General features: G+C 41.4%; 1 protein-coding gene and 1 non-coding gene across 2 annotated transcripts; one reads left to right on the top strand and one right to left on the bottom strand.

Annotated features, from left to right (window-relative positions):
• The first annotated feature begins 30,239 nt into the window (after nucleotides 1–30,239).
• trnav-cac (transfer RNA valine (anticodon CAC)) lies at nucleotides 30,240–30,312 on the top strand. The gene has a single exon. It is a non-coding gene; the product is annotated as a tRNA-Val (tRNA).
• A 3,522-nt stretch (nucleotides 30,313–33,834) lies between these two features.
• Nucleotides 33,835–34,890, bottom strand: LOC127621732 (uncharacterized). Its single transcript, XM_052095445.1, has 3 exons — nucleotides 34,612–34,890; nucleotides 34,395–34,524; nucleotides 33,835–34,196 (listed from the first exon to the last, which is right to left on the bottom strand). The coding sequence occupies exons 1-3, from the start codon at nucleotides 34,888–34,890 to the stop codon at nucleotides 33,835–33,837; spliced, it is 771 nt and encodes a 256-aa protein (XP_051951405.1).
• Between the last annotated feature and the right edge of the window lie 18,802 nt (nucleotides 34,891–53,692).

Here is a 53,692-nt window from a genome sequence, read left to right as displayed (position 1 = left end):
AATGTAATTAAGGTCAGCCTGTTTGACCCCGAAAAAGCGTGGGAGTGACCGTGTAACACCGCCCACCTTCTACAGACCTTAAAGGCTGGCGGTGACTGACCACATTTCAAACCAACATTCAAACCAACATGTCTCAAGACTTTACTACATATCTTCCTGGGCCCGTCGCATCACCCAATGACCCAGATACTTCAGCAAGAGATGACCCTGTTGTAGGGTCTTCTGACATCGGCCATTGGCTTGACAAGTTTTGCATGGAGCTTGGCTACAGCAATCTAACGTTCATTTCATCCCACGGATCAGGATGCCCACTTCCGGATGGAGCGGCTCTTAAGGGAGAGGACAACACGGATGGCATTATTAGTGTGAAGGGGTTCAATTTCATAAAAGCAGTCATAGTGGTCATTCTGGATCATCTCCTTGATTTAAAGTTAAAAGAGTTGTGCTACGGTTGTGAAGTGGATCACCCCAGGCAGATCCAGCACACGTGCTTGTTTGATCCTGACAAGTATTTCTTTTACACTCATTCTGAAGAAATTTCCAGTAAACTGTTTAAACCTGTGTTAAACCAAGTCATCGGCCAGGCTTTAAAACCATTTGGATTGACACCGCATGAACTAAGAGAGGAGCCGAACATTCTACAGAGAGTACGTGAAATCCGTGGGAAGCTGAATGATACCTGTGAACAGGCTGTCTACGACGCTGTGGACGGTTGGAAAGGCTGTTCGGCTGGGTCCAAAGTTTGATGCTAACAATGGGGAACTGCTGCGGAGCTACTGGCCTGATTACATTTATTCTGAGACATCGACTTCAATGTGAAATAACCAATATGCTGTATAAGATCATTAATGACGAACGTTCTGGACAAAACAAGCTTGTAAATGAACCCTATATTAACAAACGGCTGATTTGTCTAAAAAAACACATGGATATAGTCAGAGGTCTATCAAACAATTGGACTAAAATGATACAAGTCTATGCCTACCAGAATGATTCTCCCTGTTTGTTGCTTAAAAACATTCTAAATTCATTGTTTGAATGCGATAATGTCTGTAAAATATCTGATATAATATGCTTATGTACATTTGTGATGGATACATGTGTGATGTTATTGTCAAGAAACGAAAGGACTGATAGTCATGTCTTTGAAAATGTTGATACTCTGGTTAATTACCTGATTGACAAAAATACTGATACATGCGTTAATTTCCTACAATATCTAGACATTGGTTGATGTTGGTGTTTCTATTTGACTATTTAAGCATGTATTGTATGATTACCCCTGATTTTAAAATAAAAGGATACTTTTATAGAATCACTGTTTCATTATTTAGGTGGTGTCTGATCTGTTAACATGACGGAGCAATTGCATAAGGTGTACTACACACCATCAAACCCCGGCTCTTTAGGGGGTGTGAGTAGATTAAAACGTGGTGTATTAGAGGAAAGTGGTGATTTGCTAAGTGATAAAGAAGTTTCAGACTGGTTAGCCAGTCAAGATGCTTATACACTCCACAGACCACTGCGACATCATTTTAAAAGGAATAGGGTCGTTGTTTATGGTATTGATACACAGTTTCAAATGGACCTGGTAGATATGTCAATATATTCTACGGAAAATGACAATACTAAATTTCTTCTCACATGTACAGACGTGTTTAGCAAATATGCATGGGTACGTTGTATAAAGAACAAGACTGGATTGGCGGTGACCAATGCCTTTAATTCAATACTACAAGAGGGTAGAATCCCTCAGAAAATTCAGACTGACAAGGGGAAGGAATTTTTTAACAAGCATTTCCAACAACTAACTAAAAAACACAACATTTACCATTTCAGCACGGGGAGTGAATTGAAAGCAAGCGTTATTGAACATTTTAATAGAACCTTAAAAGGACGGATGTGGCGTTATTTAACAGCTATAAACTCTAAACGCTACATCAATGTTTTACAAGACATTATTCAAGGATACAACAGTAGTTATCACAGAAGTATTAAAATGAGGCCTGTAGATGTCAACAAAGAAAATGAACCGGTCATCTATGACAATTTGTATGGTAATGTGTGTAAGAAGATGCCTGTATTTAAATTCAAAATCGGCGACGTGGTTAGAATATCAAAGATGAGGGGTCCTTTTACCAAGGGTTATGAACAAAACTACACAGATGAGTTCTTCACTATAACCGAATGTATACCACGACAACCACCAGTCTACAAACTATCTGATTACGATGGGGACGTTATCGATGGATCATTTTATGAAGAGGAGTTACAAAAAATTATTGTGGATAAGGACAAAGCTTTTAAAGTAGAAAAGATATTAGACAAGAAGAAGCATGGTAAAAGATCCATGTGGATGGACCCCACTCATTATGTAAACTATTATAAATCTCAAGCAGGCGGTGGAAGGGGTCATGTATGGGGCGGGGCTCTGAGGCCTTTTCAGGGGTTTGTTTCGAATGGCTCTTCCGTTGTTAAAAAGAGGTTTCAGCATAGCCAAACCACACCTTAAAAACACTGCTAAAAACATAGCCAGCAACGTTGTTACCAGAGCTATGACACATTCCTTTAATAATAATGATAAATCTCAAGACGGTTCGGGGTTAATGGTTATGTTACGTAAACGGAGGTCTAAACCACCTGGAATGAGGAGGGGGAGGAGTGGTCAGGCGGTAAAGAAAACCAGGAAACCCCCTAAGAAAACCGCAGTTAGGCAACGAAAACGAAAGAGAGTTGTGAAGCGTTTTTCATCTGTTAAAACTATATTCTAAACCATGGCACTACTACACACCATGTCCGAAGAGTGTATTAAATCCGAACTGGATCTGTTTACAGTACCGATGACGCAGACGGCTATTGAAAAAAACACATACATTGAAATCCCTCCTCTATCTGCAATATCGGACAGCGCTCCATTGGAATTTTTCATAGTGGGGAATGGTGAAGATTATATAGATTTAAATAATACACTGCTTTACATGCGTGTTAAAATCACAAATCCGGACGGTTCAAATATCAGAGATGGGACTCCTGTTGGACTGGTCAATTATCCAGGAAACACTATTTTTTCACAGGTTGACGTATCGCTTGGTGATAGGTTAATTTCGCAGAGTACAAACACTTACCCCTATCGATGTATTATAGAATGCCTTTTAAACTATGGTAAAGATACATTGGAAAGTGTTTTCTCAGCAGGTTTATTTTACAAAGATTCTGCCGGACATATGGATGCAGGCGATCCGGCAGGGGCTAACATTGGTCTGACAAAGAGGGCTGCCTTTAGCAACGAAAGTGCAGTAGTTGAGCTTTTATCACCAATACACAGTGATATTTTCTTTCAAGAAAAACTAATGCTTAATGGGGTGGACATTAAAATCTGTCTGACAAGAGGCAAAGATGAATTTTGTCTAATGAGGAGTGATGCTATAGCATACAAACTGCGTATTTTGACAGCTTCTCTGTTTGTTAAAAAAGTATCTGTATCACCAGGAGTGAGACTGGGGCACGCTCAAGCACTACTCTCAACAACTGCCAAATACCCCATTGACAGGGTCTGCCTGAAAAATTTCTCCATACCAGCTGGAGGCCGTGTATCAAACCAGGAAAACCTGTTTTTAGGCACATTACCCAAATCCATCATATTGGGTATGGTCGATAATGATGCTTTTACAGGAGCATACGATAAAAACCCTTTTGCATTTAAGCATTACAATCTGGAGTTTCTAGCTGTTTATGTGGATGGTCAGCAACACCCCGCCAAACCATTAAAACCTGACTTTGGAGCAGGCACCGCCGTGCGAGAATTTTACCAGCTTGCACTTTCATCTGGAAGACATCTAAAAAACCAAGCGTTGGTAATCGACAGAGAAGATTTTCTGCAGGGTTATACACTTTATGGTTTCAACCTCACTCCAGACGAAGAATGTAGTCAACACATCTCGCTTGTTAAGTCTGGGAATATCAGACTAGAAGTACGTTTCAGACAACCGCTTCCAAGAACCATTAATCTGATTGTTTATGCTGTTTTTGACAACATCATTGAAGTTTCTAACCGAAGACAGGTACTTGTTGACTACTATTAATTGAAAACATGAATACCATACAACTTACAGCGGCTATAGACAGAATCACACAAAACACGCATTTTCTTGGAGTACTACCGTGTGATCATTTACCGAAGGACCCCTTAAGAACATTACCTACGTCAGCCATAATCAACACAGACCCTGCACATCTCCCTGGTGAACACTGGTTAGCAATTTACATAAATAAGGATGGTTCAGCATTTTTCTTTGACAGTTTCGGTAATAGTCCTGATTTTATTCTTTTCCTGTATCAATCACTGCCTTTCTAAAAACGAATTCAACACGCATTCAATATTCAGCTAAACAAGTTCAGCATTTTATGTCTGACACATGCGGTCATCATTGTATTTTCTTTCTATATCATATGATTCGAGGTCGTGCTTATGATGATGTTATGATGCTTTATAGCGATGATTTAATTAAAAATGATGAATATGTATCGCATTTTGTGAAAAAACTAAGGATAACTCATTGTAATAGTACTACATTTAAGTGTATGCAATGTGTGCAAATGGGTGAAACGTTTATGTTAAACACATGATTTGTAAATGTTTGCTTCAAATAAATAAAAAGAGCACAATGTCAAATGTACCAATGTCATAGCTTTATTGAATACCATATGATTAATTTGTACAAAAATGAATATACAATTATACAATATCAAAATGACAGCCATACGTTTTGATCAAGAGACGGTGATTTAAACGGTGATACATCTGAATCCTTAGAAGAAGGCGTACTTAAATACATTCTTTGACCCGTAGAGGTAGAGGGCGATGTAGACGGTTTGGTTTTAAATGAACTTATTACACGTCTAACCTTATGGTTTGGCACTGTTGAATAGGGGATGTTTAAAGTAGCAATTGCCTGCAAAAACTCAGTCCATCCATGAGGTCTACAGTCATCCCTAATATTATGCGGAGCCGTAATACTCTTTACAAGATCCATCACGTGTGATCCCTGTATAGTAATGCCTTTAAATACAAACTCCCCCGAATCGTTCCAAGATGCCATTTCTTTGGCTTTAGACATTTTATCCATGATGTATCTTGCATTTTTCACACATCTCAATGGGACATTTTTCAATACATCTGCTATAATATCTTCAACAGGGTTAATAGATTGTTCTTTGCGAGACTCATTGGGGGATGTTAATGCAAGCGTTAATGTGTTACTATCTCGATCACCCTGTTTAACTACCGTTAAAAATCTTTGTAAAGCCGAGGTGTAAAGCTTAGCCTTCTCATGAGTATCCAAATTGTCTTTATTCAAAATATTTCTTATAGCAACATCCAGATCGTCTTCCACGGTTTGCTGAATAGACTCTCGGGTATTGGACATCTTCAGTTTATCTATTTGGTTTTGAGACACTAAAAACAGCTTCTCAGCATACTCCATCTTCAACCTTGTTTAGCCGTTATCAGACTTGTAATAAAGGGGACTGCTATGCTCAAAAGCGGAAGAAGAAATCCTCCTTTCTGGTTGAGCATGCGTTTTTTGTGGACACACCAATCTTTTTATTGGCTATGTATTTAATTTCAGTCTTTCTCCTCTTCAACCGTTTGTGTTGCTGGTTCGTTAGTGGGATTGTGCCATAGAGTACATTAAATGCAATCTCACACAATGTTAAAATGAGCTCGTCAGATGCTGATTGCATAATAAGACGCCTTTGCATGGGGGTCGCTTTAAATAGCATTTTTAACAGGGGAGGTTTCTAGATAGTCTAGCAGACATTTTACCAAAATCACGGTTTTCTTTTTTGAATGTAAACTACTGGCTGGTTTGAAAGCAACCCCGTTCTGAGACGAAAACATTCAGGGGTTTTTGCTTTATAGTCTATCATGAGGTATCCAAAAGGCTGGTTGGTAGCATCTTGATAGCATTCCATAAAATATTTTGTATTTCCAGGGTACATTTGTTTTCCCAACACATTTATCTGATTGTTATCACGAGGATTCTTAAACAATATTAAATAATTTGTATTCAAACTGATGGTTCTGCTGGATTTACCTTGGAAAAATAAATTCTGCACAATATAAATAGCGCTGAGGTTTCTATGGTGAACGTATTGAGTGAATAACTTTTCCACTTCAGAGTTTCCACTTGCCTCCTTCATCATGTCGTCAATTATTAACAGATTTGTTTTATTGACAGGTAATAAAACATCATCATTCAGAGATTGCGGTATTCCTTCCACAAATTTAATGTTATACAATTTATACAGTTCATCATACATAGGTTGCCAGCAATCATAAATGTACACAATGTTTTCAATCTTTTTAGAAATCATATTTACAGCATTTTCCAACAACATTTTTACAAAATAAGACTTTCCAGAATTTGAAGGTCCACTTATTACACATGAAAAAGGATGTTGAAGTCTAAAATCAAAACCATCAACCTCCCGCACACTGCGGTGGTTTAAAAATTATTAGTAGCCATATGGTAGAGTTGTATAATCAGGGAAAAGCAGCCTCTTATTATACACCACTTGAAACTTTTTAACAACTGACTTGTTTTGCAAAGTGAAGTTCTTTTTATTCCTCATGATGTTGTCTGTGTAGGCTAGGACGTGTTTGGTGTCATGCGATTTTACATAACTGTCAACAAGACCGATCAAAGTGTCTAATCTAATCGCCATAGAATTTTCAGCATTCAAAGTTATACCCTTTGCTTTCATACACACTTTACCTTTTGCAGTGCGATATCCGTATGTTTTAGGCCCTCCTGAACAAAATTCTGTGATGTGATCATCATTGCCGATTTCATCAGTCAGATCTCCTAAATAAGGACCCAGAGGAGGTTCCCAATCACCGTCTCTAGAGATAAAGATAACGCTGTCTGTGTCGCTATACAACAATCTGTCACCCAGTTTATCCATAAGGCTATACAATTCTAACCGTGCATGTGCTGTTGTAAAGGCCCCCAGAAATATATTCACATCCCGTGTGTTGTACATGGCTCCATCGTCATGTTTGTACTGCACCAGCGCAATTTCATCAGACACGAATGTGAAATATTTAACGTCATACTGACAGCCAAATATGATGTGAGCAAATTCTTTCAAAAGTTTAGAAGTGGGTAGATTTTCTCTCATTGAAAAACGCCCCCACAGACTATTCAGCAACAATTTGTTGATAGATCTCTGAGCAGGGTTGTGACAGATCTTTGCAGGATCGAGGTTAATCCCTTCTTTTTTAAAGTAATCATCGATATAGGCTTTTTTGTCTGAATCGGTGACTACGTGAGAGGGATAGTCTGAGGCCTCCTGTTTAAATTTCAGAAAGGTCTTTACATAATCGGAAAACAGTGTTTCCGATTTCTCTGCAAAGTGCCACACCTCTGAGACCTCCATTACAAGATACCCCTTCTCAATCGCCTTCAACAATTCAATGCTCACCCAGCAGCCTGAGATAGACCTCTCCTCATCTGTATGCGTACAAGATGTAACATTGATTTGTTTCTCAACGCATGTTCTGCATAGAGGAAACATAAGTTTCCCTGCACACCTGTAAGGAAGCACAGGATGAAGCAATTTTCGGGGGTAGCATTGTGGCCTTAATAAGTCCGTAATAATTTTCAAGGGGTTCAAAATCCTTGAAAATTATTTCAGGATGTCCAACAGGGTAGCTTTTTCGAGCCTGACAGTAAGGATAAAGACTCGTGAAATCAACATATCTGATCTTTTCATTTTCTGAAGTTTTGTGGTACAACTTGTAAGCATTTGTACGCCCCCCAAAGAGTGCATCACGTGGTTTCAGTCTCTCAGGTGCCGAATAAGTGGTCATAAACGCAATTACATGAGGGTCAGTTTGCTTAAGATTCTTCCATACACACTCATGCATCACCTCAACGTCTAAACAGTATGCGTTCTGCAAAACATCAATCTTGTCATTAAACTGCATCCTGAGCACTCCAAAAGACACTTTTGACAGGGGGTTTACATAGTCAGATCTGTAACGACACTCGTGACCGTGGTGAAAACATCCGGCAAATTCTAGAGCTTTTCGTACACCATCTTTTTCGTAATATCCATCAACAAAGTACCCTCCAAATTTCACTTCACCGTGATTTAGCGCGTGGTGAATGTCTACGTCACGTGTTTTTTTCACATACTCAAGCCATTCAATAGAGATGTTAGAGAATGTCTTATACTGATTGACGTATGCATTATTATGTGTCAGAGCCAGTGTATTTCTAGAGAGAAATTGCGTCTTGAAAGCACCCATACAGCAACTAGCAAGAGTCACGTAGCTGAAAGGATCTACCTGCGTGCATCGTAGGAATTCATCTCTAAATTTAATGCATGCTTCACGTAATAAAACGACGTCATTCATGCAGTAGATGCCAATCTCTTTTTTGAAATCAAAGACTTCACCATCGACTGTTTCGTACCACTGATCAAATTTTGTCCTGGCACTATCTGTCATGGAGTTGTACCCGTAGTAGTTTTTAGCAGGGTATGGACCTATATAAGTCTGATTTTCCTGTCTGTTGAAATAGTGAGGAAAGAAGCCTTTTTCTTCATTTTCCAAATTTAACGCAGATGGCATCTTAGACAGAGCCATGTGGAGGAATGAGTAAGAATCGATAAAACGTTGCCTAAAAGTCTCATCATACATGAAAATGGTTCTACAGCCCTGCATTACTATGTTAAGTTGGAGTCCTGCATTGCAACAATACTCCAGAATTAAAAAGTTGTCAAACCCGCTTGCATTGTGTGCAATCCAAGTGTAATTTTTGTACCTCGGCTGTCTAAACCTCCAAACGAGTTGTCTCACACATTCCTCACCTCCAAATTCAAATGTCTCACCATCAAAAGTCATGGCACACACATAATTTGCTATATGTTTACCATTATCACATCGTGTTTCAAAATCATAGAAAATGTAACGATCTGTATATTCCTTGGGTATGGTAGGCTGTATGAAGCACTGGTGTAGGCCTTCGTGGCTTACATCATCCCCGCAATGTAGACATTTATCATTTGGACAGTTATGAGGTTTGGGGTTTTTGGCTGTATGGTAACGTTTATTGCATTTACGACAATATTTTGTAGTATCGCAAGGAGATCTACCACAATCATCGTCCGTAGGGGGTACTATTTTATGAGCATTAAAACAGTATCTAGATCTGCAATAACGCAAACAGTCTTGACAGTGTATTATGCTTTTAGGCTGTTTGTAGCACTCACTATCGTTGCAAACAGAGCACACATATTTACAATCATGATTCTGTCTGCTCGTATAACCTGTGTAACAGAAATCACACACATATGCAGACCCTATAAAGGCTTTCAGATTCTTTATCATGTAATAATGAGAATCATGAATGTAAAGATATGCTGTTTTGGTGTGTGGCTCATCTGAAGTTTTATATTTTTCCAACTTTCCATCGGTTGACCTGTAAAAGACAACAATTTTTATGTCTAATGCACGTTCAAATTTTGCAATGTCTCCTAGACCTATTTTATCCCGAGGTGTGAAACCGCCAGCACTCTGAATGGATTCACCCCGTCTTTCTAAGTTGTCATGGGAAATCTGAGGGTCGAGAAAATATGCTAGACATAATGAAAAACACAGGTTGTTTGACGTATTGACAGGACAGAATAAATGCATTCTTTTTCTTCTAATCACGTCATCATGTGCTATATCAACTAGCTTCCTACGAGCACCACCGTTCCTACTTCTGGCTATGGATGCGTGTAACTGCAAACTGTCGTCGGCCATCACTTTTGCATTGCTCTGCATAATTTTTTCAAATTGTTCAACAAAAATGTGTTCGTTATAGCCATTGCTAGGTGATAATACACAGTTTACATCAGATTTCAGACTGGGGCCTTTCAGTGAAATATTAATAAAACTGGATTCACCGACCATCTGTCTGGAAAATGACACCATCTCTGACAATGCATTGTGCATTGTCAGAGATGTACTGTATTCAGCAAGGTCTGTAGATATTAAATCCCTTAAATTTAGAGCCCTGTGTATCTCTATGCCATTGAAACGCGGTCTTGGTACAATTGTGAAATCATTTACAACACCTCCGTTTCTAACCAATGTTTCAATATTATTCTGACTTAAACCTACATGGGGGTCATTCGTGTCTGATGAAATATTGCTTACACCACCAGTCTGTACTGCATCAACAATCAGCTCATCCTCATTATTAGCATCCTCGTGCTTTTTTATCATTGCTTCTAATCTTTCACATAGGTTAGGTCGTGAGACCCCCAGTTTGTCATTATATTTTTGGATCATGTCTTCTAATCGTTTGCGTACTTTAGAGCGTGAGGGGCCTGATATTAATGAGGATGAACTGTGTGATGATGGTTCTAGTGACTGATTTAACATCTCACATTCTTTATTACCATTAGAATAATTTAGACATCTTCTCTGTGTTTGAAGAATACCCTCTAATCTAGCATTTAAATCCAAATAGGCAGGACCTAAAACATCTATCTGTTGATCGATTATGCTTTGTAGCTGTTCAATATTTGACAAATGATCGTATCTAGTTCTTGCAGAAGGATTTTGTTCAAAGTCTGGTTGACAATTAAGCAATTCATCGTCTGAATGTGTTCTTTTACTCGTCATACTGAAAACTTTTTTCAATTCAGTTTTATTTTCCACTGATTATACACATACACCAACTACAAAAAAAGCACAGGTAGCCTAAATAATACAAAACAACACCCTTTTAACACAAATCAAACATAAACACAATTATACACATACCAGCTACAAAAAAAGCGCATGTTACCTAAATAATAATAGAAAACAACAACACCCTTTTAACACAAATCAATCATAAACACAATTAGTTATTTTATATGTTCTATGACAGCGTTATTGATGTTAGTCAATATATTTACCATGAGCTGGCTTTCTCGGAATTCGTCCTGGAGAATCTTTTCAATTTTATTCAACATCTCGCGATTGGCACCAACTCGATCGAGAATAAGCCGTATAAGACTTCCTTGTTCTTCTGAGTTTGTCATCACCATGTGGAAGCAGTCACAAAGACGTTTGACATTCTCTGAAATAATGTCCAGCTTCTCGTCCGCCAATCGATTCTGTTCACGCAATTCCATCAACAAATCATGGGAAAAGTTCTGTTGATTTGATGGTAGATTTTCATCCGCTTCGATAACTGTCTCTTCCACACACTCCTGATTATTCGCATCGTCCTCCGTACAATCCGATACAGCATCAATAAACGAAATCACATCCTCCGCGTCGTTTAGCAGCAGCTCCTCATCTGGCACCACAGCCCCACCGTGTGATGAGACAGCATTATCGGTGTTGTCTGGAAGTATGGGTTGGTTAAGAGCGTCCCACTCCCTCACGAACGCATCATTATTGAAGATTGCTGTGGGGTCTTCGTCAATTTGCAAACAGGTAGCCTACAAATCTATATAAAGAATGAGAATATGTGCATTAGCAAGGGGTTACCATTTTTAATGATGTTAGTGTGAATCGTAGCCTACTCACCAACTGATGCGTTTAACACAGAAGGTATTTGACGTAACGTTGTTTGATCGCTTCTCCTTTCTCCTGATGAAGACCGACGTTTTTTTCTCCAAAATAGTGTCTTGCACCGTTTCCAGCTGGGGGTACAACATGTAATCGAGGGCTTCGTGAAATCCTCGGAATAGGACTAACGGGTTTGTTGCGTCTCCGTGAACTGAGTGACAGTGATGTCTTCGGTTTGGGTGTAGCAAACCCCGGTTGTGAGACTAGCGTTGACAAGTCGACGTTTGAAATATCTACAAACACAGAAAATACATTTTTGTTTTATCAATATTGCATAATCAAAATAGAACACAGAAATAATGTATACATACCCTGCAAACATGCCCCTGCGGGGCCCACGCTGGCTTTTTGTGGGCACAGTGGGCTAGGGCCAGCCCACGCCAAACCTAAACAGGCCCAGTGCGGGCTTGCCCAGGCGAACCCCACAGCTTTGGGCTCATTGCGGGCTATCAGTGAGCAGCCCACACTAGCGGGCTGCCCACATTAAGCCCATGATGGCCCACTGTGGGCCATCCCGTTCGGGCCCAGAGCAGGTTTTGCACCTTTGGGCCCATGCAGGTTTTTTTAGGTAGCCCACTTTCATTAGGCTTTTGGCTCTTTTTAAAATTTATTCAAAACCTTCCATTTATCTGCTCAGAAGGAATAAAAAGAAAAAATCCATTATTTGCATTAGACATTGTGTCTACAAGACAACGCATGATCCCTTAAAAACGCTAAGAACAAATCTTTCTTTAAAAAGCCTATTATTTTGATAATTGATCATTCACATGTAACGTGAACACGTCACCGCATCAAAAACATGATTGCGTGATGAAAACATGAAAAATACCACCTAAACATAGCCTAACTGAAAGAAAACACCGAACAAATAGAGTAGCCTGCGCATACGTCTCGCGAATTTAGCTCTTCATGCCAGTCTTCTTCATGCCATCTTCACATTAGCCGCTTTTCCATTGCAGCGCGAACACAGCGGCCGAAATCATGCCGCCTCACGGCACTCCTGTAAAAAATAAATCGCTATACAAAATATCAGACGCTGCCATTTAGTCTTCATTTACAAAAGTTGGACACCACACGCGGCTATTGACTGACCACGAACAGGTGACTTAGCCTACTTGCATTTTTCATTCGTTCAGTCTTGGTGTTGTTGTTGTTGTTGTTTTTTTTTTTACAATTACAACTACACGCACACACACACATTTATATATGCCATTTAGATGAATATGTATACTGCGCGCTTTTCTCTTAATAGCAATACACACAACAAATAGTCTGACAGTGGAGAAAAAATAGGAAGTGTTTGATCTGATCATATCCATGGGTGTTTGCACCAGCTCTGCGATTCAGCACTCCTGTCACATCATGTTTATTTATACCAGACTTACAATATCCTATTGCTTTAAAGGTGCAAAACGCAGGTTTCTGAGTTTTTGCAGAACTACGCCCCTCTGGCGACAAGCGAAACTGCAACCAGAGTTGTGCACGCTCATAGACCACACACACACGCACGCATGCACGAGCACGAGCTGTTCATAACTAAAGGAGCATCTGCCGCACAGATCTTTGGTGTACAGCCAAAATGTCTTCAGAGGTAATAAAGTTATAAATCTGCAAGTCATTTCAAATATATGGAAGGAAAGACATTTATTTTTTACTATTATTATCATCATCATTATTATTATTGTCATCAATGTTTTTTATGTATTATTATATACATTTGTATTATCTGTTGTACATATAAGATGTTCCTCTGTTAAGATTCACACTTACACTTGCACATATGCGTGCGCGCGGTTGTTGTTATGTATGCTTTGTTGGTATTTGATTGCATATTTGATTGCATAATAATACAAAAATGTATCAATAAATTAAATCAATTTAAAAAATTATTTTAAATACAGAAATGTCGGCCCTCTGAAAAGTATAATCATGCATATGTATATTTATAGGCTACTAAATATTAGTTTCACCTTTTAATTACTGAAATACATGAACTTTTGCACGATATTCAAATTTTTCGAGTTTCACCTGTACATACAATCAAGTTGTAGCCTATATTGCCTTATAATTCACAGGATGACTGCACTTCTGTTCATTGTGTACACAACTTCTATTACTATATGCATATTGTATTAATATAGGCCTATTAAAATGTCATATAATAATGTTTTATAGTTTTCCCCCTGCCGATGAAAATCATGAATCTGCATTCTCATTTATAAGCGATGAACTTTAAAAGTTAAATAAAAAAAACACGTGGATGGAAGGATTTATTTTAATCCTATATAAATAAGTCATTTTTATATTAGCATTTTCTCAAAAAAAATTTTTTTTTTAATCCACATTAGACCTCACACATAGACATTACCTCACACAATTTTAATTGTTGTTCGCGTGCAAAGCCCGCGCAAAAGCCTCGCAGAATTTAAACAGAGGTTTGTGTGTCAAGTGCGCGCATAGCAGACCTGAGAGTGGATCGCTTAGATCGACGCCAGCTGTGAGTTTTTCTGAGGTAAGTACTTTAACTGAACAAATTTCTTTTATAAGTTACTTTTACAGCGTAAACTATTACGAATATCAATTAAATATAGCTAAATGTATGAAGAAAGTAATACAATCTAATAGGCTATTATTACTAACAGGACAGTCTGAAGGAACTTAGTTTTCCTCAAAAACTGCCGCTTTCATATCCCATTATGTCTGACTGTCTTTTCCAGTCGATGGACCCAATCTAGTATTTACACAAACAATGGTTTTCCGTAATTTTTACGGCCAGTTAAGGCATATTTTACTCGTCATTTAAATAAATACCGTTAAATGTGTGTGACGTTAGGGTATTTGATGTAGGTCTAGCGCTCTCGCTCCCGCCTAAAAAGCCCGATTCTATGGTGGTGCTATGTACATTCAAACGCAAGCAAGAGCACCCTCAATTGATACTGTAATAATATATATATATATATATATCTAATATAACAGATTTGCCAAACGCTCCAGTGTATATTTGTGCTTATTTGTGTTCACGCTCTGGAGAACGGAAAATTAACCTATTTGCAACGCGTTTTGTATGGAATTACTATTGTGTCAATATTAATGAATGTAACTTTATAAAACTGAACGTAACTTTTTCAGAAACTATCAAAAATATTCCATTACAAAGGCTCTTCAAATATGCTTCATTTTTTGTTAATGTTTTTCAAAGATTCGTTTTCGCAAATCGTGGATTCTGAATACATTGCCACAGATTCCAATATGCGCGCCACTGAGTGACGTCTGTACATCCGAGAGAGAGCACCTGTCCATCAAAAGCTCACTATCCAATCAGTGTAGATCACTGTTAAGCCCACCCCACGAGAGGTTTGTGTCAAAACAGCAAACGAAAAACTGCGAAGCGTAAGCGAAATCTGTGGCAATGTATTCAGAATCCACGATTTGCGAAAACGAATCTTTGAAAAACATTAACAAAAAATGAAGCATATTTGAAGAGCCTGTTAAATTCGTGCGACTGAGTTCATTTTTTTCATTTTAATTGTGTTTTTCTTCTTTTGTAATGGAATATTTTTGATAGTTTCTGAAAAAGTTACGTTCAGTTTTATAAAGTTACATTCATTATTATTGACACAATAGTAATTCCATAGTTTTGCAGCGGTGAGCAGCAATGTAGCCAATCACTATGGCAAGCCGTTTTAACTTTTATTCATTTCCAGGATATGAATTCTTGACATCAACAATTCAATTTCCACTAGTTAAAATGGTAGTTCCCCTTCTTTTAATTTATGTAATTGATTGTGACAGAAAATAAAAAATATGCTGATGTACATGAACTCAAGTCACTTTTTTGGAATTTATTAAATTCAATAGCATTAATGCAAAATATAAAATAGTGTAAAATAAATTAAAAATAAGTTGCAGTAAGGGTATTGTACTGTAAAATGAAACTGCGGTAAGGGCATCTTACTGTAAAATGAAATCGCGGTAAGGGCATCTTACTGTAAAATGAAATCGCAGTAAGGGCATCTTACTGTAAAATGAAATCGCGGTAAGGGCATCTTACTGTAAAATGAAATTGCAGTAAGGGCATCTTACCGTAAAACACATTTACAGGTAAGCTACTGTAAAGGGGAACTTACAGTAACTTACTGGCAATAGTGCTGCCAGTAAGTTACCGCAAAAATGCAATAAAATGTCTAACAGTATATAGCCTACAGGTGGGAAAACTATTATGAAGTCAGCCACACTTGTCATTTTGTAATAATTATTGATGCAATAATGAATATAAAATATTTAGACCAGTATATATCAGGAAATGTTCTATTGCTGTTTACTGTCACTGACTAGCCTACTGTATGTCTAAAGTAACTTAAAGTAACATGTCTAAAGTCACTTTTATAGTAGTGGGCCTACTTAATAGTACTTAATAGATTATTTTTTTGTTGGAAAGTCTCATCAAATGCATTTCTCTATGAAAATAATTATTCTCTTTTCTCTTTTTCCAGCTTCAGCATCTGTTTGTTGGTAAGTGACCATCCTGCATCTGTGATTTTTTTGCCATGTAGCTACATTCTGATTAGTATATTGTGGTGATGTCTTAATGTCATGCTTGCCCACTCACTTCTTATGTCATGCCCACTCTTTAATAATTGATGAACAACCAGCACATTTAAACAGAGGTGTAAAGTCCAGGTTCAGAAAGTAAAAGTCCACCTCAGTATTTTTTTCCAATCACCTGGATTTGCTAATTAGCAGTTTTTCAGACAGGAGATATAACTAATTATGACTGCTGCTTTTTCATTATAAACATGTTTTATTCACCTCCAACTCTCTCTGTAGCACAGACATGCATGTGCAGCGCTATAGGAGGGGCTAGCAGTGCTTCAACAACCCCAAGAAAGACCAAAGCACCCCGATAGCACCCCAAAAATAATTTCTGGAAGCAATTAGCCTATATTCAAGCTGTATTCTATGGAAGCCCTGATCTGCATGGTGAAGAAAGAAAAAAGAAATCTTGTTATTTCGATATATTAAGTAATTACAACATATATCGTTATTTCGATGTAATAAGTCATTATCTCGACACATTCTAATCTGAATTAAGACACATTATGCGTTCTTAATGGTTTTCTAGGAGGACAATTCTTAATGTGTAATTAAACGCGTTGCGTTCATATTCTGGGCTTATCTGATTTTGCACATACATCCTACTTTATTATGATTTTAGTATCATAATGATTAATAAATACACACACAATTATCCGTGAACTTAACAAATGTTGCATATATGTTTATGTACAAACAAATGCCTTTCAACTTGCAAAATTAATGTGCAGCAATTTGTACATTATGGAGTAAGCCCTCTACATGTTGTAGCCATTAAATAAGCGCATTTAGTTTCATATTCGTTCAAATATTAATATTCTTTTTTTTTTCATCTATGTTGATTATGAAAAGGGAACAGCATGAGTAAGATAAGAGGCGCAATATATACTTTGAGACATGGGACCCTATCTTGCACCCGGCGCAATTGACTTCGTACACTGACGCATTTATCATTCCTATTTTGCACCCGCGCAAAGCGGACTTTTCCCTCCACAGACGCACGTCGGTAAACTAGGAAATGAACTTGCGCTCCCTGGGCGGGTCGGCGCAAAAAGGAGGCGTGTTTCGGCGCAAACAATCCCTGGTGATATTTTGCAGTTCCAGAAAACAATTGCGCTAAAAAAAAAAAAAACTAGTCTAAAGTCAGTGGCGCGTTGCACGTACATTCAGATGCTATTTTAAGCGCGCATGCTTGGCCATAGAGTGTGAACAACGCGCATACACTTTAGATGATTCTCTCATCTACACAGATGCATTTTACTTTTTGCAAATTATACATTATTATAAGGAAAATAATGGCTACATGATGAAGGTGGACCCGCCCTCTTCTTCGCGCTTGCGAAACTCAGTGAGTGAGAGAATCGTGCCAAAACTGGAAGCGCAGGTAAAAGAGAGACGCAACTGTACAGATCGGGTTATCTCGGGAAATTTTTTTGGAACGCCAAATGCATAATCTTCACTCTGTTTAATTGATGTAAGTGTGAACTCGTGAAATATATTTTATCACAGATTACAAGGACATGGCTTCAAGGAGTTATTGGACTAAACGCCGACACACATTAAGAATCCTGAATTCGTTTGATTTACCATCTTCAGTTCAGGAGATTAATGGTGGTGAAAGTTTGGGAGAAGTTAATCCTGAATCTCTGGATGTCAATGATGAGGAAGATGATGTTTTCATGGATTGTCTAAATTCGTTTGATGACTGTGGCAACATTAGTGATGAGAGTGATACAGTGGAAGATGGTGACAGTAGTGATGAGGGTGATACAGTGGAAGATGAATGTGCAAAACTATCAAAGGTGCTGTGTGAGTGGGCTCTGAGGAATGATGTGCCACAGAACACCCTCTCAGATCTTCTTTGTGCACTACAGGAGTTCCATCCAAATTTGCCAAAGCAAGCTCGCACCCTGCTACAAACCGCACAAATAGCAGGCAATGTTAAAAACATCAAAGGTGGTGAATATATACATTTTGGCATTCTCACTCACCTGCGGACAATTTCAACTCTCATCAGCGAAGATAGCAACTCTATTGGCCTCCAAATTAATGTTGATGGGTTGCCCTTGTACAAGAGCTCTGCTTTGCAGTTGTGGCCAATTTTGGGAAAAGTGTCATTTGAAGAGGAACCTTTTGTTATTGGAATTTTTTGTGGCAATAGCAAGCCTGTGGATTTGGAGCAGTATTTGTCTGACTTTGTGCAGGAGGTAGCTAGCCTTGAGCAAGGCTTTGAGGTGGCAGGAAAGAACTTTACTTTAAAGATTGACTGCTTCATTTGCGATGCTCCTGCAAGATCGTTTATTAAAAACATTAAGGGACACAATGGGTACTTTGGGTGTGAGCGCTGCAATCAAGAAGGAGTCTATGTTAAGAACCACATGACTTTCCCAGAGAAGACGGCTACACTCCGCACAGATGATCAGTTCTCTAGACAGGAGGATGAGGAACACCATAGGGGCAACTCTCCCCCTTGCACGGATTAACATAGGCATGGTTACAATGTTCATTCTGGACTACATGCACCTAGTTTGCCTCGGAGTGACTCGAAAATTAATACGCTTTTGGATGAAGGGGGATTTTTCTTGTAGGTTGGGCTCGCATGCAGTGATGGCTATCTCTGTGAGATTGCAGCAGCTAAGGCAGCATATGCCAATTGAGTTTCAGAGAAAGCCAAGAAGATTAGCAGACATTGACCGGTGGAAAGCCACTGAATTCCGCCAGTTCTTACTTTATACGGGCCCAATTGTTTTACAAGACATCCTTTCCTCTTCTCACTACAGAAATTTCATGAATCTCTCAATTGCCATGTACTTGATGCTCTGTCCTGCCTTGTGTAATTATTACTGTGACTACGCTGATGCTCTCATGAAACATTTCTTAAGCGAATTTGAGCAGTTGTATGGTGCTGATGAATTGGTGTATAATGTGCACAGTTTGACTCATTTGGCTGATGATGTTAGGAGGTATGGAGCTTTAGATGGAGTGTCAGCTTTTCCATTCGAAAACTACATGAGGAAATTGAAAAAAGCTTCCCGGAAACCACAGTTTGTTCTTAAACAAATATTTAACCAAATTACACTTGAAAGGACATTTATTACATCAAAAAAAGCAAAGAAGACAGACAGCAAGACACCTTTGCTGAAAATGAGACACTCATGTGGTCCATCAATACCTAACCTGCCTCACTGCACCCAGTATAAAAAGGCAATCTTTCAACAGTTCTGCGTTGCCACAACTACTGGGGACAACTGTGTGATGGCTCAAGGGAAATTGGGACTGGTACAGAACATACTATGTGATGAAAAGACCAATACAAAGTACATAATTTTCAAGAGGTTTTCAAAGCTAGATTCCCTTTACTCCAGTCCTCTAGATTCAAAAGACATAGGTGTTTATAAAGCAAGTCATCTAGAAAGTACAGACCAAATAAATTACCTGTCAGATATAACAAGAAAATATGTTTTGATCCACACAGACACAGAATGGGCAGCCATTCCATTTCTCCATAGCTACTGAGGGTTTTTTCTTCTTTCTTTTTTTGTATATGTAAATGTCTTCCACCAGCGAGCCACCTTCAACCAGCGAGCCACCCTCCACCAGTGACCCACCTTGCACCAGCGAGCCACCCTCCACCAGTGAGTCACCTTCCACCAGCGAGTCACCTTCAACTAGCGAGCCACCTTCCACCAGCGAGTCACCTTCCACCAGCGAGTCACCTTCAACCAGCGAGTCACCTTCAACTAGCGAGCCACCTTCCACCAGCGAGTCACCTTCCACCAGCGAGTCACCTTCCACCAGCGAGTCACCTTCAACTAGTGAGCCACCCTCCACCAGTGAGCCACCTTGCACCAGCGAGCCACCCTCCACCAGCGAGCCACCCTCCACCAGCGAACCACCTTGCACAAGCGAGATGGCCCTGTACAGCATTGTTGAGTTCCCAGATTACTCAGTAGGGATTGTGAGCAGCAAATGGCTTAATGAGGACTCCTCCATAACTCTGTGGCCACCTTATACTGACCCTGGTAAACAGAAGGCAGCTTTGTTGATGCATGAAGTTCCTGGAGAGACTTGGAAAGCGCATGAAATCTGTGTTTTGGGCACAGCAGGTAGATTTTTTTCTCTCCCAGAATTGTAAATAGCTTAAACTAAGCATTGCATAAAAAGGTGTCAAGGAAAATGTGAATAGATGAAAGACCTATTGACATTTATTTTGTTTCTTACAGTGGATTATGCAAAGGCAAGATATAAAGCCAAAATGGCAGAAACAAATCTAATTGTAGCCAGTGAACCTGAAGAATTAGATCGCAGTCAGCGGTCAAGACAGTAAGTGTTGTTCTATTGCTTTTACTGTCTAGTACATTTATGCAAATTAGGTTAAATATTAAACATAAATTATAGTGCTGGTGCATTCTAAGTTATGAATGTTGTGAACAAGATCCTGAAAGCAAACTATTACTATATCTAAAATAGTATGAGCCAGTTGTTTAGTATGAGCCAGCTGTTTATGTGTGTTAAAATGCATTCTTGGATTGTTTTTCCTCATTTTGTGCAGACCTACCAAACGCTACATTGATCTTGAGCCTGAACCTGCTCCACTGAAACGGCAGAGACAATCACAAACAGTCACAGCTGCAGTCGTACACCAGCCACCAGTTCCACCATCACCCATGGGTTTGCCACCTTCTGGTCATAACTCTCTGGTTACTCTGTCTCCAAGCCACCTTCCACCTCCGAGTCGCCTTCAACCAGCGAGTCACCTTCCACCAGCGAGTCGCCTTCCACCAGCGAGTCACCTTCCACCAGCGAGTCACCTTCCACCAGCGAGTCACCTTCCACCAGCGAGTCACCTTCAACTTTCACCTGAGATCCACCTTCCACTTGCAAGCCGTCCTTCACCTGCAGCCTTCCCCCTTCCTGTGAGGCACTCTCTATCAGCAGGTAAAAACTGTAAAAAGGCTTACACCTCTCTAGCGTTGGAAGCAAAAGTTATTTTTATTCTTTGTGGCTACATCTTGTAATGATGGTTATTCAATAAGAGTTGGTTCTTGATAGAAGAACTCAATGTTAATATCCATTTCTTTTCAGTATTAGGCTAGGCCTTACATTACCTAATAATATTAGGATTTTGTCTGTAATGTATTGTCTGTGGATTTTATTGTTTCATTCGTAGAGATGCACACTAGGCCTATTCTGATTTCCGGTTTTTCATTGAGTTTGACCTGCCAATACCTATTTTAGCCGATTCCAAATTAATTTTTTCTAACCACTTTACAGCACACAGAAATATTTATTTTCCATCTTTTCTTTAATAGAACATTTTGCATATAACATAGAACATTTTTTTTAACAGATAATCGCTATAATGCAACTGAATGATTAAAAATAAGCTTAAATGCGTATATCTTCTATAAATGTTTTTTATTATTCATTTTATTTTCTGACATACTCCAGTTTTTGTTAAAACTCACTACACGTTTATTCTGTGCATTTTGAGCAAATAGAAAATAAAATAATAAATAATTCAAATAGAAATAATTTCTATTTTGTCCATCGAAAGGGTGCTTTCACTTTAATTGAGCGTGAGCAGCGCAGCACAGCAAAAACTAGACTCAGTGCCGAAACCGACGCTTCACTGCACACACTTGACGCTCACGCTCTGCTCATGCTGCCGTTGTGAATGCACTCATTTGTTAACATGTACTCCGAGAAAATATGCGCCGCTCACGCTTGCGGTGTGAAACTGCTGTGATGCTGATGTTACGCGATGGTAATCATGAGTGCATTGACTGGCATAAGATCGGCATATGGACTGACCGGCCGGTCGCCGGTCATGGCCGATCACGGGAAAATCGGCCCATTCCGGTCAATCTGTGCATCTCTATTCATTAGCACATTTCATATTTTCACCTATTACAGATACAGTAGTATTTTAACAACATAAGTTGTCATGTATATTTGTAAAGGCTATGTATCATTATAGTACAGAGAAAGTGACACAGAAAGCCACAAAGGCTATGTTCAGACTGCAGGCATTAATGCTCAATTCCGATTTATTTCCAGATCCAATTTTTTTTTTGACTGACTGACTGACTGACTGACTGACTGACTGATTTTTTAAATGTGGCCTGCATGCTAAAAGAGTAAATTACGTAAATCGAGTTTATAGCTGGCCTATTATTCTGCTAAAACGGTCTCTGTGCTCAGTTTTAATTGTTTTCTTCCTTTTCAGGTATTGATAGATATTTAGTCAGTACACTAGAGGAGATTAAGGACAGGCTGACTATGCTGGAGAGAACAGTGGCAAATATCTCTCGATCAAGCACAAAAGAGGTCACATTGCCAGATGACGTCATATTACCCCTCCAAAACTACCAGGACATGGATATCTTGGAGCAAAAAATGGAAGATCATCAATGTCGGAAAGACTTGGTATGTCAACAGTAGCTCTTCTCAAGACAGAAATTACTTTGAACTAGCATTGACCGAGCCTCTGGCTCTAACTATATGGACAAAAGTATGCTATTACACCCTCAATAACTTCAATGGCATGCCATTCAAATCCATATGCATTAACATGGACTTGGTCCCTCCTTTGCAGTTGCAATAACTTTCGCTCTTCTGGGAAGGATTTTTACAAGATTGTGGGGTGTCAGTGGAATTTTATGCTCATACATCCACAAGAGTATTTGGGAAAGTTGTTGCAACTGCAAAGGGGAACCAAGTCAATGGGTCTACATACTTTGTCCATATAGTGTATCTACTAGGGCTGAAGCACGTCTACACTGCTCAATGACTAAACAACTTAAAACATTCCATAAAAGCAAAAACGGTAACAACTTAAATTTAACTTAGTTTTTTCAAACTCTTTTAGACACTTAGTATTTAACAATTTGGTCTTAAGTGTTGGAATGTGCACCAAATAAAGTAATTTCTTCTACGTTGAAATCATTCTAAATTATTAAATTTTCAGACAGGGGCGTCATGCAAGCCAAAATTCTGGGGGCACAATCTGAGACGTTGCAATTGTTTTCTGACGGGTGATATGGATCATGTTAGGAGGGGTCAGGGGTTTCTCCCCTGAAAATGTTTAAATTCTGGCTGCTAAACATACCATTTCAATGCAGCTTGGGAGGGACAGAAATACCTTAACGGAGCTAGCAGCAACCCTCCTCTATCTGAGGACTAAGTTAAAGTATCTATTTTGTAAGTTTATGTAAAAGACAGGTTGATGAAAGAACTGTAAGCTCAAATTCAAAAGTCTACTTTTGAAGTCTACTTCATTAAAGCATGTTTACACACACACTTACTGTACACTTAGGCCTACTACACATGATTTTAAAAACAGTACCATTGCAGTTTTTATGTTATGATTTTAAATTGGTATGTGACCTAAGAACCATCTTACATTAAAGGTACATAAAGGTGCTGAGGTCTGACTTTGTGGTGCTCTGAAATTAAGTTATTTTAATATTAATATGTGATGAAGGACTTTGAAAGAAGTTTGACAGATTTCGTTAGGTTGGATTTTGCAGTTAGCCTACAACAAATTTAACACCCTCATTTCTATGAAGCTGAAAACAATTGAACCAGCTGGAGACTTTGACACAAGACAAAACAGAACAGATGTTTCAAAACCGATCAGATAACGTTACTATGGCTTATTGGCTTTGTATGGCAGGCAGTAACGTTAGCCAACTAGTTTTCGGTTAGACTAGGCTAGCTATCGATAACGTTACACTGACACAACTTAAGTTAATGCTCTGAATTCGCAGCTAATATCAAATCCATAACTTTTTGATCAAGTTAAAATTTCCAGGTCAACCACAAATAATCCCACTACCCTTTAATATCATCCGATAACTAATTCAATGCCGATTTGTTGCTTTGCCCACGTACCACTTCAAGACCATCTGTAAAACATTGCCAGCTCAACGTCGCGAGACGAGTGAGTTGCTTGAACATACACAGCAAAGATTCTAGAGCGCTACGCGTGTAGATTTGATATACACAGACACCATATTAGGAAAAAGGGGCGGGCTGATGCTGACCGATTTATTACACATCCAGAAGAATACATTTGAGTCGTTATAGGCTCTGGTAATTATGGAGCATAATAGGAATAAAGTTGTGACAAAAAAATTATCAGGGAGGAAAAATATGAGGGGGAACGTGCACTTTGAATGGGCATGATGCCACTGTTTTCAGATTTTTATGCAGAAACAAAAATTGATCGACATGCTCAGGGTTAGGAGAGTGACAGCAGAATATCTCGCTTAACTTCATCATACAACCGGGAATTGCCGTTTCTGTTAAAAACTTTTATGCTTATTTAAGACATAACTAACTGTGTTTAGAGGATACTTACCAAAAAAAAAAGAGCAGGATGTGCTTTATATTCAAAAGAAATATTAAAAGTGTGATAAGTAGGGAAAGAGAACAGAATTCTACTGGCAGGATGCTGTGCACATGCTCCAAGCGCAACACAGACAAGCATAGCCTTTGTCTTCGTTTGTGCACCTAAATGGCCAAATAAACCTAAAAATATATCAAAATGCCAAGTCGAGTATTCACGTAAACACAGTAGATGTAAGTACTGTGTGCATTCTCTCTCTCTCTCTCTCTCTCTCTCTCTCTCTCTCACATGCAGACAGAGGATTTATGCTCATCAACCTCACAGTCACAGTGAAAGCCCTTCGCATTTAATACGTATTGAAACTTTATTGTTTGCTGAATATTTGTTTGTTTTTAGTTGTCTATCTATGGACCTAATAATTAGCTGCTGTTGAAATTTTATTGAAAAATCCCTTTTTAATTTGTGTATGTTCCTTCCTGTTAGACTGCCTATCTAGGAACCATTGGTGGGTGTAATGTCCAGGTAGCAACTAGGAGAATATTGACAACATTGATTGGCCATTCTTTAGCCACTCAATTGAACTGGAATGGCTCAAACCAAAAGAGACCTTTTCAGAACCTGAGTCTAAGGAGGGTTGTAACAGGTAAGCATGTGGTATTAGAAATGGCATATATTAATTACTTCCCATACACAGTGTTGTTTTATGCCTATTTGCTTTTCAGAGGCTGTAAGAAAATGTTCCTTTCAGCCAAGTCCTCGTGATTCTGAAATTGAGAGTGAAATAAAGGTGTGGCTGCGAATTCAAGAGACAGAGCGGGTGGACCGAAAGGAGCGGTACCACCGTCTGCTGACTAGTCAAGAGACCCCGGGGAAGAGTGAACTTTATATATATATTTTTTTTTCCCAGCAAAGGTATTTTTATGTTTATTTGAATTATTTTTATATTTGTATAGAGGATTTTTAGTCCCTTTCAGAGTGTTAAATTAGCTTTAAAGCTAATAATTATTAACCTGTATTAACCTGAATTGAATGTTTTATATTTTGTAATTAATAAATATATTGATTTGAAATCCCTTTGACTACTGTATATTTTTGAAAATACAGAAAATAGTTATGTGGTGACTGCATTCATTCCAGATGTATAGAATAATTGTTTTTCCCAAAGACTTATATAGTAGGCAAAAAGTATTTATAGTGAAACAGATTAATTGTGAACAAGATCTATTGTTGTAGATTAATAGTGCCCTGTGTGTGCGGGCCCTGTGTGGGCTTAGTGAGGGCTTCCTGGGGGCTAAGGGAGGGCTGCCCATGCAGGGCCAACGTTTTGCCAATGAGCAAATTCTCATGGGCCCTGCGCTAGCAGCCTGCTGGGGGCCCTTAGGCTAGCCCTAAGTGGGCCCGCAAAGGGCCAGTGCGGGCTTGTTTGCAGGGTACCTTGCAGTACACATCTGTTGACAGATTTGCTCTGACCCGTTGTTTCATTAATTAACGGTTCAGTCACTGAAAAACAAATAGAAAATATTCACATCAGTACTAAGCAATTCTAATATATAAATACATAAAAATGATCTTTATGTAAACTTACGCAGTTGATCGATGCGATCCAGGTTTTCATAATCGTTGATAGGGGCTGAATTACGTACAAATAAAAATGATTTAAACGCCTGTTAAAAATCAAGGTACCAAAATGTAAAACATCAATATTTAAAAAATCACATACTTCTGAAAATAAACGCCATTTTAAAGTGCAATCACCCGTGTTCTACAGATGCGTCCGTCTGGTTCAGCTGTAAATGATGACCACACACACTTAAAGTCTGTTTAAATAGGCTGAGTTCTCCCCATAAGAAGACCTTCACTCACTCACTGCCGGAGGGAGGGAGGGTAAGGGGGACAGGAATTAAAAGTTCAAAGGTACTGCAATTAAGTCATAAAGCATAGGTCATATATAATTTTTTGTCACAAAGTTTCACAATCACACCACAGCTATCTGGCGCCATCTTCTGTTTAAATCTGGGTTCATGAAGCATCGCGACAAACTCAAAATGACGTATATAAAAGTTTAAAACTTTCAAAAGTTCAAAATGACATATAAAAAAAAGTTTTATTCATGTCTCTTTTATATAATTCTCAACAGAAAAATACACTTTTCTTAGACAACAATTGATCTCATTTTGTTTTCATACATTTAAACGACCGCACATCTTTCTGTCTAGTGATTTAACTCAGCGGCTGTTTTTATTATAATATTATTGAATGTAGGCTAATTAGCTTGTTTTTAGTAGGCGGTTGCGCGTGAAGAAAGGACCCATTAATTTACAATATTAATATGTTTAGTTAAAATCTCTTTTAGAACTGAATAATGCAACATTGGGATGTTTGATAGTTTAATCTGTGCCTGAATCATTTAAAAGGACTGTCGATAGACTATACCAAAACACCCGTTGTGAAATTTTAAGAGATCAAAGATTTAAATTGACACTTCGAACTCTTGGCGCGTCTTCACTACACATCCCCGCCACAAAACATCTGTCGATCGTCGCCTTTATGTCTGAATCATACAATTAGGCTATCATACCGCATGAAAACGAATCCCCCGCTGCTCAGCGCCTAAAAACCTGGATCAAAAAACGCGTTATCAATTTGGATGCACTCCTGAAATAATTTTGATTGGAAAAATGCAATACAACACGTGTTAAAGCTACAATTTATAATGCATACTATTTCAATGAAAACTCATACTATTTGGTTTAAAATACGTTTTAGTCTCTGGTAAAAGTAAATAACACTTGTTAATCGTTTATTCGTTTTTTAAAGTGAACGTCTGAATGAGACTGCTCAACCAGTATCGTCTGTTTGCGTAAAATAAACCTATTTGTTAACTAATATCATTCAGTATCCACTGTTTTAGAATCTCATGGTTAAAAATAAAAATAAAAAATGTAACAAACGTTTGTATTAAAGATATTTCGTCAGAATTCGTTTTTAGTAGGCAGTTGCACGTGAAGAAAGGACGCATTAATTTACAATATTAATATGTTTAGTTAAAAGTTATTTTAGAATTGAATAATGCAACATTGGGACGTTTGATAGTTTAATCTGTGGCTGAATCATTTAAAAGGACTGCGGATAGACTATACCAAAACCCCCAGCTGTGAAATATCCAGAGATCAAAGCTTTAAATTGACACTTCGAAATCTTGGCGCGTATTCACCCCCATGAACACAGATCCAATTAACAACCCTAAGGTCTGGTCAAAATACAAATTTAATTAACCCCCAGTCATTTCGTCGCCTTTATGTCTGAATCATAAAATGAATTACCCCGCCGCATGAAAGCGAGACCATCAAAAAACGCGTTATCAATTTGGATGCACTCCTGAAATAATTTTGATTGGAAAAAATGCAATACAACACGTGTTAAAGTTACGATTTATAATGCATACTATTTCAATGAAAACTCATACTATTTGGTTTAAAATACGTTTTAGTCTCTGGTAAAAGTAAATAACACTTGTTAATCATTTATTCGTTATTTTAAAGTGTCCGTCTAAATGAGTTTGCCCTGCCAGTATCGTCTGTTTGCGTAAAATAAACTAATATCATTCAATATCCACTGTTTTAGAATCTCATGGTTAAAAAATAAAAAAATGTAACAAACTTTTGTATTAAAGATATTTCGTCAGAATTATATATAAAATAAACCTGTTTACCAAAATACTGTATTTTCTAGTGAATGTTGTTAAAGTTTTTATAATTTTAGAGTGCCTTTGTTGTATTTGCCAACTTGATAAGTTTTTTTAAAAGAAAATGTCAAAGTTTTCGTTAAATACATTTAAACCTTTAAATAATACTTTAAAACACTTCCTAAGATTAGGAGGAGTTAAGCCCCACCCCCGCGGAGGGGCTTGTCAACTGATCTTACGCCACTGTCATTTTGGACGAGATCGTGAAAGGACTTTAAACGGAGTCGTGTAAGATTTCTGTCTTATATAGTTAAAATTATATATTATGTTTTTAGAAAATGTATCCTGTTTGCTAGGTTAATGTTAAACATCGTCTTACTTACATCACTTATCGCTGAATGAGTTCATGAAAGGATTTTAAACGGTAGATTTTGTGCTGCATTTTACAATTTATGCTATTTAAAATGCTCTTTGTTGAAATACAATTTTTAAATACATTTTATGTTTTTGTTCAGCATCTTTAAAGTGACATTGCTAGAGATGTGTTAGACAACGTAATGTTTAAAAACACATTTTCTTCTCTTTGTCAAAAGTTTAAAAAACAAAACAGTTTTTCACCAAGCATTAAACCCCAATAAAGACATCATTTAAACACATTTTAAACGTAATACTACTTTTTTTGTCATCTCAGTTTTCCATTAAAGATTAATAATCTTTCTACTCTTTTAAATACACCGATGGGGGTATCAGAACAGACACGCCATATCACAGCATGTAGCCTACAACTGCCGGAGGGAGGGGGGGGGAGGGAAAGGTCAAATGTACAGCAATTAAACCATAAATCAGGGCCATAAATCATTTTTTGTCACAACGTACATAATACATACTACTCCTGTCGTAGTACCTTTGAGACTTTTTAGGGCTGCCAGCTCCTCGGACACTTCAAAGTTTGAGCTAACTCCGCGAAGAAAAATGAGCAGCTGTGCCGTGTCCTGCACGTCATTACTTTCATCCAGCGCTAATGCAAAAAATCTAATTCTTTCACTTTTTCCTTCAGCTGGGCATATACATTATACCCCATTTCTTCAATTCGTCTGGTGATTGTACTTGCGGACAGACTCACCGCATTTAAGACGTCTTTCTTATCGGGGCACACCTCCTCCGCAACAGCATTCATAAATTTCTTTACGAACTCACCATCACTGAATGGCCTACCGCAGGTTGCAATCAGTTTAGCTACCTGAAAGCTAGCTCGAATGGATGACTGGTTCAACTGGGTTTGCCGTACAAACGTATTTTGCTGAGCAGATAGTCCACTTTTTAGCTTCGACACTTTGTCTGCTCTCATTTGGCCTAAACTCGCATACTTGTCTCTGTGGCAGGTTTCATAGTGTCGGCGCAGATTGTATTCTTTGAACACGGAGACTGTTTCTTGACCGATGAGGCAAACAGCAATTTCTTTGCATTGAACAAAAAAATAGTCACTTGTCCACTTTTGGTTAAATACCCTGCATTCTGAATCAACTTTTCTCTTTCCCAACCGTTTGGCCATTTTGTTGTCACTTTAAATTTTCTTGCTGGATCGCGTGCACCCGCTCGATCACGATGGAACGTTAATCCGGGTGAATCTAACAAATAATTTGGCTACTTTAATAATTATAACTAAGAGAAATTTTATTTTGAAAGCCAATATGTATTATCAAATACAAATATGATATGATTAAAACATATTTAAAATTAAATTGTAAAAATATTTCTCTGCATGGCATTGTTCAGAGGGCCGGTCCAAATGTGGGGGCCGTAGTTTGGGGACCCTGGTGTAGTGGTTATCACGTTCGCCTCACGCGCGAAAGGTAACCAGTTTGAAGTTAGGTGGAAACACTTTATGTTTTTACTGCAGTACTGTGATTTTTGAATGGAGTGTCTTGTCTAAACATATATTCAATTAATGAGTTGCAGGAATTGTTGGTAATTAAGTTTAGAGGCAGGTTTCCATAGTGTAGTGGTTATCACGTTCGCCTCACACGCAAAAGGTCCCCAGTTCGATACTGGGTGGAAACACTTGATATTTTTACTGCAGTACTGTTCTTTTTGGATGTAGCGTCTTGTCGAAACATATATTCAATAAATGAGTAGCAGGAATTGTTGGTAATTTTCTTCATATACTAGTTTCCATAGTGTAGTGGTTATCATGTTCGCCTCAAACGTGAAAGGTACCCAGTTTGAAGTTAGGTGGTAACACTTGATATTTTTACTGCAGTACTGTGATTTTTGGATAGAGTATCTAGTCTAAACATATATTCCATAAATGAGTTGAAGGAATTTTTGTTAATTTCCTTCAGAGGCAAGTTTCTATAGTGTCGTGATTATCACGTTAGCCTCACACTCGAAAGGTCCCCAGTTCGAAACTGGGTGGAAACACTTGTTATTTTAATGCAGTACTGTGATTTTTGGATGGAGTGTCTTGTCTAAACATATATTCAATTAATGAGTTGCAGGAATTGTTGGTAATTAAGTTTATAGGCAGGTTTCCATAGTGTAGTGGTTATCACGTTCGCCTCACACGAGAAAGGTCCCCAGTTTGACGCTGGGTGGAAACACTTGATATTTTTACTGCAGTACTGTGATTTTTGGATGGAGTGTCTTGTCTAAACATATATTCAATTAATGAGTTGCAGGAATTGTTGGTAATTACTTTCATAGGCAGGTTTCCATAGTGTTGTGATTATCACGTTCGCCTCACACGCGAAGCGAAAGGTCCCCAGTTTGAAACTGGGTGGAAACACATGATATTTTTCCTGCAGTACTGTTATTTTTGGGATATAGTGTCTTGTCGAAACATATATTCAATAAATGAGTAGCAGGAATTGTTGGTAATTTCCTTCATAGGCAATTTTCCATAATGTAGTGGTTATCATGTTCTCCTCACACGCGAAAGGTCGCCATTTCGAAACTGGGTGGAAACACGTGATATTTTTACTGCAGTACTGTTATTTTGGAGATATAGTGTCTTGTTGAGAGATATATTCAATAAATGAGTAGCAGGAATTGTTGGTAATTTTGTTCATAGGCTAGATTCCATAATGTAGTGGTTATCACGTTCGCCTCACACACAAAAGGTAACCAGTTCGAAACTGGGTGGAAACACTTGATATTTTTACTGCAGTACTGTTATTTTTGGGATGTACTGTCTTTTCGAAACATATATTCAATAAATGAATAGCAGGAATTGTTGGTAATTTTCTTCATAAGCAAGTTTCCATAATGTAGAGGTTATCATGTTCTCCTCACACGTGAAAGGTCGCCAGTTCGAAATTGGGTGGAAACACTTGATGGTTTTCCTGCAGTACTGTGATTTTTGGATGGAGTGTCTTGTCTAAATATATATTCAAAAAATGAGTTGCAGGAATTGTTGGTAATTTTCGTAATAGGCAAGTGTCCATAGTGTAGTGGAACCTTTTCAGCCAAGATTTGAGATTCCTGGTTCGAATCCCAGCTGAATTATTTTTTTTTCTCTACATCTTCCTCATTATTCACGTCAGGCCATTATTCAATTCTATTTTAACCTTCCACAAAACTGGATACTTCATATTTTTACATTAGGTTTGTATTGCCACATGTATAGCTGTAGATGAGATTTGCAACCTATATAACTTTTTTATAAAGCATTTGAGAAATAATAATTCTTAATACATTTTGCAATAAATTGTCCAACCTTTGTGTTTACTGATTTATTTGTTTACTTAAGTTTTATTCTAATTCTGTATTTTAAAAGACAACATTACAGCAGTCGTTAAATTGTCCTGTAATGAAAAGACGTATAACAGGAATAAATGGTATCAAAAATACTATTAACAAAGTCAATATTTGTTATTATAATATTGTATTTGTATATAACAGTTATGTTACATGGAGTAACATTCAGAAAAGTCATTGTGGCATAGGGTAGAATTGGCTGTCTAGGTGGCTCATTGACATCCTGCAGTAGAGTCAAGTCAAGTCAAGTTTATTTATAAAGCACACTTAAAAACAACAAATGTTGTAACCAAAATGCTGTACAATTTTTTACAAACATTAATAACAGAATTTAATAGAACTTATAAAATGTTAAAAAGAACAAATTATTAAAACATTATAAAACCTACACAGAAAACTATTAAAATTCTCAACCAACATTATAGGCTAAAGAGAAAAAATGTGTCTTCAATTTAGATTTAAATATCGGCAGTGAGGAGCAAGACCTAACAGCAAATGGAAGTGCATTAGCATAGAGCATGGAGTAGCATCGGTGTATAGAAGCTGGGACCTCTGTCGTCTAGGTGGCAGCAGTGCGAGGGCAACCTGATAGCAAACTCAGCCCTGACATAAAGAGATGTGATAAAAGGCAGTATAAACATGAAGGGGCTGATTAAAAGTGTGGGAGGGAGATAGGGAGGGAAGGAGTCCCCACTGGTTCAAATCTAACTAGTGCAAAGTCAAAATGTGTATTATGTACAGAGCTATAGACAACATCCTTAAAACGTATTTACATATAGAAAACCCAGGTAGAGATTAATTAATCTTTTATACACACACACATATATATATATATATATATATATATATATATATATATATATATATATATATATATATATATATTAGTAAAACTTGTTCCAAATAAAACCTCAGTCAAGTAAAAAAAACATTAAAGTACTATCAAATATATACTTGAATATATATATTCAAAGAACTAAATAATATAAATAGACAACTGAACATTTGACTGCCAACTGACAGTACGAGTGTGAGAGTCATTGAAAACATCAGTTTTGTCTTAAGTGATTGTGAGTGAGTGAGTGAGTGAGTGAGTGACTGAATGAGTCAGTGAGTCTCAGTTCTATGCCCGTTTCTCCACCATCCATCTCTTCTTTTCAGTCTCATAAAATGCAGACTTCTGGAATTCAGTCCAAGTCATCTCTCCCATCATGCCCTGGGACTGGTACATGTACAAAACCTTGGTGGGACAGTAAATGTACTTTCCTGGGACTCCAGGGAAATAGGCATGGATGTGAGGGTTGTTGGGGCCTTGTTTGAGAGGCAGATGACAGGACCTGCACAGGCGACCAGGAGGATGAAGCTCTACAGATTTCCTCTTTTTCCTCTCTTCTGTTACCCTCTTTTGTTCTGCCCCTCTCTGTTTTGAAGCGTCGAGCTCCCGCTGGAAGAAGGCAGTTGATGCAAAATCCTCAAAGCACATTCTGGGATTGGTGAGTCCTTCAGCTGCGTAGGTCATGAAGACTTTTTTGGAGCAGTAAAAGTACTTCACCTCTGCTGACTGATAAAAAAAATGGACAGAGGAGCCGTCGCCAAGGTAACGAGATTTTGGCTGCCCACAACTGAGACAAGTCCTGGTTTTCTTTGGCTGTTGTTGTTGTTCTTGCAACTGCTGAGCTGTTAGCTGACTCTCCACAATCTCCTTCACCATCATCACAAGTGTAGCCTGGGTCAGAGGAGCATCCAGGGAAGTACTCACCACTGGTGGATTTACAGGAGCAGGTTTCAAGGCTGTGACTGTTACACTGACTGTCTCACTGCCTTCTGTCAGACATTGCCAACAACGTCTCCAACAGCTTCTCTGGGCTGGTGTTCAAGGAGGAGCTGGTGTTTATTAGCTTGGCAAGGTGTTTCACATAACGAGAGATATGCTGCCTTGTGGTTGGATGAAGGAGACCTATTGGGGTCTTTGCAAGATCTGTGCACAAGGGCAGCATAGTCAGCATCCACCTGCTTCAGCATGTCTTTCTTCCCATGGTGCTTTGCTAGAAGTCCATCAATGGCATCTCTCATGGGTTGCGTCCACCGGCCATGGTCCAGTACGAAGATACGTCCACCAGTCTTTAACGGGTCCTGTGCGTGCAGCACGGGAGAGGCTGTCAGGGGCAGTGGGGAAGTGCTCAGCAGATCTGTAGAAGAGATATAAAACAATGTTAATAGTAAGTCAAGTAGGTATGCGAGTATGTTAGTATGTGTCTATATGAGTAGTACCTCCACGTGTGTGTGCGCGTGCGTCCATGTATGCTTGTGCGTGCGAGTGTAATATAAATTGTTATGGAATATGAATGGGTCCAGCCGACAACAATACATGTGCCATCATGATTTACCTCTCTCAGACGATGTGTATTTTTTTTTTAGAGTGGCAAACCAGTGTGAGGGCTCCACCAGCTTCTCTGTTGGTGGAAAGGCACAGGTCTCAGCACTGAGAGACACCAGGACACGTGCTACGTCTATCTCCTAAAAAGTAGGCCCAATAAGGTGAAATATCAATGGCACAAATCTGAATGTGCATGTGAATTAAAACGTAAATTCAGTGTGTCTTACCTGAGAGATGTTCCCTTCAGAAGGTGCTGCAGAGGACGCAGGGGCAGCAGGATGGTGGAACACCACAGGTAGTAGTGAGACCTGTAGGGTGGAGGGCTGGTCTGTCTCTTCCTCCCTAAGAGGTGGGACTGTCTTCTGGGACTTGTGCTTCTCCCAGTCCAGTGGAACAGGGCGACAGCCTGGCTCCACATAGTGGAGTCCAAACCGCTCACCCGTGTCTCTGGCTGACACGTAAAGTGCTGGATATTTGGCCTGCCCAGTCACCTTCATGGATGCCATGTTGAGCTCTGCAATTAAAACAGGGTCAAACACTCCCGGTAGGACCACGTCAGGCAGCTTCAGGTCCACCAGCCTCTGGAAGTTCCAGTGAACCACTCCGGTCATCCCCTGGGCCTGGAACAGCTCGGTAGAGACGTTTGCCAGTCACCCACCGAGCCTCGTGAAAGTGGAAGCCCTCCTGCTGAGAGGTTCCTCTGACGGTGATCCAGATAGGAACAGCAGCTCCTTCCCCTTTTACGTGGTTCAGCTGCAGGGTTCCACCATACCTGTAGAGGATCCCTTCCCCCACTTCTGGGTCGCTCAGGCAGCCTCTCAGGAAATGGACGCGTTGTATCCTCCACTCCTTCAGCATGGATGGCTTGAACAGGAGCCCATCATCTGGGTCCGTGGCCAAAAAAAAGTGGTGAAGCACATCTTCCACCCTCTTCACCAGCTCTCGGGGCAGTGGCACCTGTGTTGGAAATTTATAGGTTTGGATACATATTACACTGGTTTATGAATATTATAAATATTAGAGTGTATTACTGTTTTGCCAAGTGTATCTTAATGTTTATTAGCAAATGTGAATTGTTATATATTCAGAGCAACAGTTTGACATTGCTAAGAGTAAACATCTTTCTGCCAGTAACTGCTTTTAGTTTAAATAAATACCCATACGCTGCGAGAGAAAAATGCCAAAAAACACTTTTTATTGAATATATCCAAACAATATCAAAACTGTCATTACAAACCTTTGTCCAGCAGTGCTGTCTGATGTGCTGCTTGGTGGGATTAGCAGGGACTATCCCACAGAAGGTGTACACATCCTTCAGATTCTTCAGGTCATCCTGGTCTACCACTGTGAAGGCAGCAGAGAGGAACTGACAGAAGGAGCTGTGCAGATTATGGTGCTCAGAGACATACTCCCGAGTCAAACGGCGCATGCAGTGGAACAAGTCCAGTTTAACTGAGATGTCCTTGTTAAACTTGGTCCTGGAAGTGGTCCTGGAAGCGCAGGTGTTGGTCAGATTAACAGAGGTCACCTCTGACACTAGAGCAAATGTGGTTTTCTAGGAGTCCCACAAAAGATGCTCGTGAGGTTTAGAGTCTGATACTCTAAAAGCAGAACAGCAGTCCCTATTGAAACAAGAGAAAAGAAAATATAATATAGTAATCATGTATGGTAAGTATTTATATTTATAGTAAGTATTTAAGTTTATGGTAAGTATTACTTCTTAATTGCAGACTAACTTAAATCTCATCATTGAAATTGTATTATTTGTGAATGTTAATAGATAGAATAATACTAGACACTGTTTGTAATGTAGTGAGGGGTTCATACCTGTCTACCCAGTGGTGCCTGGCTTTCTCCACTCCAGCAGCAGTGTAGCGACAGGCCAGCCCCTCATACATAGGCTCCAGAGACTACTCACTCTCCGACTGAAGCATGACCCAGGACAGGATCATCCAGTTCTCATTCATCACAGTATAAGATGACATGGTGCCAGATGATAGAGTCACCTTCTGGCCACTTTGCAGGTGTGGTCAGACCTGAACACCTGACCGAAAGTGCCCTGTAGAAGCAGGTTGAGGGCTTCTTCCTGCCGCTTGTACTCCTGGAGGAGACAGTCTGTCAGGTAGTGTGAAGACCAAGAAACACCATACCAGCCATCTGTATCTTCATAGCCTCCAAATGCAGCACGTGATTCCCCCTTCCTCTATCCATACAGCCCTGCCTCAGCGTCCCAGACATTCTGCACACTGAGCAGATAAACTAGGTGAGCCCTCTCATACTTCAGGTGCAGAGTCTCCATCACCTGGTTGGCCATGTCGTTGGGGGACATGCCAGTGCGTCTCAGCTCATCCATCACAGTCTTACAGATGGCCTTCTTGTGGGTGAGGAAGGCTGGCACGATGTTGACAAAGCGTCTTGGCAGTTTGTCTAGCCACTGGGGTTTGTCAGCAAACCAGTACTTTTTACAAACCTTGCAGTTGAGAAGAGATGCCAGAATGTAGTACTGGCCACTGGTTCCAATGATAACACGAGGCCTCCCCACACCGGCAGAAACCACCTGGGGGCTGTGGCAGCCGTAGAGTCATGGCAGGATGTAGCTATTCCTTAATCTCTCCATTACTTCATGCTCAGGTTTCCAGATGAATAAGGGATGGAGCTGAAAGTACTTTGGGGATGGCAGCTCAGAGTACGCCTCAATGAGCTCAGGCTGAGGAGGGTAACGCCACAAGGACACCATTTTCATGAGATACCGTCCCGGTCGGGACCCTGGCCATAGACCCATGGTCTCCATCTCTGTCTTCATCCAGATTCTCTGCTGTTGAGAGCAGTTCCAGCGGCTGACATCCTGGTCATAGCTGGGTAGTGGAGGAGGAGGAGGACACTCTTTGGGCTGTTCTGGGACAGGAGGACAGCCTGCAAGGCATACCGGAGGAGGGGCTGAGTGTGGAGAAACTTTATATACTTTATATTTAAATAGTTTTACATAAAAACCATACTGAAGCCAAATGTATTTATTTATTACGTTCTAAAACATGAAATCCTATTTGAAAGGTACCTTGAGACTGAAACTGCTGTGCTGTGGTGGGAATATGTGGCCTCACATTCCGTGGTAGAGAATCTGTTGCAGTAAGAAGTAATCAAACAGGAATTTGTAGCTTGCTAACTTAACCAAAGTAGATCATAACATACATTAGAATAGCATTGGGCTGTGAGCAGCAGCTTTCAGTTCGAAACAAAAACATTATAATAATAATAATGTATTAATTTAAACAACACCTGGTTTTAAAGTAGTCAACTTATGAGGTTAGCCTACTTATTATGGGGTTCTCTGGTAAATCCTATACAATGAGATCTCATACCTTCTGTAGCCACCACACGCTGCTCTGACAGATGAGATGGAGTCAGGGATGGAGCCAAGGCAAGCAGCTGAGGAGGTACTGGCACTGGGACATTCACTGGAGCTACAGGGGCTAATGAAAATAACATTATGAAATATTATTCAGAGAGAAATCAGTGTTTCTAAGAACAAAAGGTGGATTGTACAGAATGTAGAGCTTTCAACCTTGTAACAAATCTTCAGGAGTTCTTGACAGCGTAGCTTCTGGTCTTCTTTGTACTGTTGAGGAAAAAGTGTTACTCTTCCCTCATTATGGCCTAGCTCACCAATAAACTATAATTGTGCTAACAATAACACAGTCAAGAATTTGGCATGGTTTGTATAACATTCTAAATTTGGCTGGTTAGATAATATCCAAATTAAGATTCATACTTTAATGTAACATGCCAAAATCTTAAGACAAACTTTAAACATGCTTACAAAAAGAGAACTCATGCACGCTTACCCTCTTCGCTGTTATGTTAAACCCTTAGAACATTTATTTGTAGAACAAAAGAACACAAGCGTCAGAACAGGCCAGAACACGGCCAAAATAATAAACTATAATATGGAAGAATAATCCTGTTGTGGTTCAACAAAGTCATCCTTCCAAACCGATGGAGCAAAACCTTGCGCTGTGGATAATCTAATTAATGCTGCTGCTGGTGAACCTGTGGAAGAGCACATTACAGTGAAATGTAACAGACTGGATAGATGAAAAGATTTAAAAATACAGGCTTTTGGTTCATTCACTGAGCTGGGTGAGGAACTTTGAAGGGGACAGGCTCATCATTTCATTCTCCAAATCCTCATCATCCTCCATCACTGAGAAAGGAACTTAGATGCCATTATTTATGACCAAAGGACCAGGACCAGGAGAAGATTTAATATTTTGAACTAACCTGGAAGATCACAGGTCATGGTTGAGGTGACAGTTGGCTTTGGGGCAGAAACAACCGTGGGGGGAGGAGCTGCAGATGTAGTCAGCAGCAGGCTCTGCCTCAACAGGTACTGCTGGAGCTTGTGCATTTTACTGCCAGGGAAACACTTTGTCGTCATGATGAATGCAGCGTACCCATCAGCTCTGCTTTTCCATATCTCCTCCCAGGTGTTTTGAGCTTTGGCCCCAAAGCCAACAAGGTTGTCTTTTTCTCTTGCCACAACAGGTACTACAGGTCTCTTGGAGAGGAACCTACGAAGGTCCTCAACTTCCTTGAAGCTCCTGGAGTACTCAAGAAAAACAGTACGCTGTCCTTTGTGGGCCGACTTGGTTGAACTGTCCAGCATTCTCCTCCTGTTCAACCTTACTGGTGAGGTACAAGGTGTAGCCAACATCATTCTCCAGCAGCCAACGAAAGGACTTGCCTTTGTATTTGCCAAACTGGAGGATGAATTCTCCTAACACCTCCTGCCTGTCAGATACATCACCTCCTCTCGGGAGCACCTCAGAGTGAGCATTGGCCTTGACAACCTCCTCCCGTTGAGGTGCAGATTTGTCTTGCAGGGAGGGGTTGTTTTTTATAGTCATTGCCTCAGCGGAGGGGTCCTGTCTTAAATGCCGTGATGGGCCTCTTCTAAACTGAACTGTCCTCCTTACAGGAAAGAACTCTATCTTCTTCATCCTGTAGATTTAAAGCACATTTAAAAAAAAAATTAATAAAGACTAATTTAGTTGATAGAGATAAAACAAATATTAATGAAAGTAACATGTGATATGTAATTATTAATAACACATACTACATAGTAATACTACTAAAAATACTGATAAGAGATGTAATGTTAGTTCACATGTAGATCTTAGTGTCTTAGAATTATGTTTTAGCATGAATGTTATAATATATTTGTATTACCTATATTGAAAGGTGCAGTATAGATAAATTAATTAGTAAACATACAAAGTTGAAAAGTGATACCTGTACCAGAATAGTGATATAATTGTGGTCATTTCAGACAAACAAAACAGTAATGTTATCAATATGAGCTAATGTCCTTAGCGATGTTTAACAGTAACTTAGCTTCCATTCACAATTATGGAAATGAAAAAGGTAAGCTAATAACTCACTGGTAAATATGTAACGTTATTGTACTTCACTTTATCATTCAGATTTCATTGTATTTGTTTTGATTGACATTAACTGCGCCTGTCTGTCTCCCTTACCATACGAAAATGCGGGACAGCGCCACTCATGTTGACGTGTGGCCACAAATATATTGCATCCGTAGTGTAAGACACTACCATAGAGAATGAATGGGAAAAGTTAAGGGAAGTTAAGACTAACTATTTTGGGTGCTAGTCAGGGTATATTCTTGTGATGTGGCCAAAAAGATCTCAAACAGGCATCCAATTTTACAATGTTCCAGACAATATCAGTCACATTTGTAAAAGAATAATTGATATTTGTTTCCAGAAACATTTCGTGTGTCACAAATGTGTTGCAGATAATTAAAGAACGTTTTTTGTAGTACTGTGATTTTTCGATGGAGTGTCTTGTCTAAACATATATTCAATAAATGAGTAGCAGGTATTGTTGCTAATTTCTTTCACAGGCAAGTTTTCATAGTGTAGTGGCCAGTCCCCGCGTGCTTCACCACTACCCGAGAACTCCCCACCACCAGTCCATTTCACGCAGGCGGACCAGCACCCCTCCAACAGAGCGGTGGGTCTCGTCTCGTTCGGCGCGTCAGGGGACGACGGTGAAAAGAATGACAGCCTTTCCATTGACGCTGCATCCGATGACTGACCGGGCTCGGCCTTCGACCCCGCGCCGTCGACATTAGCGGACACGAGCACGGGCACCAGCATGGACTCGGAGATCGTCCGCATCCTATCTAAAAGCCGTGGAAGACCTCGGGCTCGACTGGTCTTCTCCGGAAGAACCCGCCCGCAACCGGCTGGACGAGTGGTTCCTACAGGGGCGCCGGCAGGCCCCTCGGCAGAGACCCTCCCCTTTCTTCCCCGAAGTTTACGACGAACTAGAGAGAGTGCGTGTCTCGCAAAAGCCGGACCACTCTCTCCAAAACGTGTAAAACATTACCCAGTCCCCTTACAGGCGGCTGGAAATGTCTGTACAGCAGTCAATGGGCCAGTCACAGAACTCGCTCACCTGCAATCAAACGCCGTTTTAACGGCGACACACAAAAATCACAAAAAGAGTCATTTCTGCTTGTGTCACAAAGGGGTCACATGTCCACACTAAAGTGCGCATTCCCACATATCAATACTATCCAAACAGTGCCGAATACTTCCCCAGCTCCAGATGGACGCCCCATAAATGTAGATTGTGTGCCTATTGTCATGTATGCACCACTACACACAAGCACTGTTCCCACAGTTATAAACACTTCCCCAGTAAAAGCGGGAAATACTATAAAGGTAGCGCCCGTGCCTGCTGTCATGCATGCACCTCTACACACAAACACTGTATGCATGGCCAGAAACCCCCCGCCGCGAGCGGGAGGCTTTATGAAAGTGGCGCGCGTGCCTACTACAGTATATGCAACCCCACCCATAAGCGCTGCCCATACAGTTTCAAACAGTTCTCTGGCTCATGCCGCGAGCATCACAGATGCGACGCGCGAGCCAAGAAACTCCCCGCTAAGAGCGGGAAGCTTTATGAAAGTGGCGCGCGTGCCTATTACAATGTATGCACCCCCACCCGTAAACGCTGTCGATACAGTTTCAAACATTTCTCCAGCTCATGCTGCGAGCATTATGGAGATAGCATGCGTGCCTGTAATCTCACACGCACCCCTGCACTCGGCACTCAACAAAGCTGCTCAGCGCGCGCCCGTGCTTCTGAGAGCTGTAAGCTCAGTGTTAGCACAAGGCGATTCGCCAGTGGGGCCCATACAAAGGGGTCACATGTCCACACTAAAGTGCGCATTCCCACATATCAATACTGTCCAAACAGTGCCGAATACTTCCCCAGCTCCAGTTGGACGCCCCATAAATGTAGATCGTGTGCCTATTGTCATGTATGCACCACTACACACAAGCACTGTTCCCACAGTTATAAACACTTCTCCAGTAAAAGCAGGAAATACTATAAAGGTAGCGCGCGTGCCTGCTGTCATGCATGCACCCCTACACACAAACACTGTATGCATGGCCAGAAACTCCCCGCCGCGAGCGGGAGGCTTTATGAAAGTGGTGCGCGTGCCTACTACAGTATATGCACCCCCACCCATAAGTGCTGCCAATACAGTTTCAAACAGTTCTCTGGCTCATGCCGCGAGCATCACAGATGCGACGCGCGAGCCAAGAAACTCCCCGCTAAGAGCGGGAAGCTTTATGAAAGTGGCGCGCGTGCCTATTACAATGTATGCACCCCCACCCGTAAACACTGTCGATACAGTTTCGAACATTTCTCCAGCTCATGCTGCGAGCATTATGGAGATAGCACGCGTGCCTGTAATCTCACACGCACCCCTGCACTCGGCACTCAACAAAGCTGCTCAGCGCGCGCCCGCGCTTCTGAGAGCTGTAAGCTCAGTGTTAGCACAAGGTGATTCACCGGTGGGGCCCATACGTCACTGCGACACGCCCCCAGCCAGCATTCAGCCCATATCTGTGCGAGCAAAAGCCTGGGAAAAAATCCCAGACATACCGAAATGGGTTTTGAACATAATAAAACACGGTTACTCGCTTCAATTCGCTCGCAGACCACCCCGCTTTTCAGCGGTGGTCGAGACGAAAGTGAGGAAAGATGTTTCACATGTTCTACGCACCGAGGTGCTCAAACTGATAGAGAAGGGCGCTATAGAAACTGTCCCTCCCTCTATGAGCGAGGCGGGTTTTTACAGCCACTATTTTCTCGTCCCGAAAAAGGACGGCGGCCTCCGCCCCATCCTAGATCTCAGACATCTGAACAAAGCTTTAATGATTCGCTCGTTCAGAATGTTAACGACCAAACATATCCTCGCGCAAGTTCGCCCCGGGTATTGGTTCCTATCAGTGGATTTGAAAGACGCTTACTTTCACATCACGATAGCGCCTCATCACAGGCCTTTTCTGAGATTCACTTTCGAGGGACAGTCATACCAGTACACAGTACTACCATTCGGCCTATCACTGGCCCCCCGTACATTCACGAAATGTATGGACGCAGCACTTTCCCCCCTGAGACAGCGGGGAGTGCGAATACTGAATTACCTCGACGATTGGCTAATCATAGCACAATCAGAGAGTCAGTTGACAACGCACAGATCTTGGATTATCAGCCATCTAGAATGCCTGGGTCTGAGAATCAATTTTGCATCAGAGCTCCTCACCCCCCTCGGTGCCGATCTGGGACCTGGCCACGGTCCTGGACGCACTCAAGAGTGCCCTGTTCGAACCACTCCGAACCGTGCACCTTAAACAGCTCTCGCTCAAAACTGCGCTCTTGCTGGCGCTCGCCTCAGTCAAGAGAGTGGGCGACCTGCACGCGCTGTCATCAAGCGCTGCTTGCCTGGAATTTGGACCTAACGACTGCAGAGTTGTACTTAGGCCAAAGCACGGGTATATTCCTAAAGTGATTTCCACACCCTTCAGAGTACAGGTTATATCTCTGGCAGCGCTATCGTCTCCAGCAGACGAAAGCGACGCTAATTTACTCTGCCCGGTCAGGGCGCTCAGAGTATATTTGGAACGTTCTGCCCCGTTCAGACAGACGGAACAATTATTCGTATGCTTTGGCGGCCGCACTAAAGGTCTCGCAGTTTCAAAGCAAAGAATATCGCGCTGGATAGTGGATGCTATAGCGCTGGCTTATGAAGCCAAGGGCCTTCAATGCCCCTTAGGCGTCAGAGCTCACTCTACGAGGAGCATGGCCTCCTCGTGGGCGTGGTCGAGTGTGATACCCATTGAAGATATTTGTGCGGCGGCAGGCTGGGCCTCGCCTTCGACATTTATCAGGTTTTATAACCTACAGGTCCCCTCATGGCATTCCGACATTCTATCAGCCTGACTGTAGTGTGAACTGGAGTATGTATTTGCTGAGCATTATCTCCTCCCTTATAAGGTCCGTCTCTGACTGACTTAGAGGGTTTTTTATGCATATCAGTAAGTAAAACAAAATCAGTACATAAGATATGTGCTTATGTTTTTACAATGAGCGCCCCACCATGGGCCACCTTGGGGCCCATTATATAGCTCGCCGTTGGCCGGCTCGTTGAATAATCACTTTGCTTTAAGGCTCAGGCATCTGCCTCTGGCTTTATAGAGCGAAGTCAGCACGCACGGCGTTTTGCATGGTGTTCCCATAGCGTAAGCTACTTACGCAATAGGAGAGACCTCTCGAGAGGGAACGACTCGGTTACTAACGTAGCCTCGGTTTCCTGAGAGGAGGTAACGAGTATTGCGTAAGCTGCCGTGCTTGTGCTTGGTCAGTTCGCGTCAGTCGATTGAACCTAAAGAACTCTCATGACGGGGCGCCTAATATATAGCCCTAGCCACGGCCATCTTGGCGGGCTCTGAGCGCGCGAGCGCGAAGCGCGCGCCCATTGGTCGCGCGTTCAGAGTCGCCCCGCCATTGGTTCGAGCAAGTTGCCGCAGCACAGCCAATGACCGAGCTGCCTCGCTCATTGCTGTCTGCTGTGCAGCTGCAATGCGTTTTACATAAAGACTTCAATATTTCTCGAGAAACGGAGTTTTCCCATAGCGTAAGCTACTTACGCAATACTCGTTCCCTCCTCTCATGTTGCTCATTTGCAGTGTATTTAATATCTACGTTCAAAGCGAGCGGTGCAATATGCAATTAATCAAAAATAATTACAAAGTGCATTACGCTCTTGTTCTACAGCTTATTTTGAGTGTCAGGTGTCATATGGAGAAAAAGTAATCATATAGTTAGCGCTTAAATGTATCCCTTTTGCAAAATCCTGTTTTCCAACAAATGTTAAAGACTGAAATCAATGTTTATATGGAGACAAACTGGTCCTCAGTATCCTCTGTGGGCATGGCTTGGGAGGCACTTCAGGCAGTTCTTAAGAGTCGGCTCATACAGTATGCCTCATTCACCAAAAAATCCAAAGCACGATATCTCGTGGAGTTGGAAAAGAATATTTAAAGTGCAGAGGCAGAGCTGAAGTGCCGAATGTTGTCTGATGGCCTTAGAGAATTGACCCGATTGAAATACAAATATAATACTATTTTGTCACGGAAAGTGGAGTTTTGGTTATTCAGGGCAAGACAGTCATATTTCGAATCAGGGGACAAAGCAGGGAAGCTTTTGGCTAGATATATAAAGCAGTCTTTTTCTACCAATCCCTCAGTGAAATCTGCTAGTGGTGAAATTTTTACCTCGGCCATTGATATTAATAATGCCTTTAAAGAATTCTATTTTGATCTTTATAGTTCCACGTCTTCGTCTATTGATGAAGATATTAGAAACTTTGTGGAACCATTAGAACTCTCTAAATTGACGACCAAGCAAAAACAAATTATTGAATCTGAGATAACCTTGGAGGAGCTTGACAAGGTAATTAAGGCCCTGCCTGCTGACAAGGCTCCGGGGCCAGATTGCTTTGATGCTGTTTTTTTTTAGATCTTATGATACAGAATTGGCTCCACTTTTGTTAGAAGTTTATACAGAGTCATTAAAGAATGGAAAGCTTCCGCCAACCATGGCACAAGCCTGGATCAGTCTGTTTTTAAAAAAAGATCCAATTGTGTGTAATAGTTACCGTCCAGTTTACCTGATCCAGCTAGATTTTGGCAAAAATTCTGGCTAACCAATTAAGTTATCAGGTGGGGTTTATTAGGGGTCGCAGCTTTTCTGACAACATTAGGCATCTGATTAATATCATGTGGTCTGTGGCGAATGACCAGAATCTGGTCGCTGCCATCTCACTTAACGCCGAAAATGTGTTTGATATGGCAGAATGGGATTATCTTTTTAAGATGCTGGAAATATACAGGTTCGGAAATAATTTTACAGTATTGGATTGATTACTTTATAGACACCCTGTAGTGGTGGTACAAATAAATTGATTAATTTCAGATTATTTTACTCTGAATAGGGACACTTGGCAGGGTTGCCCTCTTTCCCCATTATTGTTCTGTCTTGGCCTTGAACCATTAGCAGCCGCAATAAGAAAGGAGAATGATTTTCCAAGGGTGACAGCGGGAGGCGTGGCGCATAAGCTTTTACTTTACGCAGATGATATTTTATTATTTGTCTCCGACCCCACAAGATCTATGCCTTGCCTCTACAGATTTATTCATTCCTTTTCTAAATTTTCGGGATAAATCCGAAGCTTTGGTTCTGAAAGCATACTGCCCAGTAACTGCTTTTCAACCAGGTGCCTTTCAATGTGTTACGATCCCGTGTTGTCTGCCCTGTGTTTTCTGTCTCACTCTCCACTGATCATGTTCCATGTCACGTTTTCCTTGTTGTCCGCCCCGTGTTTCACTGTCCTTGTATAAACTACACTTCCCGTCTTTCCCGGCCCTCATCACCACTGTCACAGCATTATTGTCCGCAACCTGTTCGTGATTTTGTTATTACCGTGTCTGTCTATTTAAACCCTGTTGTTTTCCCTTTCCTTTGTCATTCGTTGTTTCGTTGCATGTTCGCGTTCCATGTTCTTCGGGTTCTCTGTTTCCGTTCGAGGTTTCCCTGCCCTTTATGGATGTTTCCCCAACCTGTTTAGCCCCTTTATGTTTTTCCCATATTTAGTTTATTTTCCCATCATGGACTTTTCATTTGTTCCTGAGTTTGTTTATTGCCAAATAAAAGCTGCGTTTGGATCTGCACCTCCCGTCTGCCTTCTCTTGACTTCCCAAACACGTTACACAATGGCCCAAACAGCGCATTATGTTTTTGGGAATTTTATTCCCAGCAAAATTATGTTAATTTTGACCCTTTAATAAAACGTTTTTCGAGTGATGTGAGTAGGTTGGCTTCATTACATTTATTGATGATAGGGAAGGTTAATGTTATTAAAATGAACTGTACTCCAAAATTCAACTACCTGCTACAATCTCTCCAATATTTTGTTTTATTATTATGCATTCGGTCTCAGACATTTAGCTCATTGGTCACTTCCACCTGAGAGAGCCCCTCCCTGGTTTGGAAGTGAACAGAAAGATATTGCCCTATTTTACTATTACAAAGCCTTTCTATTAAACTAACTGGAGATGTTAAGTCGCAACCTGTTATCTTGCATCTGTACGCACAATCAACAAAAGTGTCCTAAGTATTTAATTCAGACATTTATTTAAATGTTGCCTCGAGCATATGGCTAAATCCAAAGTTGCATATTGGTGAGTCCCCTTTCTGCTGGTCTGAGTGGATTGAGAAGGGTGTTAATACACTCAGTGACCTATATGAGAGTGGTGGGTTGAGATCATTTGAAAATTTGGTCCAACATTTTAGGATTCCTAAATCTTAGTTCTTCAGGTACTTACAGCTGCGCCATCTGCTCTGTACTATTTTTGGGAGTAGCATACACCCCCCTGAAAGGGCAGATACTGGTGGTGATAGATGCTTTTGGAAAAGGTCTTGAGGCATCAGTGTATTACTCCCTGTTAATTCAGAGTCTGGGGGATTGAGCTTCATCTTCTCTCAAGAGATTATGGGAGAGAGATTTAAATTTGGTATTGGAGGAGGGAGTGTGGGCTAAGATTCTAAAAAACATCAAGTCTACATCTAGAGATTCAAGGATAAGTCTAATCCAATTTAAGATTGGATTATATTGGACCCCATCTAGGTTGTATAGACTTGGTCTTAAAGACACATCAACCTGCTGGCGATGCCAATCAGAAGAACCCATGTTTTTTGGGGATTTGTTAAAATACAGGATTTTTGATTGAAGATTCAGGGATTTATGTGTGATGTGTTGGACATACGGTTTTCATTTTGCCCCAGATTCTGCATTCTGGGTGATGGGGAAGTCATTCATTTTGGGGATAGTCAATTGATAGGTTAGGTCCTGGCCAGAGTTATTGTGGCCAGGAGAATAATACTCAAGGGGTGGAAGATGGCTGGGACACCCTCGTTTCGGGAGTGGTGCAGAGAGTGATGAGTGAGGTTGTGGCATTTGAGGAGGCGATCTACAGAATGTTGAGAAAGTTGGATTTGTTTAATAGGAAGTGGAGTGGGTATTTCGATTTTTTGGAGGATTCTTGGGGAGGGGCAGTGGAGAGGGATTATTTTATTTAAAATTTTTAGTTTGATGTGTATGTGCACTCTTGTTTTTTTTTTAAAAGTATTTTTTAGTTTGTTTCTAATTTTTTTTATAATTGTAAGAGACCACTGTAATGCGTGTTTGTGTCAAGGGGGGGTGTTCAGGTGAGGGGTTTTTATGTTGTGTTTATTGGTTTCTGCATATGGAATCAATACAAATGTTAATAACAAATAACACAAAGAACAAAACATATTACTCTCTTTGCTCGTGTTTTCCCTCCATGTGCGAATGCTAAGATCTATTGGGATTTTATTAAACTTCGTCACAGAAAAGGTTTTCTCACAGACTTGCCACTAAACAGCACATGCAGCATCATGAATGGACACGGAGTGGCTGCATCAAACTTTCGTTGAGCATAATATTGCACCAGAATGTCTGACTTCCTGTTGGGCCGAGCTAATACAAGCCAATGGGAAATGTGTCTGTTCTCACCATGACAAAGTCCTCACCAAAACTTGTGAATAGCAGACAAACTCTGTGGCAACCACAGCAATTAACTCATTCGAAATGTTAGGGGGCACTGTGGAGTCCACTGGCCACACCCAAGATAAATGACAATAGAATTATAAAATCTTGTCAGATGTGTGTGCCGAGTTTCAAGAGTTTTGAAAGATGAAATATGCATTTACAAAAAAGGGGGTGCTGTGGAACCGACGAGGCATGTCTATTCTGAATTGCAATATCAAATCAAAAGATGTCCTAGACAAATATACGTGTAAACTTTCATAAGATTTCAGCCATCGTAAGCCCCTCAAAACACTGCAGGAAAATTTGACAATCCCACACTCATCCAACATGGCTGACTTTCTGTTGGACAGAGTCAAATACAACCAAGTGAACTTTGTCTAACATGAGAGCAGTAGCCATACCAAATCTTGTGCACATCTAAGCAACTTCATTCCAACAATTAGAGGAGCGGTAGAGCTCCTCAACTATACCCAAGCCTAAACACTACATAACTTTTATGTTATTTTAACTTTTTATGCAGGTCTGATGTGTGTGTCAAGTTTCTTGAGTTTTCAAGCATGATGAATGCCTTATTAATGGGTGAATGTGTTAAAAATTATAATAATAATTATTATTAGGGTTCAAGCCCGAAGGCTGAATAGAAACCTATTGTAATTGTAAGGAATTTTAGGGGTCCAAGCACCGAAGGTGCGGGAACCCTATTGGATTTGTGCCGAATTTCTTCTTCTTCTTCTTCTTCTTCTTCTTCTTCTTCTTCTTCTTCTTCTTATTATTATTATTATTTATAAAAAATTAATTCTGTCCTAAAAGTGTCTGGGCGTCGCAGAGACACCAAACTTGGTGGAATGGTCAGAAATCCCCCCCACTACTCCCACACACAAACCTGAGCTAGGATCAAAATAATTTTTTCCACTGAATCCTTGATTCAAGGTCTATGAAACTTATATCTCCGATTTAATTTCCGTCATGAAAATTTCTGCACTAATTTGCATAATTTGAAAAACATACTTTTTCGAACTCCTCCTAGGCCGCTACAAGGTGGTGCTATAATAAAACATTTACCTTTTTGCTAATTACTCCGCATCAGAGCATATTAAAATCAAAATGCTTTTTACCTCTAAATCCTTGCGTCAAGTCCTACAAAATGTATATCTCAGTTCTCTTACGAGAGGCTCTCTCGTATTGCGTAAGCTAGCTTACGCTATGGGAAAGATTCATCTTTTCTGAGATATTGAAGCCAAAAAATTATCCTTAATTTTGTATCATTTGTCAACGCAGTGCAGCAACTGCAGACCTTGAGCGGGCTAGCTAGCGAGCTCATTGGTTGCTCTGCGGCAACTGCTGCAGCCTATAGAGGAACTTGGGCGAACTTGCGTCCAATGAGAGGCGTCCGCGCGCTTACTGCATCAAAGCCCGCCAAAATGGGCGTGGCTAGAGTGCATATAAGCGTAGTTCGTAGGCTGGAACCCTGATTTTCATCTCTTCAGCGAAGCTCTTCGCATCTCTGAACTGGAAGCCGCATCGCCGTTCGAGGGGCATCTAGCAAGCTTGGACAGTGTTCGAAGAAGCCAGCCGTCTTCGCCACTTTCAGCCATCCTGCGAGCTACGCCATCCGGCGACGTATCCTTTTTTAGAGCAAGCTAAGTTCCTCAGCGAACTTCACAAAAAGAGTATCGAGCGTCTTTTTAAAGATGCCTCGCACTTCCTGCGGCTCATGCCGCGCTCCTCTCAGCACCGGAGACTGCCACCTCATCTGCGCTCTCTGCCTGGGACGGGAACATGCAGAGCTCGCCCTCGCTGACGGCGGATGCGACCTCTGCGAGGAGCTTCCGATGTCGACCCTGCGGGCTCGACTCGAAGCATGCAAAACTGAAGCCGCCGCGCCGCCTTTCGTTTCGCCGCGCAATAAGAAGCGCCGCTCCCAAAGGCTGCCGGAACCGGTGTTAGAAGCGACTGCCTCACCGGAGCCTCTCCCTCGAGTCCCGTTTTCACCCTCCCTGCCCCCCGGGACGCGCAGTTGCCGCCGAGCGGCCGCACTGCTGCCATCTGGGATGACGAGGCGGAGGATAAGGGTTGCTGTTCCATCATGGCTTCGGACAGCGAGGAATGGTCAGGCTCCCAAGCCTCCTCCTCGGCCCAGGAATCCAGAGGATTCGGTAGCAGCACACCTTTGCCCGCCCTCCGCGAGATGGCGGTCTAAATGAGTGCTCCCATCTAGGCCTGCAGAACTACTTCCGCCTGTGTTGGCCGCGCCTATGCCGCCGCCGGCCAAGCCGCATCTGCTCTGCATTCCATGGCCGTCTTACAGATCCTCCAAGCGGACCTCCTTCGAGAATGGGATGAGAAAGGCGGACACCCAGAGGCTGTTTCAGATCTAAGGAGCGCGACGGAAAACGCGCCGCTCTCTCCGTCCTGTCTCTTCGGTTCCGTGGTTAGTGGCATTGTTGACCGTTTCACGGAAGTCCAGAAAGCCACCCAAGCCATGAATCTCTTCCTGCCTCGTCGCGCTAGCTCCTCTGCAGGCCGCCCACGTGACCAGCCTCCTGCACGAGCCTCTTCACAGCGCCCAGCTCAGCAAAGCCAGACTTTTCAGCGTCGACAGGGCGGCTGCCCTAGGTCGCGCTCAGACAGCCGCCGCAGACCGCCGCCCCCCCGCGGGCCTCGGCCTAAGATTGCGTTGAAACCTGAGCAACCGAAGTCCTCCTAGCTTTGTTGAGAAAACGACGGCTCAGTCCCGCCGCAGCCGGACAGCCGTCAAAGCTTCGCCCTCTGTCAGTCCCCTTCTCTCAGGCTACTGCAGTGGTGGATTCAGCAGCCAACAAGCCGGTGATACTGCCCGCTTGCCTGCACTCAAACGCCGTTTTCACGGCGACCCAAAGAAATCTTGTAAAGATCAAACATGCCTTATGTGTAGAAAATGTGCCCACAATCCAGTGTTCACCCCTACACACAAGGAGGCTGGTCGTGCAGGAGGCTGGTCACTTCCTGTGTTCCTATCAGAGCCCACTCACATAAAGCGGACACAGCCCGCTCGAGTGTTAGAGTCAATAAACGCGCCCACCAATCCGTGCGCGCGCCCCTTCTCTGGCCGCTCTGTCACACGACCAGCCTTGTGTAGAAAATGTGCCCACAATCCAGTGTTCACCTCTACACACAAGCATTACACTTCCCGTGTCCCGATCAGAGCCCACTCACATAAAGCGGACACAGCCCGCTCGAGTGTTAGAGTCAATAAACGCGCTCACGAATACGTGCGCGCGCCCATTCTCTGCCCGCTCTGTCACACAGCCAGCAAACACTTCTCTGTATGTAAGTCCTGTGCCCGTGACTATGCTCGCGCATCACTTAACAGATGTGACTCTTTCCCCATTCACCTCAATCGGGAAGTCACTCACAGAACAGCCTGTCCCTGCTGTCTGCGAGCAGTCATGCATAAGCACAGTAAGCGCGCTCACACATTCTGTTCAGCGCGCTGTGTGCGGCAATCAGGGCGATTTGGCCATTCACCCTCTAGCGTTACGCTTCAAAGCGTGGGAAGCTATCCCAGGGATATCCAAATGGGTGTTAAGCACAATAAAACAGGGCTATTTGCTACAGTTCGATCGCCGCCCTCCTCGCTTCAGAGCGCGGCTCGAAACTATTGTGAACACGGAAGCAGCCTGCATGCTTCGTTCAGAAATAGCAAACCTTCTGTGCAAAAGGGCCATAGAGAAAGTGCCGCCTTCGCTGAGCGAGTCGGGGTTTTACAGCCGTTATTTTCTTGTTCCCAAGAAAGATGGCGGCCTCAGACCAATATTAGATCTCAGGGTTTTGAACAAGGTGCTTGCAAAAAGACCGTTCAAAATGCTTACAATCAGGAAACTCCTCACGCATACGCGCCAGGGGGACTGGTTTATCTCTCTCGATCTGAAAGATGCCTATTTTCAGATTCAGATAATTCCCCGTCACAGGCCATTCTTGAGATTTGCCTTCGACGGCCAGGTTTATCAATACACCGTCCTTCCCTTCAGCCTGTCTTTAGCACCCCGTACTTTCATGAAGTGCATGGATGCGGCGCTCGCACCCCTGCGGAGTCAGGGCTTGCGAATTCTGAACTATTTGGACGACTGGCTGATTATGGCACAGTCACATACGGAGCTTCTGTCTCACAGAACAGTTCTCCTCAGCCATCTGAACAGTTTGGGTCTTGCAGTCAATTGGACCAAGAGCTCACTACAGCCCAGTCAGGCAATTTCCTTCCTTGGAATAGAACTAGACTCCGTGGCAATGACGGCTCGCTTATCTGCACAGCGCGCGCCGTGTTCAGCGACTAGCCGCGTCCTTTCAGATGAACAGCCTCACGCCTCTGAAAAAATTTCAGAGAGTGCTAGGTTACATGGCCTCAGCCGCAGCAGTACTTCAGCTGGGTTTACTGTGCATACACCCGCGCGTCTCGCCGGGCTTGGGCCACAGGCCGCCAGCCGATCAAGGTGACTCACACCTGTATTTCAGCTCTGCAGCCCTGGACAGTGGCCGAATGGTATCAGCGGGGAGTGACGATGGGAGCTGTATCTCGCCGAAAAGTCATCTCGACAGACGCGTCCAACACGGGTTGGGGCGCGGTCTGCGAGGGCTCTCTGGTTTTTTTGGCCTATGGTCAGTTCAGGAAAAGCTCCTTCACATAAATTGTCTGGAAATGATAGCGGTCGAGTATGCGCTTGTGCGCTTTCTCCCGGTCATTCAGGGTCACCACGTCCTGGACCGTTCGGACAATAGATCTGTGGTATCCTACCTAAACCGCCAGGGCGGTGTCAGATCCAGGAACCTCTTCCATCTGACGAAACGCATACTGAGTTGGTCCCAGTGCCACCTGCGCTCGCTGAGGGCGACGCACGTGCCAGGCCACCTGAACGACGGCCCAGACAGACTGTCCAGAGACAATATTCCCCCAGGGGAATGGTCCCTGCACGCTCAAACAGTCCAGAAGTTATGGCGCATATTCGGCAGAGCAGAGATAGACCTCTTTGCGTCAGAAGAGAACTCTCACTGCCCAATATTTTTCTCGAAAAGCGAGGACGCGCTGGCCCAGGACTGGCCCAACCGCCGGCTTTACGCCTTCCCTCCCGTCTCGCTATTGCCACAGGTAATGCAGAGGATCAGGGAAACGCGTCACTTGGTGCTCCTCATAGCCCCGCGTTCGGAGAATCAGACATGGTTCCCGAAGCTTACGCAGCTGTCACTGACAGCGCCGTGGCCCATCCCAGTGAGAGCAGATCTCCTCTCTCAAGCTCGCGGCACGATCTGGCATCCCCACC

This window comes from Xyrauchen texanus, chromosome 28, assembly GCF_025860055.1.
Source record: "Xyrauchen texanus isolate HMW12.3.18 chromosome 28, RBS_HiC_50CHRs, whole genome shotgun sequence".
NCBI classification, from domain to species: Eukaryota; Metazoa; Chordata; class Actinopteri; order Cypriniformes; family Catostomidae; genus Xyrauchen; species Xyrauchen texanus.
Note: the sequence above shows the minus strand (reverse complement) of the source record. Positions and strands in the feature narration are given on the sequence as shown.

Coding starts and splice junctions, on each gene's coding strand:
- LOC127621732 (XM_052095445.1), bottom strand. CDS start 34,890: ATGGCATCCATGAAGGTGACTGGGCAGGCCAAATATCCAGCACTTTAC. Junction 34,525..34,611: donor CTGAAGGGAACATCTCTCAG/GTAAGACACACT, acceptor CCTACTTTTTAG/GAGATAGACGTAGCACGTGT. Junction 34,197..34,394: donor ATACACATCGTCTGAGAGAG/GTAAATCATGAT, acceptor TCTCTTCTACAG/ATCTGCTGAGCACTTCCCCA.